Source organism: Rhinolophus sinicus, chromosome 14 (assembly GCF_057876585.1).
Source record: "Rhinolophus sinicus isolate RSI-liver-muscle chromosome 14, RSI-T2T, whole genome shotgun sequence".
In the NCBI taxonomy this organism is placed as follows: Eukaryota; Metazoa; Chordata; class Mammalia; order Chiroptera; family Rhinolophidae; genus Rhinolophus; species Rhinolophus sinicus.
In genome coordinates, this window is record NC_142514.1 from 120,983,090 (window position 1) to 121,055,178 (window position 72,089).

Here is a 72,089-nt window from a genome sequence, read left to right on the forward strand (position 1 = left end):
GTACATCAAATATGTACAGCTTTTTCTATTCAAATATATTTCAATCTAGTGGTTAAAAAATAAATTCCAGAGTAAATCCAAAGGACTGAGAACCAGGAGCACCAAAGGAGCAAGGGTAGGAGAAGACTGATGTTGCAGCTCAAGTTGTCAGGAAGACAATAGATTCCTCTGTCCTTTTGGGTCCTCAATGGGTTGAATGATGCCCAGTCACAAGGCAGGCATTCTGCTTTACTCAGTTCACCAGTTTAAAGCTAATCTCTTCTAAAACACTCATACAGACACATCCAGAAATAATGTTTAATCAGATATCTGAATATTCCTTGGCTCAGTCAAGTAGATACCTAATATTGCCCCATACAGAAGGTTTGGGTCACCCTAGCACGGAAAGAAGCACAACTTACTGAAGGACTTAATGGAGGAAAAGAGGATATAGACTAGGGAACAGAGGATACGAGTTATAAATTGAAGCTATGACCATATATAGTAGGCAAAATTCTAAGACAGCCACATGGTCACTCCCTGCTGTCCCTTTTGAGCATGTCCCTGCTGTCTGTGAATATGATGGATTTTAGTCCCATGATTAGATTTCATTAAATGACAAAGGTGGATAGATTTTTTGATGTAATTAAGGTTCTATTCAGGTGTGTTTTAGGTATTTGAAAGAAATATTTTCCTGGATGGTTTCTGATTCAATCAGAGGAAGCTTTTAAAATGGTGGTTGAGCTCTTCTTTGAGAGAAATACTTCTGCTGGCCTTGAAGTAGTCAGATGCTATTTCGTACAGAAGCCAAGTTGGTAAGACATCTGGATGGCATTTAAGAACAGAGTAATCTCCAGTCCAAGAGCCAACAAGAAAGTGGAGACCTCAGTCTTACAACCAAATGGAACTGAATGCTGCCAGCATCCACACAAATTTGAAATAGGACCCAGAGCTCCAGGAAGGAGTCCAGCTTGGCTGGCATGTTGACTTTAGCATTGGGAGACTCTGAATCAGATCCCAGTTATGCTATGCCTAATATCTGAAAGATAGGATTGTGAAATAATAAGTGGATCCTGATTTATGTCCCGAAATTTGTGCTAATTTGTAATGCAGCCGTAGAAAATTTATACACAATATGACCAGTTATGTAAATGAAGGCAGTAGCATTTTTATGTCTTCCTTGTTTTTATGTCAGTTTCTTTGTATGTGTGTGTATATTTCATACCCTTCTACTCCCATTATATAACATATGTTAACATTCTCTCTATTAAGTTGTCAGACATCAAAGACCGTGAATCAGTTTAAGGAGGAATAAACATTACCCAATAGAGGCTAAAATAACATGAGGGTTAATAACATGTATGTTCTCTTTTAGGAGAACATTAACATGTATTTATTTATACAAGGTATAGTAAAATCCTGTTAAGTGAAGACAAAATTCTATATTTCTTCATTTGGAACTTAAATATGGCTGTGTGGATGACAAATTGAAATGGTAGACAATAGTGGACATTGCTAATCAACATGGTTGGAGCTGGGAACCATAATTCCCACAATCCTCTTCCCTTTAAGGCTCTGGGATTGAGCTGGCTACAAGAGAAACTTGAGTAATATATGGAAGGTAGGAAGATTAGCCATGACTATCAAAATGTTATAATGGTAAGATATATAATTGGACAGAAGCAGATTCACCCAACTGGTCCCAGTTTATCCTCTCTTCTCTGTTCTTCATCTAGTTTATCTTCTCAACTGTTGTCTCTGCTGATAAACAACAGCTTTAGAACCACACCAGATGCTTGAGTGCAGATAACAGATGTTTTAATTTTATAGAGGTAACCATTCCCATAGACTTCTCTTTGAGCTCCCATTTTAGTCTCAATTGTGTGATCTGACATGCTTTGTTTGTCGGATTTTCCTTGCAAGTTCTGTGTTGGTTTCCTGTGGGCTAGTTATGCACCCTTTCTCTGATGTTATAGCATCCCTTGCATAGCTTTCCATCCCCAGCAACTTCTTATTTTGTAAGGTCTAATTACTATAAGGAATATCTTATTCCCATAACAATGGCAGGAGCTCGACTTCTTTGACTGAACCATAATTGACTCAGTGTCATTAGAAGGGGCTTACTTAAATATTTATACTCTTTCATAATGAAGGAAACAATGGAATTTCAAATTAACTAGTTGCAGGAGGTCAACAAAGATCTTAAGGAGATAACATTCCATTTTAAATAGTCCAGAGTGCTGCCCAGTACTATGAATACTTAAATTCATTGCTCTAGTCCTTTAGTAAAATGTTGTCTCCCTTGTGTTTGTGGTCATTTAAGAGAATAAAAGATTGCAGTGTTAGCTAGCAGTGATATAGGTACACTCACAAAAAGAATTTACAAAAGAGAGGATAAATACAGAAAATGCTGCAGAAATGTTAGCCTCAAGTCAGAAGCAACAAGGAGAAGCATTAGCAGCCCAGTACACATCAAAGTTCAGCCACAAATATTTCATGAAAGACTTAATATATTTTACTTCGTATTACAGTTATTTGTGAATATCCCCTATCTTTCTAACTAAATTATCAGCTTCTATATGCCTCAAAAAGAATGTGCCATAACATATCTTTCTATTGGCTAGATACCCTTCTCACCAATCTGACTCACACCAAGTTATCTGAGGCCATATCTTGAACACAGTAACTCCAGTGAATACACATTGCTTTGGTCTGGTAACATACTCCTCTGGATATCTTATTCCTTTGGGTCCTTATTGGGATATCAATCACTTAATTCCCCTTTTCTTGGTATTGTGTGTGTGTGTGTGTGTATGTGTGTGTGTGTGTGTGTGTGTGTGTGTGTGTGTGTGTGTGTGTGAGAGAGAGAGAGAGAGAGAGAGAGAGAGAGAGAGAGAGAGAGAGAGAGAGAGAGAGAGAGGATACTATAACATCAATTTGGAATTCTTTGCCTGAAGGTACTCTACCCTCAGTTTTTATACCTATGTGAGTCAATAAGTTGTCTTTTGTTTTATATTTATATTTTCTAACTTATGCTCAAGTCTGTCCAATATAAACAGTTTTATTTAGACACGGGAAGTTAAAGTGATGGATTCTAAAATACAGAATTTACTGAATGAATTTGAGTTGACAAATTTGCAGTTTTTTTTATTTCTGAGACATTATATCAGAATTTAGACTATTCACCTGTAGAATATAAAGATTTAGATGGTTTGTTGAAAAATTGGTCTTAAACTATTACTTACTTGTTTTCACCTGCAATTAATGTTTCAAAGAAGTTTTAGGCTTCTTTTAGATTAAGCCATTCTAAAAAGAGAATTAAGCATTGTGATATGCTTTTCATAAATGGCACATGTTATGCCTACAACCAAAAATCTGAAATTGCTGAAGTTTATTTTTTAAAAATAATCATATTCTCACAGAACTATGATTCTTTGTTTTAGTCAAAACTTAGTATGAAGAAGGGAAACAGAGAAATGCAAGACTGGGACACAAAATGAACAAAAGAAATGCTCAGTTTAATTCCCAGCCTGGATTACATTATTGAAGTAGGGGAAATATTAGTTCTGTCTTACTTTTTAGCTCACGGCCAGGTAGAATCTATTAGGCTGAATGCTTTGGACATGTACAACACATAAAAACTTGATTCTAAGGGTCAGAAATCTGATTGTCGGTGTCCAAATTCAAGATTTGTGACTCCACTCGATCTTTGACTTTGCTTACATCCCCTGAAATAGACCAAAAACAAAAAACAAAAAACTGGCCACAGGCTTTCTGTGGTTTTCAAGATATATTACCAGAGGAAGCTTTGTAAATGGGGGATTATTAATTTTCAGTTCTTAAAGCATCCTCCAAAAGTCCTTACTAGTACATTTAGGCAGTAGACAGAAAACTCTGAATAGCTCCCTGAAGAGAAATCCATCCCTCTGCTTATCTCACATTAATTCATGGAGCACCATAGATAAGAAAAAATCTCAATTATCCTTATTGAGAAAGCTAATAGAAGGACCTTTACCACTTAGGAAAGAAATCCTTATTGAACCTGGCCCCAAAAATATGGTTTATGTTAAAAATACTAAATGCCTTATATTACCCCCCCCAAACATGTTCTTCCACCGTTGCATATTAAATGTATATCATAGCTAAATTTTTCAGTTAATCAATAGATGGCAGAATGCTGAAAAGGAATCACCACAGAATTAGAGGTGCGTCTTGGACTCATCTTGTTATCACTAAGTATAGCCTTGGAATGAAGTATCTGGTGAGTAACTCAGTTTGATTCTGTTGGGTAACTGGCAAGCTCTTTTTTTAGTTTATGTAGGATAGTCATATTTTGGTAGTTGAATGTGATAGAATTAGGGTTTATGCGAGTGATGAACAACAAAGAGATGTGATATACTGATGTTTAGCTCTATTATAAATTATACATGAAGACTGAAGTCAGACTAAATCATGCAGAGCTAATATATATGGACAAAAACTTCTAATTATATTAAGCATGCCCCTGAATACATCTCTATCTGAAGGCATATTCTTCCTTGGAAAATTCTGAGTGATAAGCAAATAAATGTTACTTGTTAGAAGTATTTTCCATTCTCATGGTTGAACATAATGTTGCATAGATAAATTGCAAAATATTCTTATTTATTTATTTATTTAAAGTTTATTGGGGTGACAATGGTTAGTAAAGTTACATAGACTTCAGGTGTACAATTTTGTAACACATCACCAATATTTTATATTGTGTGTTCACCACCCAGAGTCAGTTCTCTTTCCATTACCATATATTTGATCCCCTTTACCCTCATCTACCATCTCTCTCCCCCCTTACCCTCTGGTAACCACTAAATCATATGATTTCACTGATACGTGGTATATAAAACTGAAAACAACAAAAGAACAAGACAAACAAAGGAGGAAACAATATATTCTTAATAGAATAGAGCAGGTGTTGTGGATATGACCATATAGACTGGCTCACAGACAAGGAATCCAGTGAGAGTACTTTATGATGCAGTAGCTGGATATGACCTTGAGGAGTCTCCTTTGGGAAAGGACCAAGTACTCTTTCTGTTTACTGAATAATCAGAGGCAATCATAGTAGTCAGAAAGGTGGATTATAATGGTTGGCCTGTCCTTAGTGACATCCTCATACTTAGGGAACTGAAGACTGATAATAGACTCAGCTTAGCATCTGCTGAGTTTCTAACATATGCAAGTACAAGTCTTGACTACTATAATATTCATATAAACAAATTTTAAGAATACATTTCTTACTATGGAGTGTACCAAACTCTACAAGAACCCTTCATTTTTACTATTACTTTTAACAAATGAATGAATTCGTTGAATCCTAAATGAAAAAGCTATTTTTCATTTCAATAAGGAGCTTCAAAATAAATGAGAACCACTTGCTGTGGAATGACCTAAAATGTAAATGGAGAACCTAGACCTAGGACATCAGAGACATGCATTAGAGTACACTGGCAGCATTTAAGAAAGGGAGTTGGGAGCCAAAGCCTAGGAATGATGCCTATGAGGATTTCAGCTGAGGGGAACATTTACCTGTTCTCAGAGATATACAAAACGTATACTTAAAGCCATTAATTAACAAGTAGAACTTTATTTTTATATAACAAGCAACATTTTACATGCAGTCTTTGAGGAAATATGACTTGTCTTCATATTTTTTACTTAAATGTTTTCAGATAGAAATGAAAAACAAGTTTGATGATTTAATTGATGAGTTTAAAATAAGTTATTAAGTTTAGTTTACCAGTGAACCAGATTTTATATTTATATATATATATTTATTTATATATATACATATATATATATATCAATATATATATCATATATATACACATATACCTATATGTATATATGATATATATATACATATATATGTATAGTTATATAAATATATGTGTATAAGTATAGTCAAGACATAATATCATTTTTAAAATCTGCAATTTTGTAGCTAGTCACACCCGGCAACTAGTACTAGTCAATATTAGTTGAGTTCTCACTATGTGTCAGGTAGTATAGGTTATGTACTATAAAGTATATCGTCTTAAAAATCCTAAGGATTGGGTGTTTTTACTATTCCTACTAGATACATAAGACTGAGGCCTAAGAGAGGGTAAACAATGTTGGTAGAAAATTCTCCATCAGATTCTCACTTTATTGCAAATCTTGTGAGCAAAGGTACCGATAGACTTTGTTTCAGGCTATATTTGCCTTGAGAAATAGAGATGGTACCTCTCACAAGAGCAGAGGGCAATTGTGTTTTTTGTCCAGTATAATAATATAATGTCTCCCTGTGGGGAAATGTTGGACAAGTTTGATCGCAACTCATAATAAAAGAGTGGGGATTCCTAATGCTTGTCTTTCTGGTCTCAGATGCAAATCTGCTGGGTGTGCTGCATGCATCTAGGCCTTCGTAAATCTCCACCGTGGGGCTGGGAGGCATGGGGAAATGGTATGCTCAGGAGGCTTATGCTCTTCACTATACCATGAGACATAAAGTTCTTTGTTTTTGACCAGGAATCTCGTATCTTCTGCTAGCATTGTGGAACAGTGGCAGGCTGACTTGTTAGTTTGAAAGTAGGGTAAGATCCCAGACCCTTCATAATTCTTGTCAAGCAACATGCTTAAGACTACCCAGCTAAAGTCAGCCAGAGAGTCAAGCCCCGAGAATTAACTATCTCTGGAACCCTTTTTTATTTAATAACTACATTGCATTGGCTCCTATACCAGTCACACAGTACTATTATAGAAAGATGTTAGTTTATTAAGGTTAAGCTGTATTAATTTATAATTATCTTAAAAAAAATGCTCTTTTTACTTTTATTTATAATTCCACCCCAGAACAAAAGGAGAACTATAAATGAAAACTTTCAGAAAACTCTTTTATCATTTTAAGAGGATAAGAAACAAAGGCCTAGCTTTAAAAAAGTAATTTATTTCTATAATCACATCTTGAGAATGCATCTATCAATTTGGTGGTTAGCATTGTAAAGTTTAAAAAAGGGAAAGTCAAAAAGAGTTTTCTAGATGTAGGATAAGTTGACTGATTTAGTTAAATAATGAGTTTACTAAGAAAAGGAAATTATATCCATTATAGGTGAGAAGTCATAAATGGAGTATTTAGGAAGATTTACCTGGCTAGTGCTGGCAGGGAGAGGATAAAAGATACACATTTAATAGGTGCTTTATCTTATTATTCTGTCATTTGCAGATTTTTACTGCATTCTGAAAGCATCTAACTCTTTCCAACTAACAAACTATAAACAATTAGCCTGGAGAACCACCAAACAAGTTCAGTTCACAATGTGAACCATATTTTAACACACGACAGTCATTCTCTTCCTCACTGCTACCCTTTGGGACAGACCTTTGCACAATTACAATTTCCGTGAATAATTCAGTCATCAATACTAATAGAATTTTATGTAAGTACCTTAGTGTGACGAACATTTTCCACAATTTGATCTAATAATAAAAAATCTAAATTATTATCTATACTTTACAAAGAAAAATTGAGGCCCTGAGATCCTACCTAAACTAACTAAGGACAAAAAGCTTGTAAAGAGTCTGGTTTGAACCTAAGTCTTATCTTCCATAAATAATAAAAAACTCCTTTATTCTACTTTTAGTAGAATCCTTTTAGGAATACCAGAAAGCACATTGCTTTTAACTCTCAAAGAACTGTAATTACCGTTGATAATGCATTTGAGTAACCACTCTGTGCACAGTGTTATATACAGGGGAATACTTGGAGTTAACATAGTTTCTGTCCTTGTCAAACATAATGTGAAAGTAAAATAAAACAAAACATAAACAAGTGATTACAAAATAACAAAGATTAATAAGGACAAACAAAATGCATGGTGCTTTAATGGAAAAATAGAACATCAGGATGGATTGTGGGGTGTGTTTAGTCAGGAAAGTATTGTCACACTGAGGTGACAATAGCAAGGCAGAGATCTATAGGAACATAATGAGCCATCTTTGTGAAGAACCCCTATAAGAGAAATCTAATTAATGGGGAAAACATATCTAATTGCCAGTGAGGTATGCCATTGATGAGTTTGATGAGCAATGGCCAAATTTGCTGCAGAACAGAGATTAAGGTGGAGAGGCCACAGAATAATTAGGTGAGGAGCAGAACACTCAGATCATAAAGATACTCTCAGTTCACATAAAATACAATAATTATCTTATAGGCAGAAAACTTTAAACAGGGAGAGATGTGATCATACATTAACTGAAAAATTGTCCTGGTTTCAGTAGAGAGGAGGGATTTGGGAAGTTGGTAAAATGAGGTGCAAAATGCAAATTAAGAAGCTATTATGGTTATTTTAAAATCAGATCATAGTGACAGTGAATTGAAAATGAAAAAAAGTTCCAAGAGATCTTGAATTGGAAAGAGATTTCAAGAGATTGGGAGGAAAATAAAAAGACAGACATTGGTGGTCTGTCTTAGAGATAAAGAAGTAGGAGAAAGCGAAGATGCTACACATCATTTCTTGGCATGAACATTTGACTGATTAAATTGTTAATACCGTTCTTCAATAGTTGTAATTGTGAATATTAATTTGCTTGCTGTCTTTTAAAAGAACAATAATTTTACTGGTTTTACTTATTGTCATTTAATCCCAACACAAATGTTATAATAAAGAAAAAAAAATTACCTACAGTGATCTGAAGCACTCTCTTCTTACAAAATAGCTAAATATGCATAAATTACAATAAGCATACCATTTCAATGCATATTAACCTAGAAGTGAATAAAAATTCACAAGAAAAAGTTACTAATATCAGAGTGGTAAGCTATGAAAGCAATAGTATTTAAAGAAGACATCTTCAGAAAGATTTTAAAAATTCTGCTAAATATTGTTCACAAGAAATACTTTCAAATTGTAGGAGAACTAAAAAGTAAACTGATAAAATATTGTATATATAAAGCAAATGCTGAGCAGAAACAAACAGAAAATGAACACAAACTTTGCAACAAGACTGCCAGGAATTAAATTATAGTATGTGCCATATTAAGTAACTCTGCTCACGTTATTTAAAAATGGGAATTAGAGTAGTACAAATTCAGAGGTAAGTTTATACGTACTGACATATATGCATGAATTATTTATATATATATGCATTTATATTGGCCATTGTTATTTATATTAATATTTGACAAAATATTATCTTATTCAAAAAAGTTTTTAGGGATAAAGCAAGTCTCCACATTGCAATAATATTGGATTTACTAAGAAAAAAATTATATAATTTAAAATGTGTATACACCTTATAACAGTGCTTCACAAAAGCATATAAAATAAATATTGATAGAACTACAAATTAAAATAAGTGGATCCAACATCACGGCACAGCAATTTAATGCATATCTTTTAGTAATTGATAAATACAAAATAAAAAGTAAAATAATTACTATATTTGTTTGAATAACACAACATAAAGGATGATATAATTGAAGCATATAAGACATTTTAGCTCAAAATAAAGAACATATATTCTCAAATGCAAATGAGGTACTTATGAAATATGAACATGTACTAAACACATAAGCATAAAACTTGCTTTGTAAAAACAAGTTAAAACAATGTACATAATGAAACCTTAGAGAAATTTTACATATCCCAGAGAAATTCTAACATATGCACTAAGCAATAAGTATAAGACTGTTTATAGCAGTAACTGAAACATTTTTTAGTCTAGGAGTTTGCTTTACAAATATTTTGTCCAACTTAAAATGTGTGTGCATACACGTTTTCTATAATATTATTTTGATTGTATATGCATATATCAATAAAAATTAGAAATGTTTAAGGCTTTAATATTCAAAAGGTAGTTTAAAAACTGAAAGAATACGATGGAGTGACATCAGTAAGAATGGTGAACCGAGGACTTGCAAAAATTATGTCCCCCAAAAAGAAATGAGAACTTTAACAAGAAGTGTTTGAATTATGTTTTATTTTATAAGCTAGATATTGTCAAAGACTTGCAGCAATCCAGGTATGGTTTATTTAAGAAAAATTGCTGAATTTAGTAAGATAGTGAGTTTTGTGGTAATTTAACGTGTACTCTCTCTAGCTGCACGTTATACTTAAAAACCAACATCATGAAATCATGTTGAAAACCAGCCCATGAAAGCCAATGGAGAGGGAGTAATGAGACTATTCTTTAAAACCCCATTTCCAGAGAATTGTCATTATTTGACCTGTCTGGTAATTCTCTGGAGGTACACACTGTTAAAGCTTGTCTTTTTCTGACCTGACTTGGAGCTTGCCCAGTGCAATCAGCCTTTTCTTTCTTTCTTTCTTTCTTTCTTTCTTTCTTTCTTTCTTTCTTTCTTTCTTTCTTTCTTTCTTTCTTTCTTTCTCTCTCTCTCTCTCTCTCTCTCTCTCTCTCTCTCTCTCTCTCTCTCTCTCTCTCTCTCTTTCTTTTTAATAACTAATGGCAATTTTTAACATCTTATTCCTGTGGTTAAAAATAGTAGGGTAAAAAAAAAAAAAAAATAGGCTAACCAAAAAGATTCAAACATAGGCTAGCCAAAAAGTTTGTTCTTGATGTGTTCATATGGGGCATCAAAGAGCTCTGACATATTGCTGAGAATCTGCAAGACACGTGCATGTGTAGAGATATATGCATGAAAGCCTAAGGCAGTGCCTATGTTCAGAAAATACCTAAAAAGGCCCTATTTCTCTATGAATGACCTTGAGATTCTGTGCAAGTAGAAAGTGAGGGTTGAACTTCATGGCCAAGTGCTGAATTTATGCTCCAATATGCACAGAGCTACTAAGCAAAGGCTGGAAGATGTATTGGTTCCAGGAAGACACTGTCAAATCATTAGCTGATCATGATACTAACCAAAGAGACTTTAGTGATAACAGCATGACAAATAATACAGACATTGTTTAGTTAGTTCAAAAGAGTCACTAAAGAGCACACACAAGAACAAAAACAGGAACATATCTTAGGGAGGGAGAAAAATCTGATATCCAGAGTTACCACGTTATATTATTTAGGATGACTGACTTTAATAAAAAATTGCAAAACATGCAAAGAAACAAAGTATGGTCACACAGGCGGAAAAGAAGCAATAATTATACAGTCACTGACAAAACAGATATTAGACTTCCTAGATAAAGATTTTAACTAAACTATTTTTAAAATGTTCAAAGATCTAAAGGAAATTGTATTTCAAGAACAAAAGGAAACTATTGGAACAATGTGTTACCAAAGATAGCATCAATAAAGTGATCATTATTATTATAATAAAAAAGAACAAAGTCAATTTCTGGAGTTGAAAAATTCATACAAATGAAATGAAAAATTCACTAGTTGTGACTCAACTACAGGTTGGTCACACAGAAGAAAGGAGTAGTAAACTATAAGATATAAAACTGAAGTTATTCCATCTTAAAAACAGAAAGTAAAAAGAACAAAAATAAACAAACAGAGCTTCACAGACTTTTGGGCCTCCATCAATCATACCAACATATTCATAATGAGAGGCCAAGAGGACAGAATAGAAAGGGACAGTAAGACTATTTGAGGACATGTCTGGAAAACTATTAAATCACAGATCGATGAAGCTCAACAAACTCCAAGTAGCATACCATCAAAAAGATCTGTACTAAAAACAACAAAGTGTTGAAAAACGATAAAAATCTTTTGAAGAGCAGAAAGCAACTAATCACACAAACAGGTTACTCAATATGATTAATAGCTGATGTATTATCAAAAAACATGGAGGAGAGTGAACAGTAGAATGCCATATCAATAGTGATGCATATAAGGCCCAGGAAAAGCAGCAATAGTGCTAATGCATTTTGCACTAGGCCACTTTGGGAAAATACTCATGCTTGCCACCTGCTAATTATTAAATTTGTTCACATGAGGTTGCAGTTGGCTATACAGGAGTTGTTAGTGTTTTAGTCTATGCATGTTCATAAGGAAGAGTGCTGTAGCTACAGTTTCATAAAGTTAACATCAAGCAGTCAAACCTGAGTACAGTGCAAAAAACATATTTGGCATGCACAGACCAAACTCAGACCTGTGTCACCATTGTGTGGTACATGTACACCCACTGGAAGGATGCTAGCATGCTATTTGGTAACATAATTTCAGTGGGAAATCTATCACTGTCAGATTTTTCTTTTCTTTGGAATGAACATAAGACAGTTGACTCACAGAGCTTTTCTTTCTTTATGTGCAGTCCTCATTTCAGTAAATCAAAGATGTGTTCAGACATTGCAGGTAACAGATGTGTATGTAAAGTTAACAAGAATAGGCTTTTTAGAAACTCAACTCTTCAGTTATTACAGCTACCTTGTCATGTTAAATATTTGTCTTTTAAGGGTCTGAGATGTACATTTTTCATTTTATGCTTTTCATAGCTATGCCATGTGCATAATTAAAGTATCACTGTAACACTGGCCTGCGGGCCCAGCGATTCAAAAAGAAAAAATAGTACTGCAAGGAAAATATTGTACTTCAAGTTCAATATCCAGCAAAACTATCCTCCAAAATGAAGAAAAAAATAACACATGTCAGATAAAAACAGACAGAATTTATTGCTAGCAGAACTTTCCTTCACTATAAGAAATACTAAAAAGAGTTGGTAAGATTGGGGCAAAAGACTAGTAAAAAAAACTTGAATCCACATAAAGAAATAAAGAATATTGATAAAGTTAACTACATAAAAGAATGTATAAATGTATTTTGTTTGCAAATCCTTTTTCTTCTGATTCAACAGACAACTGTGTAAATGAATAATTATAAGAACGTATTGGTGGGCACACGATATAAAGATATAATTTATATGACAATAACAGTACAACGGATATAAGAAGAATTGGAGCTTTATAAGAGAAAAGTTTTATACATTATCAAATGTAAGTTTGTAATAATCTGAACTATATTGTTATAATTTAATATGGTGATTGTCATCCTTAGGACAATCACAAAACAAATTTAAAAAGCTATAGTTTAAAAAATAAAAGAAAGGTGAATTAAAATAAGTAGTAGAAAATACCTATTTAATGAAGATGAAAATAGTCATAGAAAAATTAAGGAACAAAAAAGATATAAAATACAGAAAACAAACAGCAAAATGCCAGATGTAAATCTTAAATTTCAGTAATTATATTAATGTAAATAAATTAAGCACTTCAATTGAGAGGCAGAAATTAGTAGAAATCGTCAACTATTTTCTATTTACCAAAGGTATTCTCTTGATTCAAAGGTACATTTAGATGAAAGTGAAAAGATGGAAAACCATATATCTTTAAAATACTAATCAATAGAGATTTGGATAGTACCACACAAGATAGAACATAAGACAATAATTGTTTTAAGAGATTAAGAAGGATATTTTGATCTAAAAAAGTGTGAATACCTCAAGAAAATATAACAATTATAAACATATGTGCATCTAAAAAGAAAACCCTAAAATAGCTGAGTAAAACCTGATAGAATGAAAAAAGAAAAGAAAAAAATATTCAAGAATTACAAAATGGACTTCAATATTCCACTTTCTATAATGGATAGAACAATTAGGCAGGAGGATAACATGGAACTCAATGACTTAAACAACTCTCTAAAGCAACTATACCATACGAATATCTATAGTAGTTTTTCCAGCAAAGGAGGTCAACACACACTTCTCTAGAGCATAAAGAACACTCTCCAGAATAGACTATATATTAGGAAATAAAAGTAAAAGTCTCAATAAATTTAAAGTATGAATTTGTACAAAGAATATTCTTTGCCCACAAAGGAATGAAATTTGATTTAAAAAAAAAAAAAACAAGGGAAATTCTCAAATATGTGAATATAAAACAGCATACTCCTAAATAAACCATGGGAAAAAGAAGAAGTCACAAAAGACATTTTAGAAATTTTGAGTTGAATGAACATGAAAACACAACGTACAGAAGTCATGGGATACAGAAAAAGCAGTACTCAGAGGGAATTTTTTCCATAAACTGTATTAAAAATCAAGAATTATCTCAAATCAATAACTTAACCTTCTATGTAAGGACACAAAAAAGAATAGCATTCTAAACAGAAAGCACATGGAAAGGAGGAAATAGTAAATATGAGTGGAAAATAATGAGACAGAGAAAGAATATAATACAGAAAATCAATGATGCTAAGTGTTGATTCTTTAAATAGATTAACAAATTTGGCAAACTTTTACCTAGACTGATCAAGAAAAAAGAGAAAATGTAAATCATTAAAATAAGAAATGAGGAAATGGACTTTACTGCAACCTTATTGAAATATTATATATATATATATATATATATATATATATATATATATATATATATATGGTATAATATGAGCAACAAATTAGATACCAACAAATTAGATAATAAAGAATGAATAGACACATACCTAGAAATAAACAAATTGCTGAAACTCATTGAAGGAGAAAGAAAATCTGAATAGATTTGTGATGATTAAAGAGAATGAATAAGTAATCATAAACTTGCTACAAGTAACACCCAGAAGCTGACTTTTCTGGTGAATTCTACCAAATGTTAAAAAAGAAATAACAATTTTTCACAATTCTCTTCCCCCAAACAACAACAACAACAACAGAAGCTAGAGGAATTTATCATTCACTCTATGAAACAAGAATCATCCTTATACCAAAATTATTTTAAAATATCACAGGAAAAAATTACAGCCAATATTCTTTATGAATATAGGTATAAAAATCTGCAATAATTTGGTTGCAAATTGAATACAAAAACATAAAAAATAATTATAAATTATGACCAATGGAATTTTTTTCCAGTAAGGCATAATTGTTTTAACATACAAATTTCAATTAGTGCAGGAGAAAATTTTGGAAAGATGGTAGAGTAGGAATAACCAGGAAACTACATCTCCACCAAAACAACAATTTCACTGGCAGAATCTGTCTGATGTAATTATTTTGGAACCCTGGAGTTTATTGAAGGCTTGAAACTTCTAGGAGAAGGCTTGGATGGTAAAGCAATGTTAATTTCAGTTCTTACCACTGTAGGAGCATCACACATCCACATGGCATGCAGCTGTGCATATGTTACCGGATAAGCTTCCACACACTTTATGGAAGCCAGTGTGAACCGTAAAGGACCCTACCCTCCAAATATCAGGGATCTGTGCTCTTATCATTGATTGCTACTTCTAATCACAGTGCTGGAGACAAGTAAGTGGGTGGCTCTTGTTGTACTTCCCCCATCATTGCAAGCTCCTCCTTCTCCAACTGAAGTGACTCCTAGGAGATTTAAAGGCAGGTACTCTCCCCCTTTACTTCATTTTTCTCTTTTACACCTTTTGGGAGGCAAATGTTAAAGACATTCAAAAACAATTCCATATATGAGGAAAATTATAATGTAACCACCAATGACAAGGGAAAGGTTCATAAAAAAACATAAGAAGAAGTTTACACTACAGGCCAATCCTTGGCACAGGGATTTTGCAACAATCAAAACAGCAAAAGCAATAATAAAATCAGTAAACCTTGGGAAATTGGGAAAGAGTGAAAATCTGATTACCATACTATTAGATTCAAATGTCCAGTTTTCAACAACAACAAAAAAATCACTAGACATACAATGAAACAGGAAAGTATAGCCTATTCCAAGGAAATAAACACATCAACAGAAACTGTTAATGAAAAAGATTTGATGAAATATATATTTGATCTTTGATCGTCAAGAAAATTGTTTTAAAGACTTTATCTAATATATATATATATATATATATATATATATATATATATATATATATATATATTAGATAAAGTCTTTAAAACAATTTTCTTGACGATCAAAGAACTAAAGGAAGATGTGGAGAAAGTCAAGAAAATGGTATATAACAAAATGGAAATATCAATAAACACAGAAAACCTCAAAAGAAAGCAAAAAAAATTACTGGAGCTGAAGAGTACAATAACTGAAATAATATTTCCTAGGGAGATTTAAAGGCATATTTGAGCAGGCTGAAGAGAGAATCAGTCAACTTAAGTATAGGACAATGAAAATTACTGAGTATAAGTAGCAGAAAGAATAAAGACTGAAGAAAAGTGAACAGAGCCTAAGGGACCTGTGAGACACCATTGATTTGACCAACATATACATTGTGGAAGTCTCAGAAGGAGAAGATAAAGAAAAAGAAACAAGAGAGAATGTCAGAATATGTAATGGCTGAAAACTCCCCAAATTTGATGAAAAACGTGATATAAACATCCAAATCCAAAAAGCTAAACAAACCCAAGTAAGATTAACTCAAAGAGTCCCTCACTGAGACACATTATAATCAAACTTTCAAAGCCAAACACAAAGATAAAATCTTAAAACAGCAAGAGAAAAGCAATTTGTCACATACAAATGATCCTCAATAGGATTATAAGTAGATTTCTTATTTAAAACTTTGCACGCCATAAGGCAGTGGCTGATATATTCAAAGTGTTAAAAGAAAACAACTGTCAACCAAGAATCCCATATCCCACAAACCTATTCTTCGTAAATGAAGGAGAAATTAAGACATTCCCAGATAAACAAAAGCATAATGCATTCATTACCACTCAAAATGCCCTGAAAGAAATGCCCTGAAAGAAATGCTCAAGGGAGTCCTGCAGGGTGAAAGAAAAAAAATAGAGAATGTTTCAAATCTATATGAAGAAAAAAAAAAAAAAAAAAGATCTTAATACAGGTAAATACTTGGACAATTATTAAAGCTAGAATTATTGTAACAATGGTTTGTAATTCTGCCTTCTGTTTGTACATGGTTTAACAGGCTAACATGTTAAAAAGAAAAAAAGAAATATTAGTCTAAAAGCTAGTATTGTTGTTACTTTTATTTATAACTCTGTATTTTGGTTTCTACATTATTTAAGATTCTAATGCATTTAAAGTAATTATCAGTTTATGTATTTGGCCATACAGTACATAAAGAGGTAATTTTGTAACAACTGAAAGGAGTGGGGACAAAGCTGTAAAGCAGAATTTTTGTATGCTATTGAAGTTAAAGTACTATAAATTCAAATTAGTATGTCACAATTTTAGAATGTTAAATATAATCTCCATGGTAACCATAAATAAAATAGCTATAGAATATACAAAAGGAAATGAAACACGAATTAAACATTTTACTACAGAAATAAACTAAACACAAAATAATACAATAATGCAGGAAATGATGAAAAAAAATCTATAAGGTATATAGAAAACAAATCAAAAAATGATCAACGTTCCTCCTTATCCATAATTATTTTAATGTACATGGATTAAACTCTCTAAGCATAAGACAGAGATTGTCGGAATGACTAAAAACACATAATCCAACCAGATGTCTACAAGAGAATCATGTTAGATCTAAAGACACAAATACATTGAAAAAAAAAGGGATGAGAAAAAGTATTTCATGTAAATAGGAATTGAAAAATTGCAGGTCTGGCTGTACTAAATCAACCAAAATAGATTATAAATCAACAAAGTTTACAAGAATCAAAGAGCATTATATAATAATAAAAGATTTAATACAGCAAGGAGATGTGACAGTTATAAACACTTATGCAATAATAACAGACCATCAAAATTATGAAGTGAGAACTGACAGATTGAAGGCAGAATAGTTCTATAATAATAGTCAGAGTTTTCAATATCTCACTCTCAATAATAATTAGAACAACCAGATAAATAAGTAAGGAAATAGAGGTCCTAAACAATACAATAAACCAGCTGGATCTAGCCCACTTTTACAGAACACTACTCAGTACCAAAGCATAAACATTCTTAAATGCATATGGGACAATGATAGACTACATGTTAGTCCACAAATTAACTCTCAATAGATTTAAAAGGTAGGTATCATACAAAGTATCTTTTCCAGTCACAACAGGCTGAAGTTAGAAATCAACAACAGAATTAAAACTAGAAAATTCAAAAAATTTTGAAAATTAAGCAACCAACTCTTAAACAAAGAAGAGATCAAAGAATAAATCACAAGGGGAGTTAGAAAATACTTAGAGATTAATGAGAATGAAAACAGCATACCAAAGCATGGAATGCAGTGAAAATAATTCTAACTGGGAAATTTATAGCTCTAAATCCTCAGAGAAAATGTACAAAATGTCAATGAGCACATTTAAAAAATGCTCAAAATCTTTATTCATTAGGAGAATACAAATCAAAACTACAATGAAATACCACTTCACATCTACTAGGATGACTATACTACAAAATATGGATAAAGTGTTGTCAATATGGAGAAAGGTGGAGAAATGTAACTTACTCATATACATTGTTGATGGGAATGTAAAATGATATGCCCACTTCGAAAAACAGTTTGGTAGATCCTCAAAAAGTCCCCTATACATAAAGAGACCAGCAATTCCATTCCCAGGCATAGACTCAAGTGTTGAAAATCTATAACTACACAACCTTGTACATGAATATCCATAGCATCATTATTTGTAGGCAAAAAGTGAAAAACCCAATATGTCTATCAACTGATGAATGGATGAATAAACAACAGTATATCCACATAATAGAATGTTATTCAGGTATAATATGGAATTAAATACTACTAAATATTACACCATAGATTAAACTTAAAACATTATGCTAAATGAAAAAAGCCAGACATAAAAAGCTGCAGGCTATATAATTCCATTTATACGAAATTTCAAGAACTGTCAAATACATAGATGAAGTCTTTGTGAGGGGCTGGCGTTAGGAATATAGGAAGTGACTGGTAGTAGGTATAAGTTTGTATGGGGTACAATGAAAACATTCTGAAATTGATACTAGTGTGGTTTCACAACCTTGTCTATACACTAAAAAGTACTGAGCTGTGTACTTCAAATATGTTTATTTTATGGTATGAATTATATGCCAACAAAAAAATGAATGGGCGAAAAAAGTGACAGGCTAAGTAAAGTGATAAATATCCTAAGAACATAAGGTTATCAAACATATAGCTTACCTCAGCAAAATATCTCATGATTGTCAGATATTTCAATGTATTTTAAATATATTTGCTACCTAAACAGTTTTGTGAAGTGGTCATGAAAATTAAAATTATCTCCATTTTGCAAATAAGGAAATAGAGATATAAAAATGGTAGGCTAAGATCACACAATTTTTGACTTAGGTAAAACTCAAGATTGACTTTTATTTTATAGAGGTGTTGCTCTGTTATGCCAATTAAAAAATGTTCTCCAATAAAATATTATATTTCATTCTGATCTATGTAGCAACAAAGCATAGGAGAAAAATATATTGTATATATTGTATATTTATTATTTTTGGATGAAAGATATATTCTCATATGCATAGAAATTCTCCTTGTTCCTAATTTGTATGAAAAAATTATCATGCTTTTCGAAACAGAATACATAAAGATCCAATTCTTTGTAACCCATTTAGTAGAGAGAATCAGAGATAGAGGATGCAAGACAAGTTCCGTATGTGTCAGGACTGTTATAAAAATTACATAAGTAGAAGAGTAGTCATGTCTGTGGCAATCTGCTTTTTCTTGACTAACGAGGCAGTTGCCACTTGACTTCAGAGAATTGTTATAATGGGGTAGGTAGCTGTTGTATAGCAAATCTGTGTATTTTCCGAGAAAAGCTAGGATTATTGATTTTAATGTAATATCTCCAGATTGACAAGTGTTTTTGCACTGACCAGGATAAACAAAACATTTTAAAGGAATGTTTTTGAATCTAACTTGTGATGTCTGTTCTAAGATGATGGATAATAAATACAAAAAATATTTTTTCTTAGAAAAATTTACAAGCCACTCATTGCATCATTTTTAGCATTAACTTTTACTGTTAATAAGATAGAAAAAATATGTTACATACTGAAAATAAAGTATACAGATTAATTTATAATGTAAAGTAGGATATTTACGAACTGAATCTTAAACTGTATATAAAAGTACATTATGACTAAGTTGGATTTATCCCAGAAATGCATGATTCATATCAACGAGTGAAAGGGGAAAATATAATTATTGAAACAAATATAAAATGATTTGCAAAAATACCAAAAATTTGATAAAAAAATAACCTTACCTTGAAATAGAAGTAAATTTCTTCACTAGGTTAAACTTTATCTACAAATATCTACATTAAAAGCTACATATATGGGAAAAACATGTTTTTTTTTAAGTCAGGAATGAAACTATGGTGTCTAGCAACCCAACTTCTATTTAACATAAACTGGAGGACTTAGAGCAATAAGATAAGATATAAAAAGAAAGAAAAAAACACAAAATAATAATTTAGACATTTTAAAGAAAATTTTATTATTTATAGATTCTATAATTCTCTACTCAGAAACAAAATAATCTATAATTATTAAATCAAGAAAAGGTTAATGTTTGCTATATATAATACTCATTAAAACATCAATTAGAATTGTATTTTATCCTCTATGAACAAAGGTATAGTTTAAAGTTGTTACAAAATTTAAAAGCTATAAAGTTGTTAGATTAAATGTAATTTAAAATATTTATAGCGATTCCAAATTAAATGGAGAGATATACTGGATACATTATTTAAAAAGACTCAGCTTTTCTAAAGGTGTCAATATGATAAATTCAATGAAATTTGATTCAAATTCATAAAATTATTTCTGATAGAACTTTGCAATCTGTTTCTAAATTTTTAATGAAAGATGAAAAAACTAAGAACAAGACAATTCTGTTGAAGGTAAAGGCACAAGATTAGGACCTATTACAAAGCAATGTTGAGTAATACCATGTAGTTTTGTATCAGAATAGACCACCTAAGACAAATGGAATAAAGTAGACAGCCCAGAACACAACATATGCGTACATGCAACTTAATGTGGCAGTGGTAGTATTACAAGTCAGTGAAGATGGGAGGCTCTGTTCAGTGACAGTGCTGGAGCAACTGATTTTCATTGGGGGGGGGGAACATATATATGTTTCATTTTCTCTCATCATGGAAAATTATGAGTTTTAGATGACTAAATATATCACTGTAAAAATGAAAACATTAAGTTTTCCAAAGAAAATATGTACAAATATCCTCATCATCACAGAATATACAAAGGATTTCTGAAACTTACTGCAGAAAGCAATGGTCTGTTTGGCTCAATGTGAACCATAGTCTCCATTTCACTTCTGACATTAACTCTTAAGAGTCCCCTCTTTGCTCACTGGACTCCAGCTACATTGACCTCCATAGTTTTCCTCAAATATACAATAGTGTTTCATATTTAGGAACTTTGCAGTCACCCTTCCATCTTTCAGGGATGCTTTTCCTCCACTTACCAGCATGATTGATGCTTTGTCTCTTTCAAATCTTTATAAAATATCACCTTTTTTAACAAGAGCTAAACAAGTTACCCTTTTTAAAATTGCAATTGCCCTTAACCCCCACTTCAGAAATTCTGGTTCTTCTTCTCCAGATTATTTTAACTTAACTGTGTAGAATTGATAACTTCCTAACATACTATGTAATAGCTTAGTTATGATGCAAATTAAAAAAAAAATTCAGTCTGTCTCTCATTACTTGCATATAAACGCCAAGAGAGCAAAGTTCTTTTTTTGTTTTCTTTGCTCATGTACACCCAATACCCAGAATTTTGAGTAACAAATATCAAGATCAATAAAATTTCCAATGTAATTAACATTTCTTATGCAGTATCTACTTTTATGGCTTGCATTTTTTTCTCTTGTTTAATAATCCTTGTCAATCATAACAGCATACAGATATTCTTTAACATTTTTTAGAAAGCTTATAGTTTTTCCTTTTACATTTATATATTAAATTCTCTAGAATTCGTTTTTATGTGTGTGGAGTTAGGTAATCATAATATTATATATTATTTCCTTCTTCCATATACTATATTTAATACTAAGTATATTCTTTACTTCAATGTCTCCTGTTACGACTGTCATGTATCAAGTTTTCATTTATGCTGTTACTGCACTCCCTATTCTCTTTTCTAAAAATTACAACATTTAACCATTTTATTACCCTTAGTCACTGAATGAGGTGTCTCTCTCATTATTAACTAGCAAGAAACCAGAGATCTTTGCTGCTAGTTAGGGCAAAGCTGATCCTTGAATTCAGTCTGCACTAGACCTTCAGATAACATATGGTAGTGATTCTTCCTTGCACCATCACCGTTAAATATGTACTTACATTCACCTCTCTCGGCATACATAGTTTTCTGTCTCATGCTTCTAGTTCTGAAATTCTCCTGAATTCTAAGCCTTCTTTGAGTGAATATTTACTAATCATACCATAAGCTATTTTCAAAGCGCACTGGAATTCATTTATCTCATGTAAAATTACCATCGTTTTATAATTTATATTTTATCTAAATGTCTCCATCTCTGCATAATCTAGTGTATATTAGGAACCTAATAAGCATTTTGTTAAATAACTATTATGAATAAATGAAAGACATCTCAAGATTTATGTGACTGCTGGAGTCCTTTTATAATATTAGCTTATTAAAATAAAATGTACATTTCAATGTCTTGGTGGCTCAGAGTATGGGACAGTTATTTCCACAGGTATTTTCTTTTGAGTGGGGTTTTAGGGATAGGTTTTTTTTCTCCACAAAATATTATAAAGGTCAAGTGGAATTTTTCATTATGTCTGCTGTCATCTCATCCAAGAATCTAAAAACAGTATATTAATGGATGTTATAGATTTACCTAGTGTGCCCCTTGAGGTGATTTGATTTTAACAGAAGGATATGGCATATATAAACTATAGTAGAAATTTCTCTAGAGAGACTTGAAAACTGACCTTCATGAAAATTATTTAAAATTCTACATTATGATCTTACTGGTACAGCTTCTTATAATTCTCAAAAAAAGTTAATATATAAATTTATAGGCTTAATAGTGGTTATGGCAGAATAAATATGTGAATGAATGTAATTCATTTAAAAATACGAGAGATTTTACCAATAAAATTCAATGTTCCAAAACTGTTTGTATCAAGGGTAGCAGCATTGGGACAATTGGACAGCCATTTCAGGTGACTATTTTGAACAGTATTCGGATGACAAATTCTTGTACAATTTTTAAAGTTCAACTTACTAATTTATAGTCACAGTTTAGATATCTTTTTTTTTCCCTTTTTTTTTTTTTGGTCTAAGAATTTTACCATCTCTTTCCATCCAAAATGTAATGTTATAATTTGGACCTGAGTGCCATTATCACCCAAGGTCACCAGTAAGCAAAAGACAGATGCCACTGTGAGTTAAATATATTTTGTATCTTTCCAAGAGGGGATTCTGGAAAAGCACATTCAATACAAGGTCAGCAAAACACATCTGAGGTTCACATTTCATTGGGGAAATCAGCAGAAGGGCTGGCTGCAGCTGGAACATATGCTAATCACCTTGGCATCAGTTGCAATTTCTGCTAAGAGGTATCTCAGGGTTGCCATTATTAAAAATGCATCAGTCTCAAGTAGTCACCTTCTAACTCTTAGATTCAAAAGGCCATACCAGCAACTGAGAAGACTTTGACGTCAAAGGTAATGAGATAAGTCAACTGGGAAAGTGTATGCTTTATGAGGGTCTTGCATCCAATGTAGGCAATGAGGTAAAGCCTACTTTGGTTTTCTTACTCGTATTCATCAGAAGTCCCACATTTGCACTGGCTACACCTTTGTTAATTGGAAAGTACTTTCCCAGTAAAATTAAAAGCTTTACATTAAAAAAAAAAGCTTTATATTTTGAACAAGATTGATGTTTACCTTCAGGATAAACCTACAGAGTAAGTACTAAATGTCCTGGTAAATTATCTACAAAGTGCTCATAATATAATTATACTTTTACTTTATTTTTTATATTGACACAACTGTCCAATCAGAGCTTCAAAATACCCCAATTTTTATATGAAAATAATTACCAAACACAATTAGAGAATAAAGACTGGTTAGAGAGCACTGTGCCTAGCATCAATTCAATATTTGATTAAAAATGGAAAAGAAACATGGTCTTCTCAATATTTTTGCCTCCAAAGCCTGTGAAGCCAGGGTAAACGTACCACGAAAGCATGTGCTGACATCAACAGCAAAGCCATTGAATAAGCATAGTTCTCATTTATGAATGGACAGTGTTTGCACCTTTTTCCTAAAAGTTTTCTTTCGCTCTTGGTAAACCTTTGATTTTTAAAGGCAGTACAAGTAATACTTTAAAATAATCAGAATAATTTTGTTGAAATTTAGTTTTCATTTTTACCACCTGAAAAAATATTTGTCGCAGATGGAGAGTCTTGGCTTGGATGTTCAAGATTGCCCTGATGTCCTGGGATGTGCGCCCAGCAACTCTCAGAGCCCAAACAGTGCAAGCAGTGCCTCAGGGTAGACTAGGCAACCAGTGATCCCTTGGAGGTTATGAACTAAGCACTAAAGATCTAGCTATCAATGGACCAAACAGATCACTGCTCCTCAGATACATTGCAGGAAAAATAATGTTCATGGGACTACAGTCCCACAAAATTACTTTTGCCTATAATCATACTTCGGCGGTTTGTCCCCATTTCAAGAGTACATTTAAATGTTGCTCTAAATTTACCCAGTTAGAAATGTCTAAGATCAAAAGGACACTGTGTAATTTAGTACTCCAAGAGCCACTCCTTAGAAATGGCTCCTGCCAGCAGCTAGGTCAATTATGTCATGAAGATTAAATTACAGAAGTTTCAGAGAAAAGTGTCGCCTTCCAGGTGGGTGCAGATGGATGACTTATTCATGTTCAAGGATAAAGAGGATTTCATAAAAGACGTTTGGCTGGAAAAATAAAAGGCTTTAGGAAGAAGTTGAGGGCCTTTGTTCTGGGGGGAAAAATTCTTTTATAACGTATGGTCTTTCTTATGACATTGTTTTTCTTTGGTGTAAGCTTTTTTGCTGAATTTTATGGGTGGTTTCTAGCAGAATGGGAGCATACTTAGGTCACTGAGTTCAACCTAACTACATCTCAAAAAGACTATGCCATCTGTGCAAACTAAATAGAGGACACTTGTAAATTCAGTTTGGTTTTTCATCTCTTAAATCATGTGGATTGGTGTTGAAGCAATTTGATTCATAACAGTATAATTTCAGTCTATCACTGTGTTAAGCCTAATGAAAGATGCATTAACAAGCAAAGATGGGTGGGTGAGAGAGAAAAAGAAGGAGGGAAGGTGGGAAAGAGGTATATGTAAAACTGGGTAGGGGTGCTATAGGAGTTGCTGGTTTTCTCAAACTAGACATTAAAAATATACCAATTACCTATTTGATTTCAGGCAAATATTGTAAATTATTTATTATTTTTTCCTCTATAAAAAAATGCAATAAAATTGCTATTTTGTGATTGTCATACTGCAAGTATGGGGATGTGTGTAATAATAAACCATTATAAGAAATTTTATGATCTTAAAAATTTCAATTTTTTTTATTAAAGTTTATTGAGGTGACAATTGTTGGTAAAGTTACATAGATTTCAGGTGCACCATTCTGTAATACAGCATCTATACATTACATTGTGTGTTCACCACCCAGAGTCAGTTCTCCTTCCATCACCATATATTGGATCTCCGGTACCCTCTTCTATCACCCGCCTCCCTCCTTACCCTCTGGTAACCACTAAACTATTGTCTGTGTCTATGAGTTTTTGTTTCTTCACTTGTTTTTGTTCTTTTATTGTTTTCAGTTTTATATAACACATATCAGTGAAATCATATGGTTCTCTACTTTTTCTGTCTGACTTATTTCACTTAGCATAATAATTTCAAGACCCATACATATTGTCACAAATGATAATATGTCATCTTTTCTTATGGCAGAATAGTATTACAATGTGTATATATACCACAACTTCCTTATCCATTCATCTGTTGAAGGACATTTTGGTTGTTTCGATGTCTTGACCACTGTAAATAAAGTGGCAATGAACATTGGAGTACACATGTCTTTATGGATAAATGTTTTCAGACTTTTTGGGTAGATACCCAGGAGAGGGATTGCTGGATCATATGGTAATTCTATTCGTAATTTTTTGAGGAACCTCCACACTGCCTTCCATAACGGCTGCACCAATCTGCATTCCCACCAACAGTGTATGAGGGTTCTTTTTCGCCACAGCCTCTCCAAAACTTATTATTTGTCTGGTTGATGGTAGCCATACTTATCGGTGTGAGGTGATATCTCATTGTGGTTTTTATTTGCATCTCTCTCATGATTAGTGATGTTGAGCATTTTTTCATATATCTATTGGCCATGTGTATGTCTTTGTTGGAGAATGTCTCTTCAGGTCCTCTGCCCATTATTTAATTGAATTGGTTGGGTTTTTTTTGTAGTTGAGTTATATGAGTTCCTTATATATTTTATATATTAGCCCCTTATCGGAGGCTTTGTTTGCAAAAATATTCTCCCATCCTGTTGGTTGCTTCTTTATTTTGTCGATGGTTTTTTTTGCTGTACAGAAAAGAAGCTTTTTAGTTTGATATAGTCCCATTCATTTATTTTAGCTTTCACTTCCCTTGCTTTTGGACTCAAATTCATAAAATGCTCTTTGAACCCAAGGTCCATAACTTTAGTACCTATGTTTTATTCTATGCAGTTTATTGTGTCAGGTCTTATGTTTAGGTCTTTGATCCATTTTGAGTTAATTTTGGTACATAGTGACAGACAGCAGTCTAGTTTCATTCTTTTGCATGTGGCTTTCCAATTGTCTCAGCACCATTTATTGAATAGGCTGTCTTTCTCCATTGTGTGTTTTTGGCTTCTTTGTCAAAAATTGTCTGTCCATATTTATGTGGGTTTATTTCTGGGTTCTCAATTCTATTCCATAGCTGTGTGTCTGTTTTTCTGTCAATATCATACTGCTTTGATTATTGTTGCCTTGTTGTACAAGCTGAAGTGAGGGAGTATGATACCTCCAGCGTTGTTCTTTTTTCTTAGGATTGCTTTGGCTATTCATGGTCTTTTGTGGTTCCATAAAAATCTGATGATTTTTGTTCCATTATTTTAAAAAATGCCACTGGGATTTTGATGGGGATTGCACTAAATCTGTATATTGCTTTGGGTAATACAGCCATTTTAACTATGTTGATTCTTCCAATCCATGAGCATGGAATGTCTTTCCATTTCTTTGTGTCTTCTTCAATTTCTTTTAAAAATGTCTTACAGTTTTCAACATATAGATCTTTCACATCCTTGATTAACTTTATTCCTAGGTATTTTATTCTTTTTGTTGCAATTGCAAAAGGAATTTTTGTCTGTTTGTTTGCTTCATTTTTAATTTCTTTTTCTGAAATTTCATTTTTAGTACATAAGAATGCAGTGGGCTTTTGTACATTGATTTTGTAGCCAGCTGCTTTACTGTATTCGTTTATTGTTTCTAAAAGCTTTTTGGTGGAGTCTTTAAGGTTTTCTATATACAACATCATGTCATCTGCAAAGAGTGACAATTTAACTTCTTCATTCCCAATTTGGATAACTTTTATTTCTTTCTCTTGCCTGAGTACTCTGGCGAGGACTTCCAATACTATGTTGAAAAGCAGAGGTGATAGGGCACAGCCCTGTCATGTTCCTGAAAGTAGAGCAAAGGGCTTCAGTTTTCACCATTAACTATGATATTAGCTGACGGTTTATCATATATGGTCTTTATTATGTTAAGGTATTTTCCTTCTATACCTATTTTATTAAGTGTTTTAATCATAAATAAATATTGTATCTTGTCAAATGTTTTTTTCTGCATCTATTGATATAATCATATGATTTTTGTCCTTTATTTTGTTTATGTGGTGTATTACATTGATCGATTTGCGTATATTGAACCATCATTGTGTTCCTGGGATGAACCCTACTTGGTCGTGATATATAATCTTTTTAATGCGTAGTTACATTCGATTTGCTAGAATTTTGTTTAGGGTTTTTGCATATGTATTCATCAGAGATATTGATCTGTAATTTTCGTTTGTTGTGTTATCCTTACCAGGTTTCATTATCAGGGTAATGTTGGCCTCATAAAACGACTTAGAGAGTATTGTCTCTTCTTCAATTTTTTTGTAAGAGTTTGAGTAGGATTGGTATTAGATCCTCTTTGAATATTTGGTAGAATTCACTAGTGAAGCCATCTGGTCCCGGAATTTTGCTTTTGGGAAGGTTTTGGATGACTGATTCAATTTCCTTACTGGTGATTGGTCTATTTAGATGTTCCAATGCTTTGTGATTCAGCCTAAGAAGGCTATATGTTTCTAAGAACTTGTCCATTTCTTCTAGGTTATTGAATTTGGTGGTATATAGTCCTTCATAGTATTCTTGGATGATCCTTTGTATTTCTGTGGCATCTGTGATAACTTCCCCTTTTTCGTTTCTGATTTTGTTTATTTGTATATTTTCTCTTTTTATCTTAGTGAATCTAGCCAAAGGTTTGTCAATTTTATTACTCTTTTCAAAGTACCAGCTCTTTGTCACATTATTTTTTTCTGTTGTGTTTTTGTTCTCTATTTCATTTAATTCTGCTCTGATTTTTATTATTTCCTTTCTTCTGCTGAACTTGGGTTTCATTTGTTCTTTTTCTACTTCTTTAAGGTGTAACGTGAGGTTATTTATCTAGGATTTTCTTGTTTCTTGAGATAGGCCTCTAATGATGTAAATTTCCCTCTTGAAACTGCTTTCAGTTCATCCCAAAAATGTTGGTAGGATGCATTTTCATTCTCATTTGTTTCTATGTATCTTTTGATCTCTCTTCTTATTTCTTCTTTAACCTGGTCGTTCTTTAAAAGTATGTTGTTTAATCTCCACATATTTGTGTGTTTTTCTGCTTTCTTTTTTAGTTGATATCCACTTCCACAGCCTTGTGATCAGAGAATATCGTTGGTATGGTTTCAATCTTCTTAAGTTTGCTGAGGTTAGTTTTATGTCCCAATATATGGTCTATTATTCAGAATGTTCCATGTACACTAGAAAAGAATGTATAGTCTGATGTTCTAGGATGAAATGTTCTATAAATGCCAATTATGTCCACTTCATCTAATGTGTCATTTAAGGCTACTATTTCTTTATTTATTTTCTGTTTGGGTGCTCTATCCATAGATATCAATGATGTATTTAGCTTCCCTACTATAATGGTGTTTTGGTCAATTTCTCCCTTTAGTTCTGTTAGTAGTTGCTTGGTATATTTCAGTGCTCCCTGATTGGGGGCATAAATATTGATGACTGTTATGTCTTCTTGTTGTATAGTCCCCTTTACCATTATGCAATGTCCATCTTTGTCTCTCGTTATCTTTTTTTATCATGCAGTCTGTTTCATCTGATATCAGTATGGACACACCTGTTTTTCTCTGGATGTCATTGCTTGGAGTGTCAGTTTCCACCCTTTCACTTGGAGTCTATATTTGTCCTTGTAGCTGAGATGTGTCTGTTGGAGGCAGTATATGGTTGGGTTTAGTTTTTTGATCCAAACTTCTACTCTGTTCCTTTTTTTTTTTTTTTTGCCTTTCTATTGCTGTCTATTATTTCATTGTAGTGGTATTCTATGATTTTCCCCCTCTGTTTCTTCTTTTCTTATGTTATATATTTCAGTTCTGGGTTTTTCGTTTTGTTTTCTTTGTTTGTTTGTTTGTTTTGTTTTATTTTTGAGTGATTAACATTAAGTTTATGTAAAATAAAGATTCATATTTAGAGTATTACATTTTCTTCACCATGCTTACTTTCTTTATTCCAATATTCTCAATATTCTGGTTCAGGCCTTTACTCTCCCCCCCTTTTATGTTTTTGTTGTCACTAATTACCCTATTTATGCTGGTTGAATAGCCTCCTTTAGTATTTTGTGTAGAGCAGGTTGTGTGTTAGAAAATTCCCTTAGCTTCTGTATGTCTGGAAAGGTCTTTATTTCTTCTTCATATCTAAAGGATATCATTGCCGGATATATTATTCATGGCTCATAATTTCTCTCTTTCAATAGTTTGACTATTTGGTTCCACTCCCTCCTGGCTTATACAGTTGTTGCTGAAAAATCTGATGATAACCTAATGGGCTTTCCTTTGTTGTTTACCATTTTCTTTCCCCTGGCTGCCTTGAGGATTCTTTCTTTGTCATTAATTTTTGACAGCTTCAATACAATGTGCCTTGGAGAAAGCCTTTTGGGGTTGAGGTAATTAGGTGTTTTATTTACTTCTTGGATTCGAGGATCCAGTTCTTTTCACACATTTGGGAGTTCTCATCAACTTTGTTTGAATATGCTCTCTGTTCACTTCTCCCTTTCTTCTCCTGGTATGCCCATTATTCTTTTATTGCTCTTTCTGATGGAGTCAGAAAGTTCTTGTAGAGTTCTTTCCTTTTCTTTTTTTTTTTCCTTTTTTTTTTTTTAACTCTCAAGTCTTTCTCTTCTTCCATCTGTGTCATTTCCAGATTTCTATCTTTGATATCACTAATTATTTACTCCATCTGGTCAGCTCTATTACCTAAGCTGGCTACTTCATTCTTCATTTATTTTATTGAGTTTTTAGTCTCCAAAAATTCTATTTGGTTCTTTTTAAAATTTAAATCTCTTTAATAAAATGTTAATTTTGTTCTTTGATTGTGTTTCTGAGTTCATTAAACTGCCTGTCTGTGTTTTCTTGCATCTCATTGAGTTTTTTAAGAATTGTAATTTTGAATTCTCTGTCATTTAAGTTGTACATTTTCATGTCTTTAAGTTCATTTTCTGGAGACTTTTCATTTTCTTTCTCAGCTGCTTTTTACTTTGGTTATTCATGGCAATTAGTGAATTATTATTTATCTTCCTAGGCATCTGCAAGAGTGGGTTCTGCAATGGGTTGGTAGGAAGAAGTCTTTTTTTTTCCTTTCCAGTAGGTATTAGTACAATGCATTATTTTCTTTCCAAAGGCAGCCTTTAATTCCCTCTCACAATGCAGTGTTATATATTCTCTGCACTGTTCCGGCTTCTCACAAAATGGTGGGATTCCCTGGAAGGTGGGTTTCTCCTCTGTGCGTGGGTTGCCTGGGTCTCAGGGCACCGCCTCTGTTGGGGGATGTGGAAAGCTTCTGAAGTTCTGAAGCTCTTCCTGCACAATATTCAGGGCCTGTGAGTTTCTGCGGCTTTGCTTACCCCTGCAGGGATCTGCCCAGATAGGTGTCGTTGGGGGTGAGGTGGGCTGCCAGCAATGGTGGGGACAACCAGCACAGCCCCAGGGCTCCCTCCCATTTGCCAGAGCTAGCTGAGCTGTGAGTCTGTGGCTGCAGGCTGCAGTTCTCAGAACTACAAATATTCTGTTCTTTTGATCTGACACTGTTACCGTTCTGCTTCTAGCACTGGGCAGGTGGTGGTGCGGTGAGCTCTGGAGGGTGGGAGGGGTCATCTCAGCTTCGTGCATATACCTTTCATCCTCTGCTTGTCAGTGAGGGCTTAACTACTGTTTGCACCCTTCTTCCCTCAGTTTTTGCTCAGAGGTCTCTGCCATGAGCATTGTGTTCAGCTGTGTTATCTGCTGATCCCTCATGTGGGCCTGTGGGCCATAAGGGGAGCGGTAGCACTCCAAATTCTTCCCTCTCTCGTGGCTGTGGTAGCTCTGAAATGCAAAAAGCTTGGAGCTCCGATCTCTGGTTTGCCATCTTGCACTGATGCAGCCCTGCATCTCAGCACTTCCTGCCTCCCTTCTCCCCCACTGGCCCGATTTGCCCACCTTTAGATGATTTCAGTTGCGCATCTCTTAGTCTTGCCTATCTGCTGTGCAGGGAATCCTTTGTGGAATTATAGTTGTTCAATTTGTTATAATTTCCAGGGGCAAGTTCAAGAGGCTTACCTCATGCCGCCATTTCCATGACCTTAAAAAAAAGAATTTTAGTTTTTAAATTGAGCATACATCATGTTATTTGAATGGTTTTGCTAAAGTAAAACTACTTTAAAAGGAAAAAAGGAAATATTATAGAAAAAAACATATTAAAATAACTGGTTTACGAAATAAATAGAGGCAGCCTGTAAATTTTCAGGAAAAAAAATATCGGAAATACACCCTGTATATCAAAAGATAAACTGCAGGAACATTACATAGGTATCAGTCAGGGCTTTGTTACGTTCTAATTGCATATCCCTGGATATATGACTTAGTCATTCTAATCTCCAGCTATCTTCTCTGAAATATCCAGTGACTGGTCCTTTGTATATCAAATATTAATCTTTTTCCAGTGTATTCACTACTTTTGCCAGTGAGAGTTTTAAGGGAAATAGCTTTTCATTCTTGTACTCAGCACATTTGAAATAAACTTTTGGAGAGTCAGGCACTTTTATAGGCACTAGACATAGAGAAAGATAAAAATAGTGCCTTAAGAAAACTCATGATTTGGATGATATATAAATAGTGAATTTCAATATTGTATTTGAATGTTAGATACTATTGTGTTCAATGTGTTACAATAACAGAACATTAGAAACTGTTTTATTTCTTTCATTTATGTCTATAATCCTTTTGGAATTTATTTCTGGGTATTGTGTGTTGTATCTGATTTTTCCATGTAGATATTCAATTGATCTACTTATGTAAGATTGGTAGTTTCCCTTCTTTAACACTACTTAGAACAATTGTGGAAAGCTTCACAGAGAACGGGACATTTCGACTTGAATTTGAGTAATAAGCCAAAATGATTTTTCTTTTAATTCTCTGTTCAATCACAAGAAAATTACATAATAAAAACTTAGATATTGTTGGTTTACATTGCATTAAAACAAATATGGAGTTAAAATGCATAGAGATTAAAGGTAAGAAAATGCAAACATAAATTTCAAAAGATGAACTTTGTACTCATTGTAAGGTCTTTTTTTTAAAGAATAAAAACATTATGGCATTATGTCTCTTTTATTTAAAACAAAAAAGACATTCATATGGTCATCTTTATAGGTATAAAGATATACCTATGACTTAAGTGAGATATAACCATACTTAAATCAAAAACTTTATAGTGAAAATAGATTGAGGTACAATATGAGCAGCAAGAAAAAAATTAAAAAGAGTCCTTTTTGTTAAAGTGTTTGCTTTTGCAATATAGATTTGTCTAGGACTTGTATACTCACATTCAAAACATCTTCAAGGATCTAAAAATCAAAGCTCGCATTTCCATTATAAGGCAAGTGTACTTGATTCAGCATCAACCCTTATTACGGAAACACTATTTTCCCAGAGACAGGGAAATACGTTTTAGAGAAGTGGCTTATAAGATTTTCTTTCCTGGACCCCTGAGTAATGATATAAGCCATCTTCACTGTTTGTCTCCCAGTCATTTTCCCACACTATTGAAAGGTAATATATAACTGCTTCTGAGACTCTATGACTTGGAAACCACTGAATATCAAATTGTATGTTTTCATCACTCTCAACTGGTAAAGAAAAATCTGCTGTCTAGCATGATCCCATGGTGGAATGTTGTAGCTAAAGAGATACTTTTATGTTCTACTACTTCCTTCACTCTCCAAATCAATCTCAGAATCACCACCCCTTGCACAGATGCCCCTAGCCTGTACTTCCAGAGGCCCAATGGTTAATATCAGAAAATCTAACTGCATCATCCTATATCCATTCACCAGCTGGATGACCCTGGTTACTAACTTACTGGCTGTGATTTTTAGTTTCTCTATTTCAAAAATGAGGATAGAAGTGATATCTGTTTATCTCATCAAATCAAGGTGTAGAATATTATTGAGAGTGCAGAAGACTCCCTTAGGCCTTCTTCTAATAACTATTAATCCCAGAAACAATCAATATTCTGACCTCTATCATGATATACTGATTTCCCTGATTTTAAATTCTAATTAAGTGGAAATTTACAATGTTTGTTTTTTGTTACTCGCTTCTTTCACTAAATATTATTACTATGATGTTCACCTGATGTTGAGTATGACAGTACCTATAATGGGTTCATTCTGATTATTGTATGCAGTACAATTTCCTTTAACCCAATCTAATGTTGATAGACATTTACAGCATGTCCAGTTTTGACTACTATTACTAATGCCACTTTGTGTACTATTTTATAAGTCTCTTGGTGTATTTTGGTTTCATACATACCTAGTGAAGAAGTTACTGAATGACAGGGCTGGTATATGCTCAGCTTTTGTAGATACTGTAAAACCGTATTCCATAGCTGATATACTACTTTATACATCCACAAACAGTGCACAAAATGTCTAGAACATTTTTTCACACTCAGGGTTTTTTTAATAATCATATCTCATTTTGGTTTCAATTTGCATTTCTCCAATATACTTATTGGAGTTTTAAATATTTCTTTGAAGAAATACTTGTTCAATATTTTTTTGCCAGTTTGAGGCTAATTAATATTTTTATCAATTCTTACAACTTCTTTATTTATTGTACACATGAGTCTGATATGTGTCTTGCAAAATCTTCTCCCATTCTTTAACTGGAAATTTCACTCCTTTATTGGCATGTTTTGATGAGTATATCTTTCATTTTATAAAGTTTGATTTATGTTTTTTACTTTATGATTAGTGCTTTCTGAGTCCTAAGGTATATTACATCCATGCCTTTTCAAGGCAAGGAAGATGTTTTCTTATGGTACTATTAAGAAACTGTTTTATTTCTTTTATTTATGTCCACAATCCATGTGATTTTGTTTCTTGTATTGTGTGTTGTATTTGATTTTTCCATGTAGATATATTCAATTGATCTACTTATAAAAGACTGGTAATTTCCCTTCATTTATTGTTTCCATTATTGAGTCATCTTGTGCTGGAGTTTTATTTGAGGAAAGTTTCTTATAACAGCCTAATTTTTAAACTACATATGGGATTTTCTCATTTTTCTATTTATTCTTATATCATTTTATGTTATATTTTCTAGTATAATTTTTGCTTCATCTAAATTATATTCCTGATGACAGAGAGTTATTAACTCTGTATTCTTGGTATGCTTTTTACTGTCTGTGGTGATGTGCCTTTTATATTCCATATACTGAGAATTTGTATATCCCAATTTGATAATCTTTCTCTAAATATATCATTTATATGAACCTTGAAGTAAAAAACTTTTAGCTTTTCAGTTGCTCACATAAAGAATTATTTTTAAAGATTTTGATAAGGATAAGTGGTTCTAATTGGATTATTGTTGTTGGTGTTTACAGTGTCAAGGGAGAGTATTTAACAGGTAATATCAACATTAAGAATTTTGAACGTGTGCCACTACATATGATTTCATTAACATGTAATCTACAAGCCAGGGCTAAGGCATTAGAAGTAAATGCAAAGTAAAGGAATTGGAGGAGTGACATCACAAACATGGCAGCATGAAGGGTCCCCCTTGATCTCTCCCTTTGAAGATACAACAAGCTGAACATTTATAATTCAACAAAGGAGTCCCTACGCAACACACAAACATATCTAAGAGATTTCACATTGAAATATCTGATGGTGGGCAAATCAGGGCAAACACGGGAGGAAGGAAGGGAGAGACAAGGGCCATGGGATGCAGCCTGGAGCTCATTGCAGGCCCAGGTGAGGGAAAGATTGAAACTGCAGGTGCACTCTCTGTGGCCATGAGCAATCCTCCCTGAGGGATCAGCATATAATATGGCTGAACTCAGCAATTGGGGCAGAGACCCTGGGGCAAAGACAAAATATAGAAGTGTTACAACTGTGGTCTAACAGCTCTCATTATCAGGCAGAAAACAAAGCCATGGATCCTGGATGCCTCCCCCCACCCTCACAGAGCTCACCTCCCATCACAGTGCTAGCAGCGGGCCCCAGAAAAAAAAAAAGAAAAAAAAAAAAAAAAAAAAAAAAAAAAAAAAAAAATATATATATATATATATATATATATATATGTAGCAGTGTCAGATTAAAGAGCAGAGTATCCGCAGCCCTGAGAAGTGGAGAACAATTCCTGAGTGGCAGATGCACACTATAGCTAATTCTAGTAACAAGGGAGGAACTATAGGGGCAAAGCGCCTGTGGTCTGGCAGTTGCCATTACTCAGAGGAGAACAAAGGCACAAACATGCCAACTATCTCTCCCAGTCAAACCTTCCTCTACCTTTCATAGCTGGTCCCAGTGGGGCACCCAGGGCTGCTGAGGCACACACCCTGAATCTGGTTTCAGGGACAGCACTGGGATTTCAGAGACTAGAACCCCATCGCCCACCAAATTCTTCCACGGGGGTGGTACTCTGAGACCGAGACAACCCGGTAACAGAGGAGATGCCCACCTCCTCAAGAAATCTTCCACTTCAAGAAGCTGGAATAGGGCAAGAGAAAATAAAATGCTCCAATTCTACATAGTGGAAAACAAAAGAAAGACCTTTTCATATCAACCTGCTGAAGAATTCATTCCCATAGATGCCAGAAAGAGAAATAATTCATTATTACTATGAATAACCAAGGTAACAAGGCAGCTCAGAAAGAAAATGATAAATCTCCAGAAAACAAACTTAAAGACATGGAAGTATGTGACTTAAATGACAGAGAATTCAAGTTTGCAGTTCTGAAAAAAAAATCAATGTGATGCAAAAATCTCACATAGCCAGTTTAATGAACTCGGACATAAAATCAACCAACAAAATTAATACCAAACAGATGGAAATTTTAAAAAAGAACCAAATATTAATTCTGGATCTGAAGAACTCAATAAAAGAATGTGGGAAAACTCACAAATATGTGGAGATTAAACAACATGCTACTAAAGAACGACTGGTTCAAAGAAGAAATAAAAGGAGAGATCTAAAAATACATGAGAATTAAAATATACTGTACAAAATTATTGGGATACTGTGAAAGCAGTATTAAGGGAAATTTACATCATCACTGGCCTATCTCAAGAAACAAGAAAAATCTCAAATAAACAACCTGACATTACATCTTAAAAGCTAAAAAAAGAAGAAAAAATGAAACCCAAAGTCAAAAGAAGGAAGGAAAAATAAACATTAGAGCAGAATTAAATGGAATAGAGAACAAAAAGACAATAGGAAAAATTAATGAACAAAGAGCTGTTCTATGAAAAGATAAATAAAACTGACAAACCCTTGGCTGGACTCACTAAGGAAAAAAGAGAAAACACAGAAATAAACAAAATCAGAAATAAAAGAGAAGTCACGATAGATAACACAGCAATACAAAGGATCATACAAGAATACTATAAAGGACTATATGCCACCAAATTCAATAACATAGGAAAAAATGGACAAGTTCTTAGGACTATATAACCTTCCTAGACTTAATCACAAAGAACTGGAAAATCTAAATAAACTTATTAATAGTAAGGGAATTGAAACAATCATCTAAAACCTCCCAAAAAGCAAAAGACCGGACCAGATGGCTTCACTAGTGAATTCTATCAAACATTCAAGGATAATTTAAAACCCCTTCTTCTCATATTCTTCTAAAAAAATTTAAGAAGAGACAATACTTCCTAACTGATTTTATGAGTCCAACATTATCCTCATACCAAAACCAGGTAAGGCTGACACAAGAAAAGAAAACTACAGACCAATATCTGATGAATAAGACGCAAAAATCCTAAACAATATACTAGCAAATCCAATCCAACAATATATTAAAAAGATTGTACATTACAAAATAGTGGAGCTTATTCCAGGGATGCAAGGATGCTTTAACATGCAGAAGTCAATCAATGTGATGCACCACATAAACAAAGAATAAAAATCATATAATCATATCAATAGATGCAGAAAAAGCATTTGACAAGATACAACATCGATTTATGATTAAAACACTTAATAAAATGGATATAGGAGGAAAGTACTTCAACATAATTCAGGCCACATGTGACAAAACCTTACCTAATACCATACCTAATAGTGAAAAACTGAATACTTTCCACTAAGATCAGGCATAAGACAGGGCTGACTCCTCTCACTGTTATTCAACATAGTTGTGGGGACAGAACCCCAAAAAGTAGTTTCCAGGCTCTCGGCCTCACATAGAAAGGTGTTGGCTCAGGTAGTAAATGGCCAACTGTGATTGCATGGCCATCAGCTGTGGCTAGTTGGCCGTCAGCTGTAACCAGTGAGCCATTGGCCACTAATATAACTGCTGTGGCTATGCTAGCAGAGAAGAGAGAAAGAATGGGGGCTAGCAAGAAGATGGCGGCTGGGCTGGCAAGCGTGGATGGCGGTTTGCGGACAGTGTGGATCCAGCCTCCAGTGAGAGTATAGTGCCGCCAGAGAGAATATAGTGGTATGGCTCCCCTACCTATGGCTCCGTGGGTGTTCCTTTTTGGCCTCACCATGTCCTGCGTTCTTATATGGGGAGCGGGAGCAGAGACCCCGCAGGCCTCCCTGCACGACAATAGTATACAACATAGTGTTATCTTTTACTGTGATAATTTTTTTTTTCATTTAAACATTCACCGTGTCTTTTGTTCATGCCTTGTATATACAATGGAATATTACTTGGCCATAAAAAAAGATGAAATATTGCCATTGTCATGACATGGATGGATCTTGAGATTATATCATGCTAAGCGGAATAAGTCAGACAGAAAAAGTCAAGACTTCACTTTTATGTGGAATATAAAACTGAAATCAGGGGCGGCAAGATGGCTCGGTTGGTTAGAGCAGGAGCTCTCAACAACAAGGTTGCTGGTTCAATTCCCACATGGGATGGTGGGCTGTGCTCTCAGCAACTAAAGATTGAAAATGGCAATTGGACTTGGATCTCAGCTGCGCCCTCCACAACTAGATTGAAGGACAACTTCTTGGAGCTGATGGGCCCTGGAGAAACACACTGCTGCCCAATATTCTCCAATTAAAAAAAAAAAAAAGAACACACACACACACACACACACACACACACACACACACACACTCTGAAGGCCACAAATGAACAAGGCAAAGAAACAAAAACTCAGATATACAGAAAACAGTTTAGTGGTTACCAGAGGATAAAGGAGGAAGAGGAGTTATAGAAGAGGGTAAAGTAGGTCAAGTATATGGTGATGGAAGGAGATTTGATTTGTGGTGAACACAGAATGTAATTGTGGGGACAGAGCCCCAGAAAGCAGTCTCCAGGCTCTCGGCCTCACATAGAAAGGTACTGGCTCAAGTAGTAAATGGCCATCAACGGTGATTGGACAGCCATCAGCTGTGGCTAGTTGGCCATCAGCTGTAACCAGTGAGCCATTGGCCACTAATATAACTGCCGTGGCTACACTAGCAGGAAAAATGAGGGCTAGCAAGAAGATGGGGGCTGAGCTAGCAAGTGCGGATTGCAGTTAGGATGGCGGGTTGTGGACAGTGTGGCTCCTGTTTCCTGTATCTCCAACCCAGCCTCCAGCGAGAATATAGTGGCATGACTCCCGTATCTATGGCTCCGTGGGTTTCCTTTTTGGCCTCACCATGTCCTGAGTTCTTATGTGGGGAGCAGGAGCAGAGACCCCACCTGATGACTCCCTGCATGACAGTAATATATAGATGATGTATTATAGAAATGTACACTTGAAATCTATATAATTTTACAACGTCACCCCAATACATTTAGTAAAGACAGAAAACATGTAGAGGAAATTTTTTTTTTCCTTATTAGGAGTGTCACCATGTTTCCCTGAAAATAAAACCTAGTCGGACAATCAGCTCTAATGTGTCTTTTGGAGCAAGAATTAATATAAGACCCGGTCTTATTTTACTATAATATAATATAATATAATATAATATAATATAATATAATATAATATAATATAATATAATATAATATAATATAATACAATACAATATAATGCCGGTCTTATATTAATTTTTGCTCCAAAAGATGCAGTAGATCTGATTGTATGGCTAGGTCTTATTTTCGGGGAAACACATTATTTGTTGAATCGTGTTTTAATTGAAGTTCTAACTCTCCAGAACTGTGAGATGATAAATCTGTGTTGTCGTAAGCAACTCCTTTTGTGGTACTTTATTATGGCATCACCAGGAAGCCAGTACGGAAGCCAAAACAATTTATGATTACAAAGAGGAAAGTTAAATTACTTTCAACTTTCAGCAAAAGATTTGTTACTGTTGTTGGGGAAATAAAAATGATCACTCCTAATATTTTAAAATCATGCACCAAATTAAGGAGCAACAGAAAACAGTAAATGATAAATAAAGGGAAGAGAGTTTGATGTTTTGAGTACAGGAAAAAAAGGCAAAATACAGTCAACTCAGAAACTGCATGACTGAATGGGAAATGAAGTGGGAAATGAAGTAAGATGGCTGATGGTACTGACAGCCCATATGTAACTTGTGACTACATGTTTAAGTTGGGACATGTGAGCTTGGTTTTATCGTTTTATTTTAGCCATGCTCAGCTATTTTGAATCAAGATTGAAATAAAGAGCAAACAACAGGGGAGAATGGCACTAGGTAGGCCCTTCTGGATGCATTCAAGGAAGTGATCACAGTGTCAGTCCCTGGAATGTCATCTAATGAGGGAAGTATTGAGAATAGCAGGGCAATGGAAACCATAAGTGTCATCGAGTCCTTTATGGTGGATTCAGTTGGATTGAAAATTGTTAGGAAGGTTATTTAGAATATATGAGTAGAAAGTGTGAGAAATTTGAGGGTGTGATGGTTTTAAATCAATACTGACATGTGGTACTGCTAATGTTAAACTAAGGGATTGCTTTCCACATGTTTCTATTCAGGGCATACATACAAAATGAAAATGTACATGGCAAGTTGAGGTCAACAGAGAGGGTTCCTTTCATCTAGGGTACCAGTACCCTGGACTCTGTCCCTCATAGTCCCAGACAGCTGCCTTTGTAACTGAAGGGTGTATTAATATCTAGGATACACCAGTATTTAGTAATGGCACAAATACTTGCCATAGCAAGGTGATGAGAAACTGGTTTTGCATAAGACCGTGAAAATAAGTGACTGAGGTGAATTCCGTTGGCATTAGGTAAAGAAACTGATAAGTTAGGATATTGTATGGATTCTCTACATAGATGTTGAAATATGGGGATTGATACTTTAAATAATGATGGCAGTGAAGATGGTAAAGAAGGTATTAATATCCTCAGTAAAAAAGGAAAGTAATCTTGGATTTGACAGATTGGAGGGTATGAGCGGTATAGCTGCTAGCACATGTTTTAGAAGTGCTCAGTATTTTTTTTCTAACACTTCCTTTTGATTCTTTCTTAGAATTTCCATCTGTCTGATTACATATCTGCTTTTGCATATTGTGTACTTTTTTTTCACTAGAGCCCTTAATATATCAATCACAGTTATTTTACACTGTTTTATAATTCCAACATTTGTGTCATATCTGAGTCTGGTTCTGTTGTTTGCTTTATCTCTTCAGAATGTTGTTTTGTTTTTTTTTCCTTTGTTTATCTTGAAATTTGTTTGTGTTTTCTTCTTTTTTTTTATTTTTTCCTAAATGCTAGACATAATGTACCACATTTTCTTTATCCAGTCATCTATTGAAGGACATTATGGTTGTTTCCATGCCGTGGCTGTGAATAATTCTATGATTAAATTGAATTCTTTTGGTGGGTCTTTGTCCTTGGGCTGTAGTGACCCCTTCACAAGTGTTTCTTGTTTTCCCCCTCTTGTACAAGAGACACAAAGATATGGCATAACTGTAACTGGATAAATTACAGCTTTGCTCCAGGTGAGATTAGCCTCTCCTAAAGTCTTAACACCTGGAGAGTAAGCATTTATAAAGGAGAATCCACTGAAGGTATTTCAAGATGATTACTTTTCCTCTTGTCTTGAGGGGATCTATTTTAGTTCTTCCCTGTGAGAACTTGGTGGGACTCCTGGAGATATACCCATGAAAGTGTACGTCCCCCATAAGACTGCAAATTCCATGGAGTTTCTCACTCTCCTGCTAGTGGAGTTTCACCTCCAGCAATTCCAGTGTAATACCTGTTAATGGCTCTAGCAGCTTTTGCTCCAGGTAAGCAGATCTCTACTCTGCTTTTTTGTACATACCTCTCTCTCCAAATTTGGTGGTTAACATTTGCTCTGCAAACTCATTTTTCTGGTGATTTGAAGAAAAGTCATTGATTTTCATTTTGTTCAGCTTTTTTTTTCCTTGTAAGGATTGGAATGATGAATACGGAGCTCTTTACATATCAGAGTTAAAATTGATTTTTGACACTAAGCAGGATTATTGCCTAACCATACATTCCAATACGGGGTCTTTTGGCTATGTTAACTTTCTTATAAATAGTAGAACAAAGAAAATGCTTTAAATATGGTGCTTATTGTTGTTATGTATGCATTAAACAATAGAAATGACTATTTTACCAGATTAGGGGGGGCCCCTCTGTATTTTGTATATCATCTGTAATTAGATAAATTTTTGTAATAGAAAATATCATCATTTGTAAAATGAGGACACAGAGATTGCAGAAAGGGTACATTTTGCTATGGTAAGCACAGAATGCTAAGCGAAACAGAAAATTAGGTAATTTTAGATTCTCACTAGCACCTTTCAGGATGCCTATGACAGTGATACAATACTGAAGTTTTAAACGTTATAGTGTAAACATAAAGTATTGAAAGTTCGTCTTAGGACAAAGTCCTTTTGGTGTTTGTGTGTGTATTTTATAGGTCCTCATATGCACTTTGTGTTTGGCTGTTTGTAGATGTAGCATCTTATGTAAATTCAGTTATCTGAAATGAGAAAAGACTTAGTTACAGGAGTGACCAAGTTCCCTGAAGAGAGCTGGATATAGTAGAGGGAACCTGAGTTTTTATTTAGACTGACCCAGGTTTGCATCCCAGGTATGCCACTTGTTAACTGTCTCATTTAAAAAGTCATCTCTCTAGATCCATTTATCCTTCCTCCAAGTTGGGGTGATGGTGATGATTCCTTCCTTTCATCATACCTCCATCCTTCTCTCCTACCATTTGTCTTCTATGCTGCAACAATTATATTCTAAAAATAAATCCCTAATGATTCAAAATATCCAAATGAATTCACCAGATATATATATATATATATATATATATATATATATATATATATATATATATTTCGTAGTTTAACTGTTTTCTGTATCTCTGCAGACACTTTGATTGCTCCTTCATTCTTAACACCCCCAAATATCCAGATGTCCTTTGAAGCCATAGCTTTTCCCATTATGTTTGCTCCACAAATTTGTGCTTCAGATTTCTATCATTCTTTTAGATCTTACCCATGCCTGACATCATTAGGAATCACTTCCAGATCATTGTTTCTTACACTCCAATTGTTATTTATTAGATCAGGACATTACAACTAGACACCATTATTAAGTGTCTGCTCCCTTTACCAGTTTGTACATCCATAGAAGTCAACTTATATGCACACACATACAATCATATTTGTATCACTCATGGTGCTTAGTCTATTGTTTTGTCCATAGTAAAATCCCAGTATACAGTCTGCTCAGGCTAAACTTTGCATTGATCCAAATGTTGCCTATAAAGTACGTTAGATTCTTGATCTCATCCAACAGCAAACCTCTCTACACTCTCATTGGAGACTAATTTCTTCACCATTGACTAGACAGAAAAAATAGCTTTATTTTAATGCATTTGGTCAAGTCAGTCAGAGAGGTTTGGGGCTAGGCAATACATGGTTTCTGTTTTCCAATGCTATGGCTGAGCCAAGCTGTGTCCAGGGATTTTTATAATACTAGGTTACTCAAGGCTCTCATGGAATGGGAAAGGCTGATGTTACACTAAAGGCAATTATGTGTGTGATGGAGGTCCTTTAGCATGACTGATGCTTCAATTAACTGAGGTTTATATAACTTTTGAAAAGTTTGGGGCTTTAAGATAATTAGTTTAACATATTTTCTGTTTATGTGCCTTTTCTTCTGAAAGTCTTAGCAACTTATAATATTCACATAAGTATGTTTAACCTTGGTTTAAAATATTATGGAGTGTGTCGCATTCGTCACGGACCTGATAATCCTTAGACTGAAACTAGAATTCAGTATCAATATTGTATATTAGAACTTGTCCTTTACCTTTCCCAAATCAAAATGAAAATTTTATATGTGCATTTATGTAAACATGAATTTACATATTTCCTCTGTAGCTTTTCACTTGTATCAGTTTTATTTTATCATAAAGATATACAAATGCATTAACGTCCCTGAATGATTCAAATAGGCATTTTATTAAAATATTTTTTTGACATTCATTCCATATCACTCAACATCCATTATTTTCCCAACTTACCCAAAGCGTCCTCAGGTTTCCTAGCTTCACTTTTATCTTCAGAACTTATAGCACATATATGAACTGACACTAACATCCCTTTCCAAGTCTTCCAGAGCAATTAACTATGAATAACATAACAAATCATTTAATTTCTCTATTTGTTATTACATCTTTACTTCAGCTTTTTCTGTATTTACTCCAAGAAAATATAAATTAAGTGTTCAAGGAAACTTAAAAATAGTACCTACTTCATGGGGTTATTGTGAGGATGAAATGAGTCAACATATGTGAATTGTTTATAACAGTGCCTGGCACATAGTAAGTGCTATCTAAAGTTTCCTAATAATAAAAGATGTGTTTCAAGAAGAAAAAAAAATTAATGCCTTATCACAGAGGGGCAGAGAACTTTAGGAGAAATAGTTTACATTATAGATTATGAAATGTATATGTGGCTTCTCAAAAATGAAGAGAAAGAAAGGAAATGCATATTGTGGAAATGTCCGCTTTTTGAGAAGATAAAAACGGGTGAAACAGGGATGGTAAGAAGAGAAAAGAAGAGGTAGACCCAATATACATCAAATGTAGTAACTGGGTTGTGAAAGGGCTGATATTAATCACAGTCTGTGACGTATCATCTAGATTAAAAATTAGTTTTCAATATCTATGTCTTAGCTATGCCTTAAATATATTCTTATTTTTAAACTCCTTAATGACTCCCTTACCTTATAAATCCTGACAAGATTAGATTTCAGCAATAATCTATAATATAGTTTGAAAGAGAAAAAATGCTAATACTAGTTAACATAAAAAATATTGATACTCTGCAATATATTTATACTTAGCAAGAGTACCTCATAGACTATATGATTTAATCATTGTGTCCTACTTCAAGTGTATTCACATAATTTGAATTCTTTAAAATAATTAGGAATAGAATTGTCCCCTTGAAGTATATGCCTGATTACTATCTCAAACTCTCAACGCCCTATTGAAGATATACAAAAAGAATCAAAATGGATGACTTGAACTGAGGAAGCCAACAGGTGTATCCAGCGCTGCCTAGTCTCTTGGCTCGGACACTCTTGGACCCAGATGGGAGCTGAGGGACTCATGATACAGAGGAAGATTTGCTTTTCCTAAAGGATGGAGGGGAAAAGAAGAATGCCTGAGGGCCTTCAGCTGCAGAATTCTGTGGATTTCAAAATGAGGGACAGATTATTCTATGGGTGTCTGGTAGACTCTGCCTCAACTGACAGAATCTGACAGACCTGTGGTGAGCCATGATGGTAGCTAATTGCTCCCTCTTCCTGTGTTTGAGGAAGGAGTGACACATGTACCAAGGAGATCATAAAGCACAAAACCTCTACACCTTCAGGAGAGGAATAAAGTTCTGCCTATTCATTCACCACTAGCCAATTTTAGTGATAATTCATTCTCACTGCTTATGCTATTTTTCTACTGCTTATCAAACCCTAATGGATATATATATATATATATATATATATATATATATATATATATATATATATATATGGAGAGAGAGAGAGAGAGACTTAAAACCATCATAACTAAATATGTACATGACACACACATATGTAAGTACACACACAACTCAGTAACCTAAGGGAGGCGCTCCGAGTTGTATATCATAGCGATGTCTAGTAAAGAAGAACTGCTAGACTGTCAAAAGGGAAAAATCAATAAAAATATATATTTTTAAAAACACTAAAGCAAAAATAAATTCTGTGAATAAAGAGTAGAATTCTTAAAAGTAAGGAAAACCAGACGACAGGATTGATCCCCCTGAAAACATAATTAGGGGTTTCAAGCATCCAATAAAAAAAATTCAGAAACTAGAATAAAAAGATGGAAATTGTAAGAGAAAAAATGAGAGAGTTGAAAGAAAGATCCAAAAATATAACAGAAACAATAAATGTTTCTAGAGGAGTCAAATATAAGGACAACTAATTAAAGGAATACAAAATGAATAACTGGAAATGAGGAAGCTATCCAGGGCTTCATGGTCTCCTAGATCACAGATGGGAGCTGAAGGTCCCATGATACAGAGGAAGACTTACTTTTTCTAGAAGGCTAGGGTGAAGAGAAGAATGCCTGAGGGCATTCAGCTGCAGAGACCTGTGAATTTGAAAAAAAGACAGCTTATTCCATGGGTATCCCATGGGTAATAAGAATTTCATTTATGTAAGAAGAGGACCTGAGCTTGTGGATTAAAAGGATTCAGTCAATCTAAAATAAGATTAATTTGTTTTCTCAGTCCTAGAATATTCTGGCCAAATTCTTGAACTCCAGAGATAATTCAAAATATTAGACATTTCCAAGTGGATCCAAAGTCTACATACAAGTACAAACTGATAATCGAACAAACATCTGATATCTCGACTGATGTCTTGCATGGTGAAATCACTAAAAGCTGTGGACTTGCAAAAGGGAGAAAGAAACAAACTTCATTAATTTTAGATCCAGTCGAAATATCACTAATATCATGAGGCAAATGAATACATTTTGAGAAATGTAAGAAGTTACATGCAATTCTTCAAAAGAATAAAAGGGGCATTGTCATTATGTAAATATTATTTAATCCCCTGAAGTTTCAGAGTTGGTTAGAAAAGTCATTACATGAAAATATTCAACAGGTACACTTACCATGTACAAACTTAATTGCATCATTTTGTTAGTAATTTGTAATTTTGTAAGTAATTTGAATGATTGTTTTTTAAATAAAATATACTATCACAATTTTAATTTGTGTTATACATATTTTTGTACATTTATAATAACATAGTTCTCCATATATGAAACAGCTTGTCTTCATTGATTTCTTCAAGTAGAAGCAAGACAAATATCATTAGGAAAAAATATTCAAAATGTATTTTATACAATACAAAAACATAAATGTATGAAATATTTAGAGCATAGCACACATATACAGAATAAAGTAAGTACCTAGTGACAGACCTATAGGATAAACCATTACTCACAAGTGGAAATGTTTTCTCCTCCATGGAAGCATATCTCCCTCTCCTGTCCAGGGGTAATGGCATCAATGAGGTAGTTTTTATCATCACATGATCCTTAAAAACATACTATGTAGTCATGTATCTGAGAAGAGTAATATGTTGAAACTTTATATAAATGGTAATATTGCATAACAGAGTGTGTTTTTTTTTAATTTTTTGGTATTATAAACAACTGCTGGAAATATTCTTAGATATATCTTATTTTGCACATGTGAGGCATTTTTTAGGCTAACCAACTTGCAGGGAAATGATTAGTTGCAAATTATTAATACTGTCATCTTTACTAAATATTGCCAAACTGTTTTTGTGGCTTCTCTTTTTCTGAATAATTTTTATATTTAAAACCTTATATTAATACTTTTGCATCGCCTGGGAAAGATCTGATTCCTAGGTTATGATTTACCATTTGTATTTGAGGAAGAAAACTTTTTAATATAGGTATATTTAAATTTATCCAACTCTTATATGTGTGAAGTAGTAGTGTATGACTATACAGGTTTTTAAAATTGATTTTCTCCCCAACAGGTAATATTGTTTCTTTGTTACCCATAGACACAGACAATAATTTAGTGGTTACCAGAAGGTAAGTGGGATGGGGGATGGTAGGAAAGAGGGTCAAATATATGGTGATGGAAGGAGAACTGACTCTGGATGGTGAACACACAATGAAATATATAGGTGTTATATTATAGAACTGTACACTTGAAACCTGTATAATTTTACTAACCAATGTCACCCCAGTAAATTTCATAAAAATTAAAAAAGACATTGTTTTATTGTCTTCTGGCTTTTTTTCCTACTGCTGTAATGTTTACTTTGTTTCTTTGTAAGCAGCCTTTCATTCTTTTGATTACATTTAATACCTTCTCTTTAAATGTTTATGGTCTGATATTATGATACTTAGATATGGACTTTTTATTTATATCCCAGTTCTATGAAATCAGAACAACTTCAAGTTAATTGAAGTTGTTTGAATTGAAGTTATAAGCACTATGTATTTAACTCCAAATGCAGGTGAGGAAGACCCAAAGTTAGCAATTCTTAGAAGATACATATTATCACCAAGAACCAAGATGCAAAAAATAAGTTTCTAAATATATATATATATATATATATATATATATATATATATATACACATATACATATATATGTATATGTATATATATATACATATACATATATATGTATATGTGTATATATATACATATACATATATATGTGTATATATATATACATATATATGTATATGTATATATATACATATACATATATATATATATATATAATATATTTGTATATATTGTTTGCCTAACACTACCAGCATAACATCTTATTATTGTACTCCCTCATCAATTTTTGTCCTTAGGGATAATTTTTTACTTTCTTTTGACTAAAACTATTGTGTTAGAAAGATAGTTTGTTAGATTTTATTAGACATGTCTATCTGTTTTATAGCAGGATTGTGCATAGTATTGCATATTGCTGGACATAGAAGAATCTTGGCATTGTATTACTAATTCACATCTATACACTAATTTCATTTTTATTATGATAATTGTGGATTCACCTGCCAGTATAAGAAAGAATATGAAGAATTCTAAAACATTTTGCCCACTTTCCGCAAATGGTAACAATTTGAAAAACTATAGTACAGTGTCACAACCAGAATATTGACATGTAATATAAGTCATCATTAATGCTTTGATTTCCCCAGTTTGGCTCGTAATCAAGTGTAGTGTGTGTGTGTGTGTGTGTGTGTTTAATTGTACACATTTTATTACCTGTTTAGGTTTCTCTATCACTATCAAAGTCAACATACAGAAAAGCTCCATCAGCATAAAATATCCTTTATGCCGCCCTTTTATACATACACCCACTTCTCCTCCCTCTCCTCCCTCTTCTTGTGCACCTCCCTCTAACACCTGGCAACCACTTATCTGTCTTCCATTTCTAAATGTAGTTTGTCTTTCCATACTCTTCACCTGGTCTTACACAGTGTTAACAGTTCTTAATTATTTTTTTTCAAAAGTTGTTCAGGTCCAATTTATCAATTCCTTTTATGAATTGTGTTTTTGTGTCAAGTCTAAGAACCCTATCCTAGTCCTAGATCCAGAAGAATTTAGCCTGTTTAATTTTAAGATTTATGTTTTATATTTAATCTAAAATTCATTCGAGTTAATTTTTATATAAAGTGTGAAGTTTAGATCAAGGGTGATGTTTTGCCCAGGCATTTTCATTGTGCCAGTACCATTTGTTGAAAAGACTACCATTTCTCCATTGACTTCCTTTTGTACCTTGGTAAAAAAAATCATTTGAACATGTTTGTTTGGGTCTATTTCTGGGTTTTCTACTCTGTTTCATTGAATTATGTGTCTATCCTTTAACCAAAAAAGAACATTCTTGATTACTGTAGGTATTTAGTAAGCCTGAACAAAGAGTAGAAGGATTCCTCCACTTTATTCTTATCTCTCTCTCTCTCTCTCTCTCTCTCTCTCTCTCTCTCTCTCTCTCTCTTTAGATAGATAGATAGATGATAGATAGATATCTCCATATATAGATATCTATAGATACATATCTATAGATATAGATATACACATACGCATACGCATATGCATACGCATACGCATACGCATACACATACACATACACATACACATACACATATACATATACATATACATATACATACCAGGGGTATATATGCCAAAAAAATGTATACAAGTGGATGCTTTGGTCAATGTTGCTCAAGCAATAGTTTGCCGTAGTCAAAAATGTCCAGACGCTTATGGTAACCACTTTGAGTACTTCTTGTAATTGCAGAAGTCAAATGTGACTTGTATTCATCTTTTGTTATTGGTATATATTGAGTATTACTTTTTTTTTTAAGTAGTGAAAAAGCAGTTTATTAGAAGAAAAAGTACACTTCAAAGAAATAGAAGTAGGTCCGGGCAGAAAGCAGTGGCTCAAGGGCCATTATTAAGAGGGACAGTAGACTCCAAAGAGTTTGGAGCGGGCCCCAAGGAAAGGCAAAGCAAAAAGGAGGCAAAGGCCCAAAGGCCCTATGGTGGCATTATTAGGAGAAAAAGTACACCCCAAAGGGTTTGGAGCGGGCCCAGAGCAAAAGCAAGGTTCAAAAAGGCGAAGGCGCAAAGGAGCTTGGGCATTTTATCTGGGATGGGCCATTTCTCTCCAGGTGTGGGAACAGTTGATTGATGCCTGTGATTGACAAGAGGCTATTACCTCACCTCTTCAGACTGCTCATGTTCTCTGCAGTTTGAAACTGTTAACTACAAGCTGATTGTCCCTTCCCTGTACCTGGGCAGTTAATCTTGGCAGGCTCTGCAACTTGAATGGCTTTGTTACATGCTAAATGGCCCTCCCCCACCCCCCTATAACTGAGCTGATTACTCTGGCTGATCCTGCAACTTGAATAAAGTGGTTTCCTCTGGATTTGTTTGCTCTCGGCCTTAATTCCTTCCACTGTGACCATGTCCCTGACAGCCTATGATTTTTCTGTCTCAATCCCCCCTCTGATGATGTAACCCTAACTGCCATTAGGAAAGGAATGAAGGCCACTATGGCTGCTTCCTGGTGATGAAGGGCTAAGTATTGATAGGCAATGGGCTAGTGTCAGAGGGTGGTCTAAAGGCCCAAGGTAGATGGGTTGGTCTTGTAGGTCCATATGCGGCTCCATGCTGTGCATCATTTGTAGTTTTATGGCTTCTAGGAGAGAAGAGATAAACGAGTGAGTAGGTTGAGGATGCAGGGCCTGAATGAGAAGAAGAGGAAGACGATTAACAGAGGGTCTAGCAGGGGCCTTGAGTATTACAATTTTAATATAGTTTTCTTTTCTTAAAATGTATATATATATATATATATATATATATATATATATATATATATATATATATATATATATATGTTTGGCACCTTCTGTTTATTCATCTATGTCCATAAAAATACTGCTGGGATTAATAGAAATTGCATAGGCCTATAGATCAATTTAGGGAACAGTGACATCATTCATCTTTATTCAGTCTTGCAATCAGTACACACCATGTATTCATTTATTTTGTTGTTTGATTTCTTTCATTAGCATTGTATAAAATTTGACATACAGATCTTATGTATCTTATATATTTTGTTATGTATTTCATTTTGTGGGGAGTAATTGTAAATTGTTTTGTTTTTTAATTTGGTTTCTATATTTTCATTGTCAGTATATAGAATTGTAAACTCAAATGACAGTTGTGGTTTGATCTTGTGTCTTGCAGCATTGTTGTACTCAGTTATATCTGAGAGGCTTTGTTTTGTTTTTCTTTTAAAATCTAGATTCCTGTGGATTTCCTTCAGAGATTGTCATGACATATACAAGCAGGGACAATTTCTTTAACAATATGTATGCCTTTTCCTTGTCTCATTGCCGTGGGGTAGAATTTCCACTATTGTACTGAATGTGAATGGACATCCTGGCATTGTTCCTGATCTTGGGGGAACACAATCTGTCTTTAACCATTCACATAATGGTGTTGGCTTGAGGAGTTTTAAAAGAAATTCAATATCCAGTTCAGATAATCACCTTCTATTCTGACAACGCCAAGAGTTTTATCATTCATGGATGTTGACTTTTGTAAAATACTTTTCTGTAGCAATTGATATGATAATGTGATTTTTCCATTTTAGTCTGTTAATATAGTGGATTGCATAATTAATATTCAAATACTGATCCAAACTTGGACCTCTGTAGTAAACTTCACTTGGACATGGTATATCATTTTTTATACAGCATTGAATTTTATTGATTTTTGCGTATAAGTGTATAAAAAGTATTTTTATAAATTCATAAGATATTTTCATATTTAGTTTTATTTTTGCACTGTCTAATTTTGATATCAGATTAATTGTGTTCTTATAAAATTCACTGGGATTTGTTTTCTGTTTTCTATTCTCTGGAGGAGATTTTATAAAATTGGAGTTCATTCGTCTTAAAAAATATTTGGTAGAGTTCTTCAGTAAAATCATCTGGGTCTGAAAAACTTTTTTTTCAGGAGTGTTTTCATTACAAATTCAATTATTGTAATTATAGGAAGATTCTGATTATCTATTTCATCTGGTTCAGTATAGTGTTACGTTGTTTTTTAAAAAGTTGGTTTGTTTCTCTAAGTTGTTGAATTTAGAAATCTGTTTATAATATCTGTTTATTATCCTTTCAATGGCTGTAGAATCTATAATGATATCCTATATTTCATTCCTCATAATGGTGAATGTGTTGTCTCTATTTTTTGTCAGCTTTATAGAGGTTTATTAATTGAAACATATTTTTAATAATCAACTTTTTGTTTTCTTGATTTTGTTCATTATTATTTTTCCTATTTTTAATTTCATTGATGTGTGCTATTATCTTTATTATTTTCCTCTACTCTATTTTGCTTTACTTTTCCTATTCTTGAGGTATGAACTTAGATTATTATAGAATTTCCTCATTTTTAATATTATTGATTTCCAGTTTCATTCAATTCTGTGAGCATAACATTTCTGTATGATTTCAATTATTTTAAATTTGTTGAGTTTTATTTCATGGCGCAGAATTATTGAGGATTGTTTCATGCATGCTTGAAAAATCTGTATGCAGCTGTTGTTAGGTTGAGAGTTTTACACATGTTAGTTAGAACTTGTTTGTAGTTTTGAGATCTATACTTTTATTTTTGTCTAGTAGTTCTATTAATTGTGGAGATTGGGGCATTGAAGTCCACAAATAATATTGTGGACTTGTCCATTTCTCCTTTTAGCTCTAAGTTTTTGCTGTATATATTTTGAGTCATTTTATTTCGCATATTTACATTTAGGATTGTTAGGTCTTCCTGTTTGATTGACTTTAAAAAAAAACACAATAATTGTATAAATTCCACACTTTATTGAAACATTCTTTGCTCAGATATATATATATATATATATATATATATATATATATAAATTCCTAACTTTTTTGGAGTAATGTTTGTGTTGTATATTTTTTCATTCCTTTAACCTATTTATGCAATTATATTTGAAGTAAGTTTCTTATGAACAGTTTTAGTGGGTCACCTTTTCCTTTTTGACCTGCTCTTCCTATCTCTGTCTTTTGATTGGTGTATTTAGACAATATATGCTTATGATATTTATTGATATATTAGAAGTTATTTGTGTTTTTATCATTTTCTGTATTTTTTCACCTTCTAATTCCTCCATTTCTCTTTTGTTGTCTTCTTTTGGTTACTTGAAATTTTGATTCTATCCTGATTTTTTTGCAGTTTTTTTCTTTCTTTTTTTTTTGGGGGGGGGTGGGGGTGGCATTTGGAATAGTTTTTCAAATGGTTGCAATGGATTTTGCAAAATATATGACTTATCACCATTAGTTGGCATCACAGTTTACCACCTTGAGTGAAATGTGGAAATATTACTTCCATTTAAGTTAGTTTACCTTCTCAATTGTTGGATATTATTGTCTGAGTGTCAGCTGGTGTAATACTTTGTTCATCAATATGATTTATAAAACTCATGAGGAGGAGGATAGTATATAGCCACATTTCTGCTTTTTCCCCATGTTATTCTTCATTTCTGATGCTCTAAGTTTACTTTTTCTTTTTTCTTTTTTTTTAACTCTAGGTATTTTTTTTTTTTCATGAATTACAAAAGGTTCACTCTTGGTGGTGTAAATTATGTGGCTTTTGACCAACGTATAATGACATGTATCCACCATTGTAAAGCCATAGGAAACAGTTTAATGTCCTAAAAATCCTGAGTTATGTGTATCCATCATGCCCTCCTCTTGACCCTTGGCAACAATACATCATTTTTGCCTTTTTCAATAAATCAGTTTTGCCTTCTTCATAATGTTCTTGGAATCCCACAGCATGTAGTCTTTTCAGATTCGCTTCTTTCACTTAGTAATATGCATTTATTTTTCCTCCATGTCTTTTCAGGGCTTGATAGTTCACTTCTTTTTAGTTTATTTACATATTAATCTACTGAAGGATATCTGGGTTGTTTCCAAGTTTGGGCCATTGTGAATAAAATTTGTGAATATTCATATGCAGGTATTTGTGTGGACATAAGTTTTCAATTTATTTGAGTAAATACCAAGGCCATGGTTGTGGAATTATATGAAAAAAATTTGTTTACTTTTGTAAGACACTGCTAAATTGTCTTCCAAAGTGGCTGTTCAACTTTGCATTCTCTCCATCAATGAAAGAGAGTTCTTCTCCAGCCTCACCAGCATTTAGTGTTGTCAGTGTTTCAGTGTTTCGGTATTGCCATGTGTAGTAGTATTTCATTATTTTAATTTGCAATTTCCTAATGACATATGATGTTGAACATATTTTAATATGTTTATTTGCTATCTGTACACCTTGTCTGATGAACTGTTTCTTCGGATCTGTTGCTCATTTATTAATTGGGTTGTTCATATTCTTATTGTTGAGTCTTAAATGTTTTTGTACATTTTAGACAACAATCCTTTATCAGATATGTTTTTTGCAAATATTTTCTCTAAGACTGTGTCTTGTATTCTCATTCTATTGAAATTGTTTTGTAGAGTAGAAATGTTTATTTTTAATGAAGTCTATTTTACCAATTATTTCTTTCGTTGGTCATTGTATCTAAAAAGTCATCGCATATCCAAGGTCATCTAGGTTTTCTCCTATGTTATCTTCAATGAGTTTTTAGTTTTGCATTTTACATTTAGGTCTACAATCCACATTGAATTAAGTTTTTTAATGTAAATTGTGTGTCTAAATTCAGTTGTTTTCATGTGGATGTTGAGTTATTTCAGCATCACTTATTGAAAAGACCATTTTCTCCATTGCCTTGTTTTGGGCCCTTTGTCAAGGCAAGTTGATTATATTTATGTGGATCTATTTCTGGGCTCTCTATTCTGTTTCATTTGTATATCTATTTTCCCCCAACACCACACAATCTTGATTACTGTAGCTTTATAGTAAGACTGAAGTTGGGTAGTGTCAGTCCTAAAAGTTTGTTCTTCCCCTTAAACAGTGAATAGGCTATTCTGGAACCTTTACCTCCATATAAACTTTAGATTCAATTTGCTGATATCACTAATATCACAAAACAACTCACTAGGATTTTGATTGGGATTAATGTTGAATTCACAAATCAAGTTGAGAAGAACTGACATCTTGTTAATATTGAGTTTTCCTATACATGCACATAGAATATCTTTTCATTTATTTAGTTCTTTCATCAGTTTGAAGTTGTCCTTTCATTTGGGGGAGCTGTTAATGTAAACAGTATTGTGTTGTTAATTTCAAATTCTGCTTGTTCATTGGTGATTCATAGGAAAGTAATTGAGTTTTGCATGTTAACTTTGTATCCTTGCTATAATTTCTTACTAGTATCAAGAGTTTTTTTGTCAATTCTTTTCAGATATGCACCATAGATAATCATGTCATTCGAATAAAGACAGTTTTATCTTTCCTTCCAAAGCTACATAGCTTTTCTTTCCTTTTCTTGTTGCATTATTGAAAGGCAATGGTGAAAGGAGACACCCTTGCTTTGTCACTGATCTTTGATGGAATCTTAGAGTTTCTCACCAATAAGTGTAACCTTAATTTTAAGTTTTTCAGATGTTCTTTGTCAAGTTTAGGAAGTTCTCTCCTATCCCTAGTTTCTGAGTTTTTTGTGTTGGTTTGTTTTTATCGTAAATGGGTGTTGTATTTGGTCATGTGTGTGTGTGTGTGTGTGTGTGTGTGTGTGTGTGTGTGTGTCTGTTGTTATGATCATATCCTATTTTGAACTGTTGTTTAATTACATTAACTGATTTTCAAATGTTGAAACAGTCTTACATGTCTGGAATTAATTGAACGTGGATGATATATATAACTCATTTATATATTGTTGGATTCATATGCTGAAATTTTGTTAAGAATTTTTGTATGTGTAAGAAATATTGGTCTATAGTTTTATTTTCCTGTAATGTCTTGGCTTTTGCTGTTAAGGTAATGCTAGCCTCATAGAATGAATTCGGAAGTATTCCATCTTCTGTCTTCTGGAAGAGATTATATAGAATTTGTATAATTTCTTCCTTAAATATTTGGTAGTATTTAACAGTGAACCCATCTGAGCATGGTGCTTTCTGTTTTGGCAGGTTATTAATTATTTATTCAATTGGTTAATAGATATCGTCCTATTCAGATTCTTTTTGTTCCCTTTTGTCAGTTTTAATAGATTGTGTCTTTCAAAGGATTGGTCCACTTCATCTAGATTATCTAATTTGTGGGTATAGCATTCATAATATGCCTTTATTATTCTTTTGATGTCCATGGAATCTATAGCGATGTCTTCTCTTTCTTTTTGAAATTAATAATGTGTCCTCCATCTTTTCTCTTAGCCTGGCTAGAGGCATATAAATTTTATTGATCATTTCACAGAACCATGTTTTTGTTTTACTGATATTATCTCCATTGATTACCATTTTCAATTTTATTGATTTCTGCTCTAGTTTTTATTATTGTTTCTCTTCTGCTTACTTTGGATTTAATTGGCTCCTCCTTATCCAGTTTCACAAGATAGAAGCTTAGATTACTCATTTTTGACCTTCTTTTTTATTATATGCTGTCAATGCCATAAATGTCCCTCTAAACTCTGCTTTCATTGCAATGCACATATTATGATAAGTTGTATTTTTATTTAAAGTTTTTAGAAAAAAATTGTATTCTGATTACTTCTTTAATTTGTATTATTGAGAAGTGTGTTCATTCATCTCCCAGTATTTTGATATTTTTCAAGTATCTTTATGTTATTTTCTTGTCTGATTTCACTGTGATCTGAGGACAGACATTATATTATTATTTTTTTTTTTTTTATTGTTGTTGTTGTCAAGGTGTGTTTTAGGGCTTAGAATCTGGTCTATTTTGGTGAATATTCCCTGTGAATTTGAGAATAATATGTAATCAACTGTTGTTGGATTACATGGTTGATATGTGTCCATTATATCCAGTTGATGGATTGTGTTGTGTTCAATTATGTCCTTACTGATTTTGTGTTTGCTGAATATTTCCATTTTTGATATAGAGGTATTTAAGTGTCCAGCTGTAAGAGTCGATTCACGTATTTCTTATTGTTGTATTATCAGCTTTTGTCTCATATATTTTGATTCTCTTTTTGATGTTAGGTGCAGGACATTAAGGATTGCTATGTCTTTTGAAGAACTGATCCCTTTATCAATATGTAATGCCCCTCTTTATTCTTTATAACTTTCCTTATTCTGAAGTCTGTACAGTCTAAAATCAATATGTTACTGACTTTCTTTTCATTAGAGTTATACAGTATAAGTTTTTTTTTCATACATCTACATTTAATCTATCTGTGTCTCTATAGAAAATGAGTTTCTTACAGACATGTAGTAAATTCTTGCATTGTAATCCACTTAGACAACCTATGTCTTTTAATTTTTGTATTTAAACCATTGAGATTTAAAGTGATTATTGATATAGTTAGATTACTATCTACCCTACTTGTTACTGTTTTCTATTTGTTTCCATTACTTTTTGTTCCTATTTTTGTCCTCTTTTCCTGCCATTTGTGGTTTTAATCAAGTGTTTCATGTGATTTTCTTCTCTCTCATTTCTTATCATATCAGTAACATTTTTTATTTTTATTTTTTTGTTGTTGCTATAGAACTTGCAATACACACTTAAAACTAATCAAAGTCTACCTTTAAATAACACTATTCTGTTTTACATGTGATTCAAGTACTTTATAATTTAAAATAAATCCCTAATTTCTCTCTCCTGTCCCTCATTACTGTTGTTCATTTCACCTACTGTGATTCATTTCCCTTATACGTATGCATACATAAGCATAGAAAAGCATACATGATCAAATACATTATTGCTATTATTATTTTGAAAAATCTTATATCTGTGAGATTAATAACAAAAATATTTTTTTATTTTATTTTCACTTATTTCTTCTTCAGTTCTCTTTCTTTCTTCATGGAGGTTTGAATTTCTGACTTACATCATTTTTATTTTCTCTGTAAACATTGTTAAATCATTTCTTTCAAGGGAGGTTCACTGGCAACAAATTCCCTCAATTTTAGTGTGTTTCAGAGTCTTTATTTCCCTTTCATTGTTGAAGGATAATTTCACAAGGTACAGAATTCTAATTAGTGTTTTTTTTCTCTTTCTCTCTCTTTGAATTTTAAATGTTTTACATTATTTTTGTTTCATTTATTTTAAAGACAAGTAGATATAATTGTTTCACTGTAAGTAAGGTAATTTTTTTCCCCTCTGAATTCTTTCGTTTTCTTTATTCCTGATTTTTTTCTAAGTTTGAATGCAATATCCTTATACGTAGTTTGTTTTTGTAATTATCCTGCTTGGTTTTCTCTGAGCTTCCTAGATTGTGGTTTTGTTGTCTGAAATTTACATGGGAAAATTCTCAGACATTATTGCTTCAGTTTTGCTCCTGTTCCTTTTCTCTTTCTACTTCTTCTGGTGTTTTCATTATGTTTAGTCTATATATTTGTTGTAATTGTCCCATAAACCTTGGATATTCTGTTACTTTTTTTTTTTTTTTCTCTTTTTGCTTTTAAGTTTTAGAAATTTCTCTTGAGGTATTCTTAAGCACAGAGATTCATTTCTCACCAGTGTCCAGTCTATTAATTAGACTATTAAAGGCATTCTTTCTGTTACAATGTATTTTATTTTAGCATTTCTTTTTTTATGATTTCCATCTTTCTGCTTGCATTACCCATCTGTTCTCGAATGCTGTCTGTTCTTCCATTAATGCCTTTGGCATATTAATCACAGTTAAAAAAAAAAAAATATTCTGGTCTGATAATTTCAAAACCCTGACTCTGGTCCTAATGCCTGTTCAAGATTTTCAAATGTGTTTTTGCTTTTGGTTTGCCTTGTAAATTTTTTTGTAGACATGAGCAGGTAAAAGGAACTGCTGTAAATAGGCCATTAGTAATGTGGTGATGATGCCTGTGAACAGGGGAAGAATTGTTCTATGATTAGGTTTCAGTCTTTTAATGAGCCTGTGCCTCTAGACTGTGAATTTTATAAGTGTTTCTCAGTTTTTTCTCCCTCTTTTGGTGGGATAGGATGGCACGAGTGCACTACAGTTCAGTATTTTCCTTCTCCCCAGTCAGCTAGACTCTGATAATAAATATCCCAACAGGTCAAGTTCTGGTTAACTAGTTTTCATTGAGGGCATGCCTTGTTAAGAGAAAAAAGTGTTCTGATATATTTCAAAATGGTTCCTTTCCCCTCCCCCTGATGAAAACATGATGAAAATTTTCTCCAATATTTACTATGAGAATCTGGTCAAACCCCTGGAGATAAATTTCATTGTATTGTGGGTGTGCATCTTTGACGGGGTTTCTCTAGAGATTTTAACACTCAGTTTGCTACTCTGAGCCTGTAGAAATTTAACTATAGCTCAGGTTTTCTTATCCTGATACTAGTTTATAGGGTGGTTTCCACTAATTAGTCTCTGTCCCAGCAAGCCACAACTCTCTGTTTTCCTGTCTCTCCAGTCTTGAGGGGAGTGCTTTTTACCTGTGTCCTCATCTATCTGACAGATCCTAGAAGAGTGGATTTTTGTTCTGTTTGGCTTTTTTGCTTGTCACGACAGAGTGGCAACATTTGGCTTTTCTCCCGTGTTTTAAATGCTCAGATTATCTACATTGTACCTCCAGCAATTTATCAATTGCAAGTCAGGTTTTCTTCCCTCAGCCCTGGTTTACATGGAGGTGTCTGCTAATATGTCTGTGCTCGGATAATTTGTAAGATCTATATCTGCCCATCTGTCTCTCCACTTTTGGAGGCAAAAGTTTGCCCTTAGGTATCATCTTTCTGATGTATTTAAGAAGAAGTTTTTTTGTGTGTGTGTTTGTTTTCAGTCTGTTTAGATTTTTACTTGTTGTTAAGATGTAATGATGACATCTAAGTTCCGTACATGTTGAACCCAAACTGGAAGCCTAATTTACATTTTTAAAAACAATGTTCTTTATGTTCAAAGAAATTATTTTCTAATCTTTAAGGGTAGGTGTACTATAGGCAAATTCCCTTCGTTTTCATTTGTCTGAGATGTCTTTATTTTCTTCTTGTTTCTGAAAGATAGTTTTGCTGAATATAGGATTCCGGGTTAAGAGTTATTTTCCTTCAGAACTTGAAAAGTATTGGGGCTTACTTGACTTTCATGTTTTCTGGTAGGAAATCCACTGTCACTCAATTTGATGTTCCAACATAGGTACAGTATTTTTTTTTTTTTTCTGAAAGTTTTCAATACACTTTTCTTGTCTTTGAGTTTCAGAAATTTAATTCGGACGTGTCTTTGCATAGATTTTGTTGATTTCTTTTTCCCGTTTTGGTTTTTATCAGCTTCTTTACTCTGCAGGTTTGCATCTTTTGCCAAATTTGAAAAAAAATAAAGTTAGTTATTACTTCATTGAATATTGTTTAAGACACATTATCTCCTCTCTTTCTAATATTTTGATGGTTTAAATGATTGTTGTTATGATTCTACAGGTTTCTGAAGCTCTATTTATTGTTTGTATTTTCTTTTTTTCTATCATTCAGATTGTTTAAATTCCATTGATCTATCCTTGCATTAATTATTCTTTCCACTCTTATCACTCTAATATTGAGACCATCCAACACATTTAAAAATATGTGATATTTATTTTTCTGTTTTATCATTTTATTTGATTCTTTTTCATAACCTCTGTTTCTTTTCAAAGATTTGTTTGTTTGTTTTATTGTTTAGCGATAATTTGTAATTGAAAATTTTTTTTAATGGTAAAAATAATTTTTTACCTTAAAATCTTTTACAGATAATCCAAACGTTTGGTTTATCTTAGTGTTGGTGTCAGTTGATTATCTTTTCTTATTCATGTTGTGATTACTGGTTTTTGTTGTTATAATTTTTTTGTTTTGTTTTGTTTTGGTATGCCAGATATTTTGTCTATAATATTAGAGGACTCTGGGGGGTGTTTAGTTGTTTAACAGGCAGTCACTCTGTCTATATTTAACATGCATATTCTGGCCAATATTATTGCATTTAATCTTGAGAAGAAGATAGTTCCCTGGCTGCCTTCTGTTAGATTGGAAGTCAGGAAACACCAGGCCTTTTCCTGTTGGGTTGGGGGCCATAGATGTCCTATTGTCTTCTCAAAACATTGCACACTCTTCTTACCATCTTTCAGAGTTTTGTCTTTTACTTATGTTATTTGCCGATTTTAAATTGTGCTTAATGGAAAGGGGCAGAAGTAATGAATCTATATCACGTTGTCTAGACTGGAAGTGGTCTTGGCTTTTAATATTACAAAGATATTCAATTTATGAATTCATCTTGCTTAGGAAGCATTTCTTTAGTGCTATGGCAAATAAATCATTTTTGTCTGTGACTTCTATATGCCATGTATTGTTCAGGCAATTCCTTTCATGCTAGCCTATGTAATTATCAGAGTGTTTATTTGCTTACATGGGCTAGCATGCAAGGATTACATTTTTCATACGAGGAAAAATGTAAAGAGTTTCAGAGAAGTTAAGCCATTTTTTCAAGTTCAGATACTTGGTGTGTAGTGGACACATTTCTCAAATAAAAATAATAAACTTTCCTCATTGCATAATTCCAGTGCATGTCTTATGATGTGAGTAAGTTGCAGAGATCAATTGCTGAGTTAAGGAAAACTTAAAGATATTTATTTAGGTGTGACTCTTAATATTGGGAATGATCTATTAATGTTTTATATAATCATTGGAAGGACAAAGGAAACAGAAACAAGACTGAGCACCCAGGAACAACTCTGAAGAAATTAAACACACACACACACACACAAAAGGCTTCAAGGAAAGTATTGTCTTATTATTACTCAAAAGGTAAATAATAAGAATAGTGGTAAATTGAAAATCACCAAGGTCTTTCCATATCTAGTAAGAATCACACCATCAAATGGATTTCTTATTATTTTCATCCCTCCCAAATCAACTCAATTTTAAAACTAAGAGCATATAATTAGACAGAATGCTATCTTCAGTGTAAGTCTAGTAAATATGATTTCAGCCTTCCAGGCTCTGCTATACAATATACACTAAAAAGAGATTGCTGATATACTTGGAGATACAAAACTTGCTGATATGAATATAAGAAATATACTTGGAGAGACAAAACTAACATTTTTTTCATGAGCAAAGGAATTATTTACACTTCAAAAGTTGTTTGAACTAACAGAATTTAGAAAATAGAAAATACAGATTGTAGTAAAATGGAAATGATTAATTGAAGTACTGGATTTGTGTCTTGGAGATGAATATCATTTCATCTGAGTGTGAGATAGGCCAGGCATCCTTTATCATATACACGTTCTCATAATGTTTTATTCACAGAAGAAAGAATCATTATATGTTGACTTGAATTGAATTTCACTTTAATTTGAATAAGGTAAAGTAATAAATTTCACAAGTGTAGACATCAGAATTGGCCTGTTCTAGTTAGGTGATTAAGAAAACAGTCTTTTAAAAAAAAAAAAAAAAAAAAAAAGAGCAAATTTATAAGTTCATAAAGCGAAATGACGGAGAGAAAAGAGTTCCACAGAGGGGGCTCCCAAGATCTGAAGGGGATTATCATTGAGTTTTTACTGAGTAATTATGAATAACAATCAGCACAAGTATGCAATGAATCTATACAATGTTAGGGAAAGAAATGTCCAAAAGAATTAGAGGGAACAATTCCTTTAGGCAATATAGGGCTAGGAATAGTTTTTGTTTCCACCATGTACAACCAAAATTTCTCATAAATAACAAGATATTAAGCAAAGTATTCAGGAAGATTTTGCCAGTAGTAATACAAAATAAGCATAGATTAAATCCTCCTCTAATGATACCAAATATTGCTTAAAATAAATACTTTTGAACAATCAAACTATGTCCAAGTAATGTAATTGTGTACCAGAATTAAATACAACAATATAATTGGGAATATAAAAATATTTAGCACCTAACAAAATAAAATACAAACATCAGGAAAACAGAACCCACTCTGAAGAGAGATATTAATCCAGATATTACTCAGATGGTAGAATTAGTAAACATGGAAAGTAAAACAATTATAACTTTCAATTGTTCAAGACACTATAGAAAAGACTGAAAATATTAAATAGAAACAGGAAAAATATATCAACAAAAAGATCCAAGTCAAAGTTTTACACATGGAAACTACAAGGACTGAGATGAAAACTACACTGAATAGGATTAATGTAACATCAGACATTGCAGAAAACACCATTAGTAAACTTGAACATAGCCTTATCCAAAATTAAGCAAAATGAGAAAAAAGATTTTTTTAAAAATCAGTTTTTCAGATGTGTGGAAACTACAAATGAACTTATATAAATACAATTAGAGTTCTCAATCAGGATGGGTGTTGGAGAAAACAAGAACTATTTGAAGAAATAATGGCTAAAATATTTCCTAATTTGTTCAATAATATAAACTCACATATTAAAGAAGCTCAATGAAACCTCAACAGAATAAATATGAAGAAAACTGTACCATGTCATAGCATGGTCAAATTGCTGAAAACCAGTTATGAAGCAGTCAAAGCAGGAAAACACATTAAGCACAGGGTTTCAAAGATCAGAATGATAGCAGATATATCTTCATTTAATAATGCAGGAGACATCAATGCTGGAAGAGTAAATCTGTCAAACAAAAAAAAATCTATAAGTAAGGGGGAAAAAAAATTAAAAAAAAAAAAAAAAAAAAAAAAAAATATATATATATATATATATATATATATATATATATATATACATATATTAAATGAAATAGAAATAGAAATGCTTTCAGATAAAAACATAAGCTGATTCATTATCTTCAAACCTTTATTAAAATAAATTTAAAAGGAACTGTATCAGGCAGAAGGAAAATTATACCAGAAGAAAAATCTACGAAAAACAAAGGAAATGGAGAACACTGGAAAATATAGCTATTTTTCTTATTTAATACAATAATTGATTAAAGCAAAAATAAATGACAATGTATTGTGAGGTCTATTAACACATTTAGATGATCAACAACAATAGTTCAACTGTCAAAAGAAAACTAACAATTAGATTATGAAGATTTTTACATTATCCAGGAAGTGACATAAAAATCACTTGAAGATAGACTATATTACATTTAAGATGAGTAATACTCTCCAAAAACCCACTAAAATGATTATATAAGTATTATGGATAATAATTACTAAATGGAACGATGAGTATAATCAATTAATTTAAAATAGACAGTGAAAGACGAAGAAGTGAGCAAACATGTAGTGCAAGTAGAAAACAAATGCGGAAGTAGTAGATGTAAACCCAAACGTGTTAACAACTGTATTAATGTAAATGGTCTAAAGACCTCAATTAAAAGGGAGAGGATAGTAGAACTGTATAAACTAGCAAAATTCAACGGTAAGGTACCTATGAAATCCCGTTTAAATTTAAGGCACAATTAGATTAAAAGAATAGGCAATGATATTTCATGACAACATTAATCATAAGAAGCTGAAATGACATTATTAACGTCAGACAAGGTAAATTCCAGAGCAAAGAACATTGCTGGTGATAAAGAAGATGATTTAATAATGTTTAAGGGGTAAATTCATCAACAGGAATGTATTTCTCATAAAGTTCAGAATACATGAGGTAAAAATAGAATTGTAAGACATAGACAAATCCATAATAACAGCTAGAGATAGCAGCACCTTCTCTAAATATTTATAGAAAAATTAAACAGACAATTAGTGAGGATATAAAAATCCTGGTAATAAATTACATAAGGATAATTTTTGGTACTTCTAGGACAATTGCATGATTGCATCAGGGGTAAGCATTGTTTTGGTATCTTTACTAAAATTGCTGAATGTGTCTCTAGTACAGGTCTCACCTGTCACCAGCATAACCATGATAAAATTATTATAAAGTTTGGATATGGACAGTAGTGCAAGTTTCAGTCTGTTTGAAACCTACCAGTGGAATTTGAGTTTGTCTTTATCATTGTGTTTCTTAATCTTAGGATGATTTGAAATCCTTTAAGCCAGAGAAATACAGCTCTGATAGTGGCAATACGATTTCATGATTTTTGTATTCTCAACCTGGGAATTTGAACCTCCAGTTGCATTGGCACCCATTTGGTGGCACTGTCATTAAGGCACTTTGAAAATCCTACCACTTACTCAATAACTTTATTGTTGCCGTCAGTCTCAATCAGCCAGGAATGCAGAATCAGTGGTATTCAAAAATATCAAAATGGCCAAACTATTTGAAACTCCTGGACTTCTTTGCTTAAATATGTTACCTCTGGTCCTCAAGCCATGAGATCCACACCCTGTAGTATTCTTCAAATCTCATCTTATGAATTTTTAACATTTCTCCTGTGAGTTTGTGTGTTTTTCCCTGATTTCAGACTCCGATTCTAGTAAACATAAGTACTACGGAGGATTTATGAAATATACTCAGAACTATTGCAAACAACATGTGCTACTTTTCCTTCCTATTCTCTAAATCAGACTATCCATGACATGAAACTCAAACACTTTCTTTTAGAAAAAGATGTTGAAGAAAGTCACCTTGGTTATCCAAAGCAATTTAGTAGCGAAGCTTGTTCCTCCTAAACTTCCTCCACAGTGATTCAAACAACAAAAAGGATGAGGGGATCTACACAGAAACCATGTCCTCAACATAAGCGAGGAAAGACAATGCCTAGAATTAAAAAATCACCAAATCCCAGTGCACAATCACTAGTACATCTACCCGCATCCACTTCAACATAAGTTTTTGTGGTAAACAAAGGCAAACATAGAAAACAAAACAAAACAGAAACTGGAGACAAGAGACAAAGGTAATTGTAGTTAAAAGGCCTAATTCTGATAGTTAGAAAGACAAAGATAATTGTAGTTAAAAGGCCTAATTCTGATAGTTAGAAAGACAAAGATAATTGTAGTTAAAAGGCCTAATTCTGATAGTTAGAAAGACAAAGATAATTGTAGTTAAAAGGCCTAATTCTGATAGTTAGAAAGATAAATTCCACACAAAAGGTGAAAATTCCAAAATATAAGTGTCTGGGCAAAAACATAGACTACATGGAATAAACTTTAAAATGTGTGTTATTTAAACAAACAGGTATAATTTAAGGGCAGAAACACCTTAAAGGTGCAGAAGAGGTAAGATAAAAGTTAAGTCTTAAAAACATATTCTAGAAGAGAAATAAAAGACAAGGAAGGAAGAAGCACCCTTTGGTAATTCAGGTGTGAAGGGGAAAGAAGAAAAATGAGAAAACTACAGTTCCGCAAGACAAAAGCAAACCACAGAACTGTAACACTCACAACCATCCTTTCTCCATGTATAACAATCACACTGTAAAAGATCTGCCTTAAATCATTTGAGCCTAGACACACACACAAAGTATCTATAAATATCCTCTCCAGCCTACCTCTGAGATACTACTATCAAGTTATATTCTCCCTTGCTGAGGGAAATTTAATGAATCCAGATTTCCTTTATCAATAAGTTACTCTGCTAGCCTTTATCGGGCATTTAACTGTGAACAAAATGACTTTTCAAGTTGAAAATATAATCATGATTAAAGCATATTTAATATGAAGCTTTGAAAATCAAGTAGTTACAAATAATCCTATAGACAAATTGAAAATTAAGACTCAAAAGGTAAAAATGGATTTAGAATTAAATTGTTTGCATTCATTTGCACGTGTTATGCTTACACACATTCTCATTTTAATGGAAACAACTTTTTTTACAAACAAAAGTTCAAACAGAAAAAGAAAGACTTGCAAAAAACTTCCCATTTCCTATTATTTGATTCTGTGTGTTTTTCTTATAATTGTTACAATTTTATAAACTATTTGTCTCATGGCTTACTGGTTTAAGGCTGAATACACTTGTATTATTCATTTTAACTTTATGATTACAAGAACGTCATATTATCTCTCAATACCTCATGAGAAAAACTGTATCATTAATTTGTTTTAAAAGTGCTTTCCAATTCTTTACCAAATTGTAAAGTTGTTTCCATAGAAACTCTTAAACTTAGAAAATAATACATAATATAATAATTCATTTCCCTCACTCCAAATGTGAAATCACACTGAAAAATGTATTTGCTCCAGCTGTCATCACAAACTTGCTTGTCAATTAAGGTGCTAATTGGTATGCAAATCTGTTTATTTCCAGAGGTGTCTCCTGGCCTCTAGTGGTGCACTGCATATGTGCATTATGAAGCACAGATTTTCATTCTACAAAACAAATCACTGAATACGAGCTGGATAAGAGGATTGAGTTTTACAAAATCACTCAGGATGTGTGGAATGTCCCGGACCTTTGCTGCCTTCCTCTTATCTATATACCTATCAGGAACAGGAATTTCATTGCTTATCCAAGTTAGAATAATTCATAAAGTAACAAGAAAGAAGTTGGAGTCAAAATCAAAGAAACAAACTAAAACGAAACAAATGAAAAACAAATGAGGGTATTACCTTTATGTAAAGAGCATATGGGTAAAGGATTTGAAATGTGCAAAAATAAATTGCTTAAATTTTCTCAGGAACAGGAGCAGAAGAAAGCTGTATCTCCAACTTCCAGTTGCCTGGCTCTAAAGTCATATTTTGACGTTAAATAATAGTATTAATAATAGTACAGAACACTTTGTGTGTGTCAAAAACCCTTACTCCAATTATCTATAAACCTCACAACAACCATATGAACAGTCTATTTTTAACCTTAATAGTGTGATAGTTGTTTCCCAGGTAACAAAACTAGTAAGGAGAATAGAAAACATTCAGATATATGTTTATGTTATTTCAAATCTGTTTTCCTTTTCATGATGTTATAGTCTATTGATGGTAATGAGCTATATGGAATATACATGGGAGAGTTGTCCTTAGTATCTCACTTTCCTTAATATTTGCATCTGTAAGTCCCCACCTATCCAAATTTCTAGATTTCATTCTTGCCTGACCAGAACACTTTCACTGGTCACTTAAACCTCCTGTATTGATTATTGCCCTCATACTTACCTGGACACCTAAATCCTATGTCAGTATTCAGCTAGAACCTCCTTTACCCAGGAAAATCCTTCCCCAATTCCCAAGAAATAAAATCAGATCCCCTTGTAATAGATACTCATACACCCTAATTTTAGTATTTGAATTATGACACGTATAATCAATAATTGATCATGAAATTGTGTTTTTAAAACTAATATTCTTAGATCTGAATTACACCAAGTTAAGGAGAATGTGTGTCTTATTCACAGATATAACCCCAGTTCCTATACAATGCATGACACGTAGCAGAAGCTCAATAAATATCTGTTGAAAACATAAATAAGGCAACTATATTTGAGATAACAACATAAAGAAAAGTTACCCCTGTATGCACTGATCTGTCTCTCTTCTAAGTGTCTCCTTCATGAGACAGTTTTGTAGTTTTCCAAATACAGATAAAATGTTAGTGCTGGAAAGATCTTTTAAAGTTCATCTAGTTCTAGGTCAAATGCTTGCAGCTTAGCTATAAGATCTCTTTAACCTGTTCTGTGGTTAAACATCTTTAATCTCAGAAATTCAGTATCTGGAAGAAACCCATTGGCACATTGATATTTAAGCCCATTTCACTGAATCCAGGAATAATTCAACTAAAATACCCATTTAGGTGGTACACTAAACTCATATCTAAAAAACGAATTACTGGATTTCTACTTTTTCAACCATACAGAGGAGGTCCAATTAATAACAGGAAGACACTAAGAATGGTATCTGTCTGCCTGGGCATAGACAATGAGACAACACATACCCGTAGATAAAAATCTTTGTGGATCTCCTTGACAGTTGGATACATTTCCAACTGTGCTTCAGGGAATAGTCTGTTTGCTGAAACATCCACTGCAGGAGATTGTTCCAGCTCACTGGAATCCTATTATTTAGAGGATAATATCTAGCCCAGAACAACAAAGCTCTAGGATATGTTGCCATTTCAAAATAACTGAAAATTGGACTGGTCTGAGAGTACTTAAGGTTCGAGGGAAAAAAATAAAGGAAAAGATAGTGGTGCAGTAGGATAATTTCCCAGTTGTCATAATGCTATTTATTTTTATTTTTGTATTAAATATAAGAGACGTTGCACACAAAAAGAAAACTCACAGAGATTCACTACATTACTAGAGTCACAATTATGTTGTGGAGATGTAATATTGCTTTTTTTTTTTTTTTTTTAGATTCAGTCATCTTCTCCAGCATTTGTGCTTAAAGTGGAAACACTCACATAAATAACTATGGCATTAAGTGAAAGAAAATCTCTACTTGTGTTTAATTTGTCAGTCTTCCCTGGTCCTCAAGTGTGAGAAGCTAGTTATATTAGAATCTCTTATATTAGTTAATAAAAATAGTTTTTTTGCTAAAATATTATAAAATCAGATTTCTTCACAATAACTATGTTTGCATTCCAAACTGCTTTTTGTCATTCAATGGAGATGTTTGATCATCCCCCACATTTTCTATAAATAAAATGCCAAAACAGTATTGAACTTTTGGCAAAGATATTTGATTATCCCTGCACATACTTGCAGTCACAACTAATTATATACTCATAGCAAGTGGTGATAAATAATTTCCTGAAAACACTGGCTGACATTATAGAAACAGCCCCATTAACCCCCAGATACCTGTCGGTACACATGGTGCATTGCATTATTTGTTTTGCTGACAACAAACATTCAAGAATCTGACATTAGATCGCTTTCAATTACGTATGAAAGAGTGGCAGACAAACTCAGGGGAAGAAACATTTTGACCTAATGCTAATATAAAACACAACAGTTCTTACTCCGGAAAACAATGGCAGTGCCAAATAAAATTCCAGGTATTTTAGAATCAAAGTTGGCATAAAATATTTAGGATTTCCTTTATATTGAAGTATCAGTATATTTTTTTCTTGTGGTTTCATTTACTTTTACCCATTGGGAAAACAAGTCTAACTAATTTGAGCCCCTTGCAAATTCTTTTACTATTAACAAAATATTCCTGACTTTACTCTTAGCCAAATATTTTTTTTTAAAAATCTCTAACAAAATAGAAGGGAGTACGTTATTTAGTCTAAAAATACACTGTAAAACCACTATAATGGAAGTAAAAGTAAATAATGATGATGATAGTAATGTAAGTAATTCTATGAAACAGAGTTAAGAGAACAAAATACTAAATTATTTCATAAAACACATTACAGGTTAGGTAAATCGACGTGTGTGTGTGTGTGTGTGTGTGTGTGTGTGTGTGTGTGTGTGATTGTGCTTTATTGAATAACTTAAGGCTTAAACTGTAAAGCTCTTGTGGATTTGAGTTCTTATATCTGTGTTTGGCCATTTTATTAGAGACTTCAGATGTTAATATCCAACAGATTCTCGGGAACTACCTCTGACATAGAGTATCAGAGGAGAATTTAGTTAAAAATCTGGTAGATAGGTAACTGTGTCAGCAAAACAAGCCACATATACTATACAAAGCTATCCATAAATCAAGCGGAAATGTGTTGAGTTTTCATTTTTATAAAGTTTATTTCTCAAGGACAAGATGAATGCACAGTAGAGGACAAAGTAAGAAGGCTAATACCAGACTTAGTGGTATTTTAATAGTTCTATAGGAAAAGGATTTTTCCATTTCAGCACATTTGGCCTAGCTCCTATCATAAATCTGTAATTTCATATTTCAAAAATTATATTGATAATTTTTTTTACCCATCTACTGAGATGTAGCCAGAATGAGTATGTGCTGCATATACTATTCAGTGCTATGATTCATCAGATTTCTCAACTCCTTTACCCTCACAAAGAAATATCAAATATGTTTACTTTTTCTATTCTGGATACACCACAGCCTTCTTACCTTTCTGGAATATTTTATTTAATTGTAAATAAGGACTATAATCTTTATCTTTTGTTATCAAAGTTACTGAATACATCGTACATTTATCTTAAGCAAGGTTTTAGAAAGCTCTGTGCTAATCACATTGCTCCAATGTATACCCTAAGCATAAAACTCTCACCCTTTCAAGAAAAGACAAACAAAGCTTTTTTTCTTTATATGTAAGATTTCCCTGTACGCTATATAAAATAAATGCATGAAAAAATAAGTAGAAGTGAAAAAAAAAAATCAGCCTTTATTTTATTTGTTTTTGTTTGAAATTGTATTTACCACAATATAATCACTCAAAATAATTAAATTATTAATAGTAATCACTGTCAAGCATTATATTGTGTTACCAACATGTTTACCAATTACTCTGTTCACCTCACTGATTACTACCCACTCTTTTTTTCTAGATTGAATTTCCTTTTTACTCTAGTACATTTTAAAAACTTATTTTCTTAAATAATGATCCATGATTAATCCTGTTTTCTGGTGTTTAAACATGTCATCATTTTACCCTCACTGTTGCATGATCTATTAGCAGGATATATCATTCTGGTTTGACACCGATTTACCCTAAACACATTGAAGATATTAACAATTGGGTGGACACTATTGAGAGTTGTGAGAAACCTGATGTTACAAGCATTATTATTAGTTTGGTTGTAATATATCTTGAATGATTACTGTTGTAAAGATATATTTATATTATTTAGCTTTACAACATTGTGTACAGAATAGTGCTTAGTATTCCAGTTCATTACTGGTGTGATCCTTCACAGTTAGGGCTCGTCCTTGTCTTCAGCTCTAGGACATTCTCAACCATTATTTCTTTCAATACTGCCGTATCCACATTATATATAAGTAGCCTAGAAAACATATTTATATAGAAAAACTTGAGTGAGGTGGTTACTTATAC